The sequence below is a fragment of the Xenopus tropicalis genome, chromosome 5, assembly GCF_000004195.4.
Source record: "Xenopus tropicalis strain Nigerian chromosome 5, UCB_Xtro_10.0, whole genome shotgun sequence".
NCBI classification, from domain to species: domain Eukaryota; kingdom Metazoa; phylum Chordata; class Amphibia; order Anura; family Pipidae; genus Xenopus; species Xenopus tropicalis.
Window position 1 is genome coordinate 35,232,892 of NC_030681.2, and position 72,089 is coordinate 35,304,980.

A 72,089-nucleotide genomic window follows, 5' to 3' on the forward strand; every position below is an offset into this window, starting at 1 on the left:
AATTTGTATCAGGAAAAAAAGTTGCTCATTGCTAATGTCCATATCTATATGGTTTACAAGACCTTTCTACAACATAAATTTGCAACTCAAGTCCTCCTTCAGGGTGAAATAAAATTGTTTTTCTAAAAACAAAAATAACTATTAGAATTGAGCAATACGAATATTTTTTATAATTTATCAGTGACAGTTTAGCACCAGATGTATCAGACTACTTTAGCATGAATATCACTCGGAAGCTTCCATGACAGGGAGCAGAATCCACTGAGTTTAGAAGCAGCAGTTCATATAATAATACGTATTTTTTTGTTTAAATACCTGTAGGGGCACATTTACTAATCCACGAATCCGAATCAGGAATGGGAAAAAATCGTATTGGAAACGAAAATTTAGTAAGATCGCAAATATCACGAAAATGCTTACGAAAAAATCGTATTAGTCACGATAATATCGTATTGGCGATCCGAAAGTCACGAAATTTTCGTACCGAATAATTGTAAACAGCGGTAAAACCTTTCCGATTTTTTCGTGCAAACGTCCGAAAAAGTCGTGCGCCGTACGAAAAAGTCGTGCGGACGCCCGAAAAAATCGCCGAAAATACGCTTGGAGCGTTCGTGCTTTTGTAAATGTGCCCCTTACAGTCTGCTGCTTTTAAGGTCCCGCTGACAAACACTCTCTCCATTACTTTTCTGTTCAAATATTTCATTATATAAGGATTTAGAAGCTTTAAATATAATTAATTGCTTAATTACTTGGTAGACGTTCCTGCCATCTGTTGTTCTAGAATTACAAGTCCATCCAGTACAGCAAATTGCTGAAAACATGAGACCTTCCTAGTAAAATCACCATTAAAACAATGAACCCCAATTTATTTTTAAACTTAAAAGTTTCTGATAGGCTTCTTACTGCTTACAATTTCAGTTTCTGAAACTTTTACATTTACACTTGTCTATGGATGCAGATAGGAACTGATCATGAACCACCAGAATGTTATTTTTGTAATTAAAAAAGTTCACAGATATAGGATCCATTATCTGGAAACCTCCTTATCCAGAAAGTTCTAAACTGCGGGAAGGCCATATCCCAAAGAATACATTTTAGTCAATTCAAATAACGAAATATTTCCTTTTTCTCTGTAATAATCAAATCATTAAGGTTGAGGAGACTGCCTCATACAGATAAAAGCAAACAAAGGGAATTCTGGGAATGAATTCCAAACTCCTAAAAAAAATCCCATTTACATGGGTTTATCCTATAGGCTAAAGCTCACCCACTGACTTCTGATTCAAACCCAGTGGGTGAGCTTTAGCCTATAGACTATGGGGCTGATTTACTAAGACACGAATTCGAATCCGAATTGGAAAAATTCCGATTGGAAAACGAACATTTTGCGTCGTTTTAGTATTTTTGCGATTTTTTTCGGCGCCTTTACGACTTTTCGGAAATTGTCGTGAGTTTTTCGTAGCCATTACGATTCGCTCGTATCTTGTTGCGACTTTTTCGTATTGAGCGCTCGTAAGCGGCGGGCGAAACTTTCAGACTTAGCATGATTTTGGAAGCCTCCCATAGGACTCAATGGCACCCTGCAGCTCCAACCTGGCCCAAGAAAAGTCTTCCATAGGGCTCAATGGCACTCTGCAGCTCCAACCCGGCCCAAGGAAAGTCTCCCATAGGGCTCAATGGCACTCTGCAGCTCCAACCCGGCCCAAGGAAAGTCTCCCATAGGGCTCAATGGCACTCTGCAGCTCCAACCCGGCCCAAGGAAAGTCTCCCATAGGGCTCAATGGCACTCTGCAGCTCCAACCCGGCCCAAGGAAAGTCTCCCATAGGGCTCAATGGCACTCTGCAGCTCCAACCTGGCCCAAGGAAAGTCTCCCATAGGGCTCAGTGGCACTCTGCAGCTCCAACCCGGCCCAAGGAAAGTCTCCCATAGGGCTCAATGGCACTCTGCAGCTCCAACCTGGCCCAAGGAAAGTCTCCCATAGGGCTCAATGGCACTCTGCAGCTCCAACCTGGCCCAAGGAAAGTCTCCCATAGGGCTCAATGGCACTCTGCAGCTCCAACCCGGCCCAAGGAAAGTCTCCCATAGGGCTCAATGGCACTCTGCAGCTCCAACCTGGCCCAAGGAAAGTCTCCCATAGGGCTCAATGGCACTCTGCAGCTCCAACCCGGCCCAAGGAAAGTCTCCCATAGGGCTCAATGGCACTCTGCAGCTCCAACCTGGCCCAAGGAAAGTCTCCCATAGGGCTCAATGGCACTTTGCAGCTCCAACCTGGCCCAAGGAAAGTCTCCCATAGGGCTCAATGGCATTCTGCAGCTCCAACCCGGCCCAAGGAAAGTCTCACCTAGGGCTCAATGGCACTCTGCAGCTCCAACCCGGCCCAAGGAAAGTCTCCCATAGGGCTCAATGGCACTCTGCAGCTCCAACCTGGCCCAAGGAAAGTCTCCCATAGGGCTCAATGGCACTTTGCAGCTCCAACCTGGCCCAAGGAAAGTCTCCCATAGGGCTCAATGGCATTCTGCAGCTCCAACCCGGCCCAAGGAAAGTCTCCCATAGGGCTCAATGGCACTCTGCAGCGCCAACCTGGCCCAAGGAAAGCCTCCCATAGGGCTCAATGGCACTCTGCAGCTCCAACCTGGCCCAAGAAAAGTCACCATACTGAAGCTTGAATGAATCCGAACGCTATGAAAAAATCGCAACATTTTGCGCAACTTTCGGAATGGCTACGAAAAAGGCGCGACTTTTCGCGCAAGTTTTAACGCTACGAAAAAATCGCCAGTTTTTACGCAACATTCGGATGGCAACGAAAAAGTCGCGATAATTTTCCGAAAAAATCACCAAATACCGATCATTACGAAAAAAACGCAAACGGACGCATTCGGCCAGTTCGTGAGTAAGTAAATGGGCCCCTAAGAATTCCTTTTGTTTGCTTTTATCTGTATGAGCCTCAAAAAAGGTGAAACTGGTCTGTAGTTGGGAATCTAATCAACTATTATCCTGGCTTCAGCTTTTTTTTAGAAGTTTGGAATTCATTCGCAGAATTCCTTTTGTTCTCTGTAATAATAAAACAGTAGCTTCTACTTGATCCCAATTAAGATGTAATTAAACCTATTTGCAGGAAAAACCATCCCAATGGGATGTTTTTTTTACCGGATTTTAGCAGACTGACACCCCCCAGTGATTGTAACTTTCCAATATGGAGATTCAAAGTCTTTAAAAAATCCCTTATCCAGAAAATGCCATGTCCCAAGCATTCTGGATAAAAGGTCCCATACCTCTACCCCTTTCAAATAAATATATCTACTCAAAGGTATACTTTAAGGGGTTGTTTACCTTTAAATTAACTTTTACTTATGATAAGTTTGCCATTGTTGCAATCTGGTTGCTAGGGTCCAAGATACCATAGCAACCATGCATTGATTTGAATAAGATACTGGAATATGAATAGGAGATTGCCTTAATAGAAAGATGAGTAATAAAAACTCGCAATAACAATATATTTGTAGCCTCACAGAGCATTTGACTTTTTAATGGGGTCAGTGACCCCCATTTGAAACCTGGAAAGAATCAGAAAAGTAAAGCAAATAGCTCAAAAACAATAAAAAAAAGAAAAAATGAAGACCAATTAAAAAGATGAATTAGAATTGGCCATTCTATAACATACTTAACTGAAAGGTGAACCTTCCCTTTAATAACTATCTCCCTTCAAACTGTACTTTCTGAGTACAGAGACTGCAGGTGGCAGGAATATAGGCTAAGGTGGTAGATATAATTAATCTTTATTGACATCAAAACATTCCTGTTGGGTTAATTAATGTTTAAATGATTTTTTTGGACACAATTACAGTCATTTTTTTCAAAAATAAATATTTTTTGCTCGTGTTACAGGATTTCTATGGAAAACGTCTCTATTTCCTTCTTTCCACTTTCTCTGCCATTGTATCTAGGAATACAAACCAAACTCATTGGCTGTAAGCTCTTAGTGACAGAAACTGTATTCTTTATTGTCTATTGAAACCCCTAGCATTTATGTATTTATTCTTACTGTTCAATTTATAATAACTGTAACCTTGCTTGTGTTCACACTTTGTAAATGACTGCATACATCTGTAGTGCTTTATAAATAAAATAGTCAAAAACACATCATTTTTTCCAAAGCTATTCTTTGTCTATTATAAACGCTTGTTAGAAAAATACACACAAGTTGGAACAGGTGAGTGTAGAAAAGGATTTGTGTTTGGTATCAGAGTGGTTTCATAGTAGAGCCCTACGGAGAAAGAGAAAACATTGCTATTACTTATAGGGCAACAAAATGTTTCACTGGCACTTCTTTCAGTATTAGGACATAATGTATGTGATAAGGTTTTTTGAATTACAATCCCTGTGGTGCCATTTCAGTTTAAAAAGCTAACAAACAAATGTTCTGAATCCCCATTTTCCAAAACATAGAGGAGAAATCTTTTTTGTGACCTAGGGAAGATTTGATTTTTAGCACAATATAATTTTTCAATATTGCCGACAATAATGTAATCCACTAACCATGGTACCAACTTTCAAAAGAACAATCTAGAAACGTCCTTTCTGCTAGCTTCTAGCAGCACAGCCAACTGTTAAACCACAAAACTGATTTTGAAAAATAAATAATGCGATATCTGTTTAATTAATCTTTCTGGCATCTTAGAGAATCATAAATCTGCTTTCATGAAATGACTTAAACAATAAGCCATGAGAGATTGCTTATATCATAGGCTTATCTTTATTAGTTATTTCCAGGCTATAAAAATCATCTAGCTAGTATTTATTTGCATCTTACCTATCCCTAAAGCCTTTCAATAAAATAATCAAATTGTATAATATATGTGCATGTATGCTATTTTAAAACAATTTTTTTTATTAATTTTTCTTTATTATTTAGGTTTTTAGTCTGCAGCTTTCCAATTTGAAATTTTAGCAGCTATATGGTTGCTAGGGTCCAAATTACCCTTATAGCCAAGCAGAGGTTTGAGTAAGAAACTGGAATATAAACAGTAAAGGGCCTGAAAAGTAGGTAAGTAATATAAAGTAATCATAACAATTAAATTGTAGCCTCAAACCCCCTTTGAATAAGAGGAACGCAAATAATTCAAAAACAACAAAAAATAAGAACAGTCCTAATCAAGAATGATAATGGTGCTAATGAGGCCCCCGAGCTGCCTGTAGGGTTGGTAATTTACTTTTTCCTAAAATGTTGTAGGGACCCTAGGGTTAACATCCCCTACAGCTTAAATCTTTGCGCTTCCTAGTTTTTTTCTGTTTACATATTTTCCCATTTACATATCTATGATTACTGGCCTTTAGTTCTGAAGACCACTTCCTGCATACTGTAATATATTTATTAGAAGGGGGTATAGCTTCCTCTCCTTATTTCAGTGGTTGTGTTCAAGGGAGCCTGACACCAACACAACCCAATAGTAGCCAACCCTAGAGAAAGCCAACATCACTAGAGAAGTCGGGGAGCAGGGACCCTGTGAGTAAGGATAAGTCAGTGTGCAGGATATATACTGTATGTAAAAGCAAGTTCTAGGAACGTGAGACAGTTCAGCTTTATTTAGAAAGAGCAGCTTGTGCTCCAATCAGGAGAAATAGCAGGAGTCCTTCTTTCAGTGTCTCAGTCTCAGTCTCAGTCTCTCTCTCTCAGTTTCTCTCTCTCAGTCTCTCTCTCTCAGTCTCTCTCTCTCAGTCTCTCTCTCTCTCTCTCTCTCTCTCTCTATATATATATATATATATATATATATAACTCAACAGTAGAAAGCACTCACAGCTACAGCATCAATCAGGTCAGTGATTTATTTCAGCATACCATCTATATATATATATATATATATATATATATATATATATACATATATCAAATGGTTGTAACAGATACATCCAAGAGAAATGAATATCCACATGAAAAAATGGAGGGGAGTTATGAATGAGTGAAAACGTTTTTATCAGTTTGTCAATGTTTCGGTCCTGCTAAGAGGACTTTTTCAAGACATCCCAAACACACCAGGATCCCACAACCTAAAGTAGTCACTTGATTATGTAAAGTGGGGTCCAACCAACTCCCTGTGATGTCATCAGTGTGCAGTATAGAAAATGTCACAAACTTAAACATTATTGCAAATATCACATAAAGTATTGCAATACAGTTTCAGCTAATAGTCATGTGTACAGTGTGCAGGTACCCCTAAAAATATGAAATTAAGAACAAATGGCCAAAAAGCAGAAAAAAGAGAGAAGACAGTGCAGAATCAGTAAACAAAGACAATAGAGGACCACCATGTTTAGTCATAAATTAATCAACTATAAAAAGGGGGGGGAAGAAGGGTCGAGTCACTCATGCAAAGTGTCAAGTGAATAGGTTTCATATAGAACTATCGCTGTTTCACAGGTACCAAAAAATAAATAAAACCCTGCACCACACCCGAAATAATCTTGGTTCCCAGCATAAGTAAGTTACAATAATATAGTACTTTCCAAGGGTTTAAAATTTATTTGGATAAATATTATTATGGTGTGCTTTCTAATTGTAACTAGCTCTCTTTCACTCTCCAGCTTAAAGGTGGTATTTATTTTTGAAAAAAAAATTTTAAGTACAAAGTACAAAACTTGTATATTCTCAAGCTCCAGCACCAGAATTACAAGAAACAATTGTCTATTCAATCAGTCTTTCTGTTGGTCTAGCGTTCACTAATACCATGGCAATAAAGGACATCTACAGACTTGTCATAAAGATACTCATTGTACATAATAAGTGTAATGAAGTAGCATCCAGATTAATCATGGTCTCTTTACAAAAAATCTCCCTTCTTTTTATAGATTGCTGCAATAACCCTCCATGTTAATTTCTAATCCGAAGAAGATAAAATCTGACAGTGCCGCAACTATTTCTCCATTAATTAGCATTGGATTATCATAGCAGGCTGACCTAATCACACTTTATATTAGAATAGAATACCAATACTGCTTTTACTGTCACCTTCTATAAAAGTTTCCTTAAATATGCTTTATCTCAGCCATAAGAGTGATATAATCAGCACATCAAAGGCATTTGACCTCAAGGAATTTAAAGTCAAACTTCTGTTTCTTCTTGCCCGACATTTTGCACGGTGAGTTTTTTATATGGGTTTTAATAAAAATTAAGGCAATATGCAAACTGTGTGCACTGCTTTCCCTATGACATTAATTTCCCAAATTTAGCCATTGCTGTTTCTTTTTGCTTCTCATACAGTGTTGATCTGACAAGTAATACAAATTTCTTTGAAACTGTTGTATATATCATTGTGGTCTTTAACGTTTGAGGGGAATTAGTGCTGCAATAGGTTTCTTGTAGACTTGTTGTTTTTTTTCCAATTATAAAGCAATTGCTAGTGATTTAATATGTAGTCCATTACCTCTTCTAAGATCAGTTGCTGGATTTAGGAGAGCAGAGTAGCACAAATTAGATGGGATACAATTGAGTGGATAATGAAATAGAGCTACAAACACACACATTTCTTCCCTGTCTAATAAAATGCAGCCATGCACTGCAATAAATGAGCAGAGGTGCTGGCGTGACTTTTTAATGTTACACAGAAAATCATTATTTTATTAAATGAAAAGGGCAATATATAACCTGTTAATTTCTAGTGTATTCATTTTGTACAGATATGGTTTTAGTCTTTGAACTTAAGTAAATGTTAAGCTTTATTTAGAAAATGTAGATCAAGGCATAAGACTGCCATAAATTAATCTTCTCTGTGCAATGTGAAACAAGTGTCGAGTCTTTTTCTTTTTAAAAAGAACATTTTTATAGCCTGACTACACAACTGCATTGTTTTCAGAGAAATTATGGGACAGATTTCTCAAAGATCACATGAAATTCTGCAGGTTTCTGTAAGATTCCCAGCCTTTCCCCCAGTCATTTTTTATTGTAATTGACCCCAATAAGAACTATGGCTAATGTTTACATTAATTTTTAATGCTTTTTTTTCCATTTAATTTTGTAAATATCTATATTGATCCAATTAAATAATAGACACATGTTACTGGCTCTGAATCAGTCTAATTGTATATATATTATTTAGATCATTATTTCTGCTTTGGACACTTATAAGCCCAGTTTAAAGTTCCCGAGTTGACCTTACATCCTGCACATTTTTACAGCTTTACATGCTTAAAAACATTATAAAAAAAACAAAATTCAAAAAGCAATAAACATTTAGGGGGTATTTGAGGGGGCATTTACTTTTGTATTTTATTTTTTTTCATGGTTTGGTTTTATTTTTTGGGATAAAAAATTTTTTGGTATAAAAAAAACATGCAATTATACCCCATCTAAAAGCTGTTGAGGGCATGCAGAAGTCATGAGAGTTGCTATAGGCAAATTGTAACAATCTTTATTTAATTTTTGGTTTTAGAGGTTTTCAAGGTCTTTTTTTCATTTGTAAAGACTAGAACAGTGATCCCCAACCAGTGGCAACTTCCCAACCCCTTGGATGTTGCTCTCAGTCCCCCCCAAACCAGGTGGTAGTTTTTGAATTCCTGACTTGGGGGCAAGTTTTGGTTGAATACAAACAAGATTTACTACCAAATAAAGCCCCTGTAAGCTGATAGTGTGCATAGAGGCTGCCTAATAGCCAGTCTCAGCCCTTATTTGGCACCTCCATGAACTTTTATAGTGCTTGTGTTGCTCCCCAAGTCTTTTTTACATTTGACTGTGGCTCACGAGTAAGAAAGGTTGGGGACCCCTGTCCTAGAAGATTCCTAGGAAAACATGTTCTTTTTGTTATCGTTGACCATTTTAATTTGCTCCTTCTTTTTTAACTCTGATCTTTTAATAAAAGACTAGATGTGGTTTTGGTGAAAATGAGTTTATTTGTAGTTTCCAAAAACTCTACTACTAAAATCAGAACATTAGTTTTAAAATTAATAATCAGATATTTTTTTCTCTTATTTAAGAAAAGTTTAGACACAAGGGTTGATCCATTTGCCTTCTCTCATTTAGATGTAAAGTGTGGACACTAGTTTGTATGTAGGAAGGTCATCTCCAGAAAGTGCACAAGTGTTTAAACCTCTATATTAATACGATTTTGTTTACTAGGTGCTGTCCTGGAAGACCCAAATATGCTACAACAGTCATAAATAGTGACGAGTGAATCTGTCCCGTTTACTTCCCCGAAAAATGTGCAAATCTTTGAAAAGTTACACAAGACACCTAAATATTGTCGAAATGCCAAAAATGACGCTCGTCAAATAAAATCTTTGTGAGCGTAATTTTTTGACATGCATGACAATTTTCTGATGCAAGCTGCAATTTTTTTTACGCGTCAAAAAAAATTCTGCCCATCACTAGTGATGAGCGAATTTTTTTACCAGGCATGGATTCGCAGCGAATTTCCGCATTTTGTCATTGGCGAATTGTTTCGTGAAACTTCCGTGAAAATTCCCCATGGAAAAATTAGTCGCGCGTCAAAATAGCCGCGGGCGACAAAAAATAGATGTGGATGACAAAAAAGACGCGGGCGACAAAAAAAATGCGCAAGAAATGCGTTTTTTCCGCCGTTTCGTGAATTTTCTTGCTGTTTCGCGAATTTTATGCAGAAGCGAAACAGGACAGATTCACTCATCACTACCCATCACTAGTCATATGGACATACAGTACATAAAGAAAGTACAGGTGTAGGACCTGTTATCCAGAATGCTCGGGACCAAGGGTATTCCGGAGAAGGGGTCTTTCCGTAATTTGGGTCTCCATACCTTACGTCTACTAAAATCGATAAAACTTTAATGAAACACAACAGGCTTGTTTTGCATCCAATAAGGATTATTTATATATTAGTTGGGATCAATTACAAGGTACTGTTTTATTATTACAGAGAAAAAGGAAATCAGTTTTAAAATTCTGAATTATTTGATTAAAATGGAGTCTGTAATTCGGAGCTTTCTGGATAACAGGTTTCCGGATAAGGGGTCCGATACCAACTAAAAAGGGCAATTTTTCTATGTTTTGGGGTTAAATAAATTCTTGCATCACTTAAATTTTTCAGTGTGCTGCTGGTATTTTTTTAATCTTCAGAAAGTGTAGCATCTTGGAATAAGAGATAATAGGATATCAAGCTGTGTCTGAACGGCTTGTCTAAGCATATTCTACTACATGGACGAGAAAGTTCATCTTAAAATTGGTCAAATGTTTTAAAGTTTAATTCAGAGAGAAGCTGTTGTAAGCACATTATTGCCTTCCAAGTCTAATATAAAATATAGCTCCAGTGCGAATTCCTTTAGACAAATGTATTTTAAAGAGTACTCTCGTATCTGCCTGATATGATAAATATCAATTTTCAGATGTGCACCAGTATAATGCCAACACTGTTAATCAACTCTCAGATAGGGAGATAATTGACTGCTGAAGACAGAAGAAGTATCTACAATATTTCATAGTTGCTCACTTATTAAGGAAGTTTCCAGATACCACCTTCTTGCTAGCATCACAACACTGAATAATGAAATTGCCCCTCTAGCTCAAATAAATAAGTATCTATAAACCCACTGAAAAAAGTAATGAGTTAATTTTTTCACCAGGCATTGATTCATGGCAAATTCCGCATTTTGCCATTAGCAAATTTTTTTTGCTATACTGCAGCGAAAATTTGTTGCATCAAAAGATTCACCAAGAAATCTTGCCCATTGATCTAGAGCAGTGCTGTCCAACTGGCAGCCCGCGACCCCCCTCTGTGTGGCCCCCCACCTGTCTGGCTGCTTTCATGGCTTACTCTTGTATAAGCTTTAAATGGTATCAGTACTGAGATTAACTGGCCCCCTGCATGGTTCTCACCTCAGATTCAGGCTGTAAACCCTCTGTATTGTTTAAAAATGTAATCCTCTTTGTTGTTCACACCTTTTAATCATTGCATTGTTCACCCCCTGCACTGTTCACACCTCAGGCTCAGGCTGTAATCAACCCCATTGTTCCCCTGTTCACACCTCAGACTGTAGGAGCAGTAGAAACCCTAAAATAATCCCTGCACACTACAAAAAGAACATATACTGAGGTGGTACTGCAATTAAAAAGTTTTTTAATATATAGTTATTGTGCAGACTGTAGGAGCAGTGCCAGCATTGTGTCACTGTATGCTGCCTGTGTGTGCCATACACACAGGCAGCATAGGGCAAGCAGAGTATGGCACACACAGGCCAAGTATGGCACACGCAGGCAGGGTAGGAAAGGCAGAGTATGGCAAACCCAGGCAGGGTAGGGAAGGCAGAGTATGGCACACACAGGCAGGGTAGGAAAGCCAGAGTATGGCACACGCAGGCAGGGTAGGGAAGGCAGAGTATGGCACACACAGGCAGGGTAGGGAAGGCAGAGTATGGCACACACAGGCAGGGTAGGGAAGGCAGAGTATGGCAGGTTTTTGCTGTACTACAACCATTAATATGGGTATGGTCATGTGATAACACGGGTGTGGTTTCAAGTGGGTTCGGTTTCAAAAAGGGGAGTGGCTTCCATTATTGGCCCTCCCCCACATTGGTCGGAAAAATTCCGGCTCTCGGTACCACAGAAGTTGGACAGCACTGATCTAGAGAAAAAAGTTGCGCATGGTGATTAGATTCCCTCATAACTGCTGAAAAACTAATAAAAATAAATTATTTCATGTATAAAAGTAAGATAGATTAACATGTGTATTCACTTACCACAAGTGGAAGCAAACAAATCTCAACATGCAATATTATAGATAGATAAGATGTAAATTATACATTAAAGCATACATGCACATCCTAAATCAAATAACCAGAAGGTCAAATTATACAATTCTCATAATGTCAGGTATAGTAACAGTAGTACCACTGCAAAAGCATTGTGCGCGTTTTTTTTTGTCGCCGTCACAACTTTATCGTAGTTTGCACGATTTTTTCGTATTGAGCAATTGTAAACAGCGGAAAAAACAAGCCGAATTTTTCGCAACGGAGGCGAAAAAGTCTCGGAAAATATACGATAAAGTCGTAACGGCGACTAAAAAGTCGTGCAAAATACGAAAAAAAATCGCAAAAATACTGATCATTACGAAAAAAACGCATTCGGAAGCTTTCGGACGTTCGTGGATTAGTAAATGTGCCCCTAGAACTGCCCTATTTTGCTTTTCTGAAAAATTTGCAATATGATTTTCCAAATGCACTAGTCAATGGACGTTTTCTCTAGCTTTTATTCTCATGTAAAATGCATTGGAGTCTACGGGGGTGTTTTTTTTATAAAAAAAATGTATTTGAGTCAATGGACATTTTTTTCAAGTTTTTTTTTTTCAATCAGGAGAAATATTTTGCTCATCCCTAGATCTATGAGATACCTAACAGACAAAATGTCTACATTTCAGCCAAAGGAGGAACGCCAAACTCACCCCAGTTACCTTCCAATCACACGAATGATAAACACGCAACAGAGCTAATTGGTGGTCCGAACAAGAATTCCGCATTCAAGTAAATAGGAGCTAGCAAGGGTGTTTCTTTGCTGGCTGAAATATGCTGGTTAATAAAATGTCCTTGTACCATCAGCCTTAAGCCCATAGTGGCTTAAATGAGAACTAAAGCTTAACTAAAGAAATAGACTAGAAATGCTGTACATGATATTTTGGGCTTCTATACCAGCCCTAGGCAACCCCAGCCCTTTAGCAGGGAAGATCTGTGCCTCTGAAGATGCCCCCAGTAGCACCCCATCTTCTTTTCTGCTGATTCACTGCACATGCTCTGTGCTGCTGTCACTTACTGAACTTAGGGATCGACGTACAATATTTTGCCTATATAGAATATACAGTATATAATATATAAGGCTGATTAGCAATTCATTCAGATTCACATGTCAGTTCTGAAACCAGTGCAATTAACATCAGAATGTAATAATAAGACCTGTAGCTTCAGTTTATATGACAGGCCAGCCTCATTTTCTGCTTGATAATGTGCAACAACCCCTAATGTAATTTGGTAGAAATAACATGTATGTGAGTAATATATTAAATGGTAGTGTGTTGAGGGTTTTCTTAATTCAGAAGAATCTGGGGATTCTTTTTTTTTTTTAGGCTCTACCTAAGCTGATCAGAAAACCCTGCACTACACTGATGAGCCCCAAGAAGGGTGAAACCGGTCTGTAGTTGGGAATCTGATCAGCTATTATCCTGGCTTTTGCATTGAAAACCCAGTGGGTAAGCATAAGTCTATAGGATAAACCCATGTAAATGGGACTTTTCTAAGAGCCTAAAGGAATTTGTTCCCAGAATCCCTTTTTGACTTACTGTCAAGGTTGGGGTTGATTTCTCTGGAGCAAAGGCAGTTGTGAGGGGACATCACTACTCTTTAGACGTGTATTAGAAGATATTGTAGACAGATAATGGAGATCTTTTTGCTCATAGAAAAGATCTATGCACCAGTGGCCACCTCTTTAGACTATAGGAACTTGAAGCAGTGTAGGTGGTTCTTCTTGGTGAGGGCAGTGAGTTTGGGGAATGCCCTTCCTAGTGATGTTGCAATGGCAGATTCTAGTAATGCCTTTAGGAGTGATTTGGATGATTTCTTTACCAAGCATAATTTCAACTTAAGTATTTAATAGCAGTTCAGATATAGGATCACTTATCCAGAAACTAATTTTCCAAAAAGCTCTGAATTATAGAAAGGCCATCTCCCTTAGAGTCCATATAAAGTAAATAATTCTAATGTTTAAAAATGATTTGCTTTTTCTGTTATAACAAAACAGTACCTTGTACTTGATCTTAACTAAGCTGCATGAATTTATATTGGCGGTAAACCAATGGGTGTATTTCATGTTTACATTTTTTTAACAGACTTAAGGTTTGGTGATTCAAATTACAGAAAGATCCCTTATCCAGAAACAACCAGGCCTGAGCATTCTGAAACATACATCCAATAACTGCTTGTTAAAGCATTACAGATGGTTTCAGACTGAAGAATTTATTTTCTGTGCTGGAACATTTTGCTCCAGCGTGAAAAATAATGGCCTGAATCCTTTCCGCCCCCGACATGCAGTATGCATTGGTAAGTTAGGACACTTATTAAGTATGTGTTGTCAAATGATTCAAAACTTTCCAGCCAGTCAGTTTTGATAAATGGAGACATTGTGAATGACAAGTCGACAAAGATTATAAAGACTTTCAAAATAACTTTAGGGCTCATTTAATACTCAAGTGTGTAAGTGTTTAAAACTGAAATATGCAATTTGCCATTGTTTTACCCACAATATACATTGTTTCTCAGAATTCCAGGGCACTGTTTCTTTATTAAACTGGACCAAATTTTGTTCCAAAAGAAGGTGCAAAGGTTTGCAACAGTTAGTTAATTGCATGCAGCAGATAAACCAGAGGGTCAAGGCAGGTGCAGTTATTCTGTATAGTGTTTAATTAATCCCAATTCCAGGCCAATTTTTGCCCCATAGCAGTAACCCAAAGCAATCAATGCAAAAGCAAAGATGTTTGCTTTTAAACAGGTGACCAGTAAATTCTACCTGCTTGTTGATTGCTATGGGTTACTGCTCTTGGGAAAACTTTGTGCCTTTTATGATATACTATTTAGATGTGCTGCCGTTCATTTTATTTTGTACCTGCTAATACACAACTTTTGGCACAGTGCAATTAAAAGCTTGCAGCCCATCTCATCAAGCTTCTATAGGGTTACACTTCTTGAAAGAAAAATACTTATATATTCAGAGTAGACACCTTGCAAACATAAATAGATAATTTAGTAGCAGTAGTTTTATTGCAAATCCAGTAATGTTAGCCCTGGAGTAGCAGGGTCAGAGGAGGGGCTGCATGACCCAGCCCAGCATCACAGCGGGGGATAGGGCAGATTTGATTGAAGGGGGGAGAGAAAATAGGCGGGGCAGAGAAGGGCATATAGGAGTGGCAGAGAGGGCTGGCTATCCACCATTTTGTGGAGGAAGCAGCAGAGGAAAGGTCCCCACCCACCCTCCCTTAGTTGGGGGGTTGGTTCCCTGGTTGATTTATTGTTTTCTAGTCAGCACATATGTGGCCCTGGAGTGTTGAGGGGTACACGGGTTAGTTAGCTAGCGGACAAAAAATGGGGGGAAGTTACAGGCAAAGTGGTGCAGATGATCGGCGTCATGGTAGTTGTCACAGCTTTGGCAGGTCCTTGCCAGTCTGCCGGGGGGGGGGGGTAAGCTTATTCTGGTATGGCAGATCAGGTATAGTGGATGGTTTAACCCCTAAGGTGGGTGACCATTGGTTGATGGAATACAAAAGGTGTGCTATAAAGTGCTGGGTGGGTACTGATATGGCTAATTAGAAAAGGGGACTGGATAGGTCCCGGATTGGCGGCGGGTATCCTCCGAGCTAGGGATTGGGCGACTGGAGGATAACACGGCTCAGGCTGGTTATGGAAGGGCAGGCTGGCAAGGGGCTCAGGGTCAGTGTTTTAGTTATGGTAATGTTGTTGCACTTATGATTATAATTTGCACTGTTGTAATTTTCAATAAAGCTGTGGCCATTATCATTCCAACAATTATATCGTCACGCAGTTTTTATTGGTAAGTCTATCATCGACCATTCACTACTACCAAGACCTGACATATTTACACTGTAAGACTGAGGTGTATTAATTTTTTGTGAAGAAATTATGATTGATATTCCCTCTTTCAACAATAGTTTGCCCAAGGCACAGATTAAAATGGGTTGATCATTCCAAGAAAGTTTGATCTTCAAGTTAAGTTTTATGAATATTTCAAGTTGTCTTATTTTAAATCCTTCTCAAAAACCTGTACTGAGATGAAACGAAATAGCGGTAAGTGGACATTGAGTTCCAAAAAAGGTAGAGCGTATAAGGCCAGAAAAATGATATAGTATTAGTAATATTAATACTACAGTATAAATAGGATGTTATTATTCTGCTGTCATAACTTAATGCTAATAAGCAAGATATACCCTGTAACAAAGAAGTAAGCTACAAATGCTACACATTATGTTTTGGGGTTCTGTATGAGCCCAAGGCAATCAGGGAAGATCTGTGCCTCCAAAGATGCTTTTAGTAGCTGTTCATATTCTTTTCTGCTGACCCTATGGCCTGCTGTCAGCTATCTGAGCATATATAGAATATAAAAGTCACAATACAACATTACTGATTAGTAATTAATTCAGAATTTTTTTACAAGGCAGCTCAGAAATAAGTGCAATTAGCGTCAGAATATATTATCCTTGTAGCATAAGCTTCTATCAGAGGTTAATCTAATTTTCTGCTTGATGATTTGTGATGACCCCTAAGCTTAGCTTCTTAACAACTGCCCAGAGCACACTGAGCATGTTCAGTGTCACTGACACTCCTACAAAATTCCAACATGGTGAGCTCCTGTGACAACTTTGAAGGCCTGGATTATTACTGTTACAGAGATTCTGAACCTTTAGGCTTGTGTATTAAGTTAAATTAGTATATAAAAGGGCTATTTGCAGAGTATGAAGTGCATTTTCTTATCCCTCCTAACACACAAACTTTAAAAAGAAATTTTTTTTTTTTTGTTTTTTTTTTTTTAAATGCAATTACAGCAAAATGCAGATGTGAAAATTAATGTTGGCAAAACTTCAAGTAACAATTACTTACAAAAGCAGCCCTATCCATGAAAATGATCAACATGACCTATAGGGAACTTTTCGTGTACATTAATACTTTGAAAAGTGTTTTTTTTCGTGTCAATATCACTTTAACTGAGAAAGATCTGGGGATTTTTATGAATAACAAGCTACAGTATGTAACTCTAGGCAGTGTCATTCTGTGGCTACTAAAGCAAATAAAGGGCTCTCTTGCATAAAAAAAGGTCATTTTGCCCCTTTATAGGTCCCTAGTAAAGCCTCACCTTGAGTATGCAGTGCAGTTTTGGGCTCCAGTCCTTGGAAGATTTATACTGTCACAGTTATTTTTTTTTTTTAATGCAATTACAGCAAAATGCAGATGTAAAAATCAATGTGAAGGCAAGAAATTCCCATGATTACCAGGATCACCCAGGGTAATGTGTTTTAATTGTGGCAATCAGAAGCTTAAACAAGGGGAAGGCATTTTTAGGCAATTTGTTGCTTGTAGTAGTACCAGTGCCCTTAAATTATCAAGCAGACCCCAGCTTATACAGAACAAGAACTGCCAGAAACCTTGCCTGGGGTAGTTCATCAGGAAGAACTGGAGGGCCATCTTCTAATATGTGCTATTGGATACTAACAGAAAAAGCATGTTACTCCAGGTGCCCCCCATAGAAGTAACAGAGCAAAAACTGCCTGCATCATTGGCTGGCGGTAGTTAAATGGGGACAGCTGGGGGGGGGGACAGTACTTTGGGATAATGACAAAAAAAACACATTTCTCCATGTGAGTGGTGGCCCTATAGTAGCAGGGCCATATCAAACTATATATACAGGTTATGCTAATAAAAAAAGCTTCTGCAAGACATTCAGAGGAAGTGAGGAAAAGGGGAGGTGCTACAGATATATATATAGTTTTTTAAGAAAATGGATTGAAAATAATAATTTTCAAATAATATGCAATTAACTGTACTAAATTCAGGTATTTTTTAACATGCATAACTATATAGGTGAACAGGTATATGTCACCTTTAAGCAAATAATTGTATTTCTTTTTTAATTCATTCATTTTTCTCTGTGATAATAAAACAGTATTATTGGGAAAACACTTGGGGGCCAATTTACTAAAACTCCATTATTTCTAATTTTTTTCTACTTTCAAATTCGACTAAAAAAAAAAGAAAAATCGCTGTGATAAAAGTCGTAAGAAACTCTTTTTTGAATTGTCACCTCGAAAATCCCAACAATTCTAAAAAGTTGGGATTTTCAGACAGGACCCAGCTTTTGAGAGATAAAAGACTTCAAAGAAGGGAAGGGACCTTTGCCATTGTCTTCTACATGAACTCGGCAAGTTTAATCTGTTGAATTGTCAAATTTGGATTTTTAGTAGCAAAAAAAAAGTTCGAAAACCCATTCGCGAACTTACCCCAAAAAGTGCAAATATTCGCGAACTTCATAGACTTCAATGGGAAGGCGAACGTTAAAACCTAGAAAAGCCATTTCTGGCCAGAAAACTGATTTTAAAGTTGTTTAAAGGGTGCCACGACCTGGACAGTGGCATGCAGGAGGGGGATCAAGGGCAAAAATTTCTCTGAAAAATACTTTGTTGACACAGCATTGCGTAAAACCGCAAAGGCAGCTGGCAGACCTAGCGGAAATACGCAGCGTTTTTAGCATCATGGAAACGGGATTTGTTGAAAAACGCCATGTGTGGCTTGTGCGGCGTTTTTAGGCCGAGAAAAAACGCAGTGGAAAAACTCCACGCAAACCCAAATTGCGAACATACGCGAAAAGTTCGCGAACTTGCGAACAATCGATGTTCGCGCGAATTAGTTCGCTACATCTCTAATTTTTAGCCATTTAGACAGTTAGGGGCACATTCACTTATCCACAAATGCTCCGAGCGTTCGTTCGTTCGTTCATTCGATCGGTCCAATCGTATTTCCCGCTACTTTATCGTACCTTCCGCGACTTTTTCGTATTTTTGCCACTGTTTACAATCGTTCAGTACGAACATTTTGTGACTTTCGGATCGCCAATACGATATTATCGTGACTAATACGATTTTTTCCTAAGCATATTCGTGATATTTGCGATCTTCAGAAATTATTGTTTCCAATCCGAATTTTTCCCATTCGGGATTCGAACTCGTGTTTTGATAAATCTGCCCCTTAGTAAATCTTGGAAAAGTTGCAGCGTTTTTTCTTCGAATCAACTTTAAGAAATCAATAGTTAGAAAATGAGCCACTAAGAGAATTCAGATGTCAAATTCTTGGATGATGTAAAGCATAAAATAAAAATACTTCAGTAGCAAACCATATAAATAATTTCCATAAGTTTCTACACAATAGAGCAAGTAAAACAGTACCAGGGTAGGTGATGGGAAGATCTAAGCACAAAAACAGGGAGCACTCACCGGATAGGTTCCGCGTTCATAGTGTCCCGTGCTAACACATCCAATAACGCCCCCGATCCAGGCGTGGCAAAAGGCAAAACAATAGGTATAGTAGGATGGAGCACGCCAAGACAACTATGTTAATAAAAATAAAATGAACTTTTATTTCTAGCTTCCATTAAAAACATGTTGCAAAAATAGAAGAACTAAAACCCCCCAGCTTGACGCGTTTCATGGCTCAAGGCCACTTCATCAGAAGCTAGGTGATGGGAAGAAAAGCACAGTGGATTTACTTACTGAATAGTAAAAAAAAAAAAGTAAAAACCTTCAGTCCTTTTTTTTTAAAGAATATAAAGCTTATACAATGCCCATAACGTGATTACTATATCTAAATGAGTTAAACATTGCTAGGGGGTATATTTATCATGTTGTGTAAAAAGTGGAGTAAAACATTACCAGTGATGTTGCTCATAGCCAATCAGATGCTTTGCTTTGGTTTTCTCACTGTTTAAATATAATTGCTCATTGGTTGCCCTGGGCAACATCACCGGTAATGCTTCACTTCACTTTTTACACAGCATGATAAAAATGCCCCTAGGTGTAATTACTGTAGTTGAATGGTTTAAATATTATTGGATGTGCAGACAGTCAGTTCACTGGTATGAAGTTTAAATATTTACATTTATTCTCATTATCTGTTTTCTGATTTTGACTCCTACATGGCACCCTGATCTGAGAAAAAATGGGAATAAAGACTGTGAAGGTTGTAGGAGAGTCTAGCAATTGTTAGAGATCAGAGAATCATCCACTTTGTATGTTTTTAACTTGGCCCACTCCAAACTATCTTTAAAGTGATGGTGTGTATGTACAGGTAAGTGTTGTTTGCTTGTAAGATAAAATTAAAAGATTAGTTTGAATTGCTAGAAGGATACTTTCCAGTTATTTATGCATGGCCACCTAACCTGATCCACTTGGGGAGATGGGTGTAATCACAATATCCCTGATCTATGTATTCTTTGATTCTTTTGCTAATAGGTTGTTTGGACTTGCAGGTAGCACAGTGGCCAATACATAAATGTTACTCCAAAGTTATTGGACCCTGTGCTTGATGGTAACTAAGCTGGCATATTGGTGGCCATGCATAAACCAACCCTGTTGGGTTTATTTAATGTTTAAATGTTGTATGGTAACAAAATTACAGAAAGATTCCTAATATTGAGAAATCCAGGCCCAAACATTGCCAATAATAGATGACTTTTTACTGCCCCCTGAAAACAGTGACACTGGTCATTGCTAATTCTCTAAAAATATGTTTTTGGAAACTGTTACTCCTTGTCAAAAATAAATTGTATTGCAGATTTTATGTACTCAACAGACAAATGGCAAACAAAATGTGGGCGATGACAGTATTTGTAAGACCAAAGAAACCAAGGCTTATCAGTATCATTCTGGGTTTTTTTTTCTTAAAAATGTCATTTTTTCCCACTCCCTATTATTCACACAAGCCCTCATTATTCCAATGCAGTTGACATCTTACTCAAAATACTTTCACTTTCTGACAGCTCAATACTAGTTACATGTTTCTCCCAGTAATTCTTTCATGTATTACTCAATCTTTCCCCCAGCCATACATACAAGTTAATATTACTCAGCACTTTCGCTGTTTCCTTACTAATAACACCAACTGGGAATCACAACCAGACCTAAAACCCTTTGATATTATCTCTGACATAAAAATCAAAGCTCACAGTATAATGCAGGAAATATGAAAATCGATGATGTATTATAAACCACTTGGAAAAAGCTCAAGTCTTTAAATATCCAACACAGCAGGTAACAAAGAGTCAATAATTTCTGTTTAGGCAGTTGCAAACATTTAAATGCCTACATTGGTATACAGTATTCAGTATTCTTCTGTCTTAGGTATGACTTTCTCTTCCACAAAATAAATATATGTGTCATTTGTATTTTGTTCATAGTCGCTAACATTATACATTTTGTAATCAAGGAGACCTGAAATATATTACAATGTAAATCTCAATATCAATTTGAGCAATAATAATACAATATGTAAGTTTGTCTTATATAAAGAAGCATGTTACAATAATGATACAACTAAAAGAGGCCATAGATTTATATTATCATATGCCATATAAGTGTATGTATAGTATATTTTTTCAAATTATCACAATCTGATCTGAACTTTAGCCTCCGATGCTCCTTATACTTGCTAACATGGTGAATCAGCATATGAGATTTTCAAATATGTCCAACCATCTGTGTTCCAACTGGACTGTGAGAGCATATGTAACACCCCCCTCCGCACAATATCTAATACATGTCCAGATGGTCAGGCAGTATGGTCAGAATCATCCAAAGTGCCCAACCAAATCTGGGACAGAAGGTTATTCTATTAGTATATTATAGAATGTCCTATTCCTAGCAACTTTGCCTCTGGTCTTCAATATTTATTATTCATAGTTTTCAAATTTTTGGCCTTCTAATTCTCTCCAGCTCTCAAATGACCCTACCAGCCAAAAATGATTGCTCTGTGATCTTACAGTTTCATTATTATCGTATTTTTTCATTTCTTAAATTTTTATTCAGTCCCTTCTGATTCACATAACAGTCTCTGATTTATACCACTGCCTGGTTGTTAGTTTAATAGGGACCCTAGCAACCAGATAGCTGCGGAAAGTCCAAACTGGAGAGCTGCTGAACAAAAAGTTATTTGAAAAACCACAAAAAGCAAAAATGAACACTGATTGCAAATTGTCTCAGAATAACAGTGCCTGCATCATACTAAAAGTTAATTTAAATGCGAACAACCCCTTTCATTAGTTATTTGGACAGTGAGAGGGTACAGTATCATTGATTATCCATGCAGAAGGCACCAATGATCATAATTGACAAACTAACCATGATCTGATAGGGTTACAGGATTGTCCGTCCAATCTGATCCTGCATCCCATCATCCACAAGGTGCCACAATGCAATAGTACACTTTTTTTGTGATTAAAGGAACAGTAACATCAAAAAATTAAAGTGTTTTAAAGTAATTAAAATATAATGTGCTGTTGCTCTGCAAAAAACTGGTGTTTTTGCTACAGAAAAGCTACAGTATAAATACCCTGCTGTGTAGCCATGGGGGCAGCCATTCAAGCTGGAAAAAAGGAGAAAAGGCACAGGTTACATTGCAGATAACTAGTAGATAAACCCCATATAATGGGGGTTTATCTGTAATCTGCTAAGTAACCTGTGCCTTTTCTCCTTTGAATGGCTGCCCCCATGCCTACACAGCAGCTTACTTATATAAACTATAGTAGTGTTTCTGAGGCAAACACACCAGTTGTAGCAATGCAGGGCAACAGTACATTATATTGTAATTACTTTTATACACTTTCATTTTTTGATGTTACTGTTCCTTTAAGCTTCATTACATCACTACTGGGCATGGTGATATCTTGTAGGGAATTAACATGTTGTAAATATAGTAATCTGCCCCCTAAGGACCTTGGCACAATGAATAAATTCTTAGCTTGAATTTTTCAGATGGCAGACAAGAACCAGAATGTGACCAAGGAGCACAACATTAGTTTTTTAAATCCTAAAGCTGGATTTATACTAGCTGCCATAGGCATGGCCCTCCACAGGACCCTGCCCTGCATGGCTCCACCCACTCTCTGCCCCGCCCAGTTCCACTCCTGCCCCTCCCTGCCCCACCCCCTTCCAACTCCACCCGCCCCCTGCCCTGCCCAGCTCCACCACTGGCTTTAGCTACAAGTATCCTGGGGAGGGCTGGATGGATTTTTTTTAAACTTTCTTTCTTCTAAAATTGGCAACAAGGACCAGTCCTGTGAAACTGGCATCTTGGCATGTGCCTGGAAACCACTGACGTCACATGAATTTTGGCGAAAAGACACACATTTTAATTTAAACTAATGATAGGTTCCTCAGTAGGGTTCTGGATTGTCTCCAATTGCTGAAAAACGCCAGAAGGAAATGTGCCCCATATGCTAGGAACCTAATACCAGCTTTGACTCTTTATGCATCAACTCATATGGCACGTACTGCACTCATTTATCTAATATAAAACCATTAAATTGCTCAGAAAAAATTCCCCTAGCCTATGGGCAAAGAACACAAACATATTTATACACGCGGAGCAGTATCATTAACATAAGTATTTCTTTTCGCTTGAAAGCAATGTGAATGGTTTAGGGAGCGAGAGCAGCACTGAATTTACTATATAAAATATCTACAGCAATTTTTCCGCTCGCATTTTTCCTTGTACAAGTTGATTTGTCTGTTTTTTCCAGTCTTGTAATTCTAGGTCAGTCTCACCAGAAACAGTGAGTAATTATTCTTACATCACAACTGCTCGAGAACAAAAGCATGTGTTTGTATTATCCCTTTACCTCTTCTTTTTTAGCTTCAAAGCAATAATTAGCGAGTTAAGTAAGAAACCTAGATCATGCCTAGTTGTGTGTTATGCAGACAGCTAGATTCATCTCAATACTTTGAAGCAGAATTAAATATATTTCCTTATGTATATAGATATAGTGGCTATGAAGCTCGTTTAAAAATGCAATTTAACACTATGCCATCGCCAATAGAGTCCATTTTAAGCACAACATTTTACAATTGTATTTATTTAATTTCAAAAACAATTTCCTTTGTGTTTGTAATAATTTGTGCTTTATGCAACTAAAATATCATTTATCCTTATTGGCGACAAAACAATCCTATTGGGTTTATTTAATGTTTCAATAATTTTTTTAGTAGGCGTAAAGTATGGAGATGCATTTATATTTATAAAAAATATATATTTATGGATACTATTAAGCACTATGAAGTCCTAATATAATTTTGCTTTCATTTTTTGTCAGTTTGAGAAGAATTACAAAAAGTTTATTTTTTCAGTCTCTTTAAAATGTTTTATATTGATTTATTAATGTTTGTAAATGTTTGCAAATGTATGCAGAAATAGTAACATCTCAGCTGTACTTGGGCATCACATACTGAATGTGTGCTCACCTGTAATGCTGAATGCAACAATGCGTTCTTATGGTACTTACTGTATATAAATATATATATACATTAGGGGTGCACCAAATCCACTGTTTTTGGGATTCAGTTGAACCCCAAATCCTTTGTGAAAGATTCAGCCAAATACCGAACTGAATCCTAATTTATATACGTAGATCAGGCTATGGAAAGGTTAAAGAGAACCATGCACACAGCACACAGCAAAACATTTTCAACTCACATGATTTTAAGAATTTGGTTTGGGCAGGCACGTGGATTTGACTTTGACAAATTCTGCTGAAAAAGGTAGAATCTGGATTTGGTGCATACCTTATACCATATACAGTATATATATAGTTTTCATTCCCCAGCAGTCTAGAGGTCCATACTATTAGACAAATGAACCTGACATTTTAAAAGAGGACCTTAAGAAAATGGAGAGTATGGGGTTATTATGTTTAAGTTCTTGAGGATAACATGCAAAAGGCTGAAGAGAAAAAAAGTTACTATTAAACATATAAATTATAAGGGAAATGGACAATAGGTTATTTTGCAATTCCCTACTCGCAGTATCCAACTTCAGGCAACTCTCAATAAACATTGGCATTTATTAAGGGAGGCTTATCCATGTATATCAGTCTTTCAGCAAACTCCTATGATACATTTCCATAGAGGAGGCACCATAGGTAGCAAATTGGTATATGCCAAAGTACCCCCTATACAGAGTAAGTTATCCTTCCTGGAACCACCAAAGGAAGGAATGTTCCGGTGTAGGGGTTGTGAGCAATGCCACTATGTGATGGTTGGTTCTGACTTCGGGAAGGTCTTTTAAAATTTGTGGGCATAACACATGTGGCACAGATTTTGTGGTTTATATGCTGGTTTGTCCTTCCAATTTAATCAATGTGAGCAAAAAACACCCAAAAAGTGAGGGATAGGATCCCAACATAGATTGATTATTAACACTGGAAATAGAAAACTTCTGGTGTCAAGACATTGCCTAGAGATGGGACACACGTCAGATGAGTTAAAATTTCAGATAATACAATATATTCCACCTATGAAAAGGAGTGGGGATTGTATTCAGTCCCTTAAAAGAACTGAAGTACAGTGTATATACAGATTATACAGATTAGATGCGTTGGCCCCTGTTAAAGAGACGTGCTTGAGAAAGGGAGCAAAACGTTTTTACTGGCTTATATCTCCTTATTACACTGAATTTCTAGTGTGAACGTGGAGTTTTATTCAATGTCTTAATAAAGGCTAAGTTTTACAGTACATATACGGACTCAGTTGGAAGCTATTTTGATTAACAGATGGACTCTCCATAATTTGAGTACAATGTACCAATTGTTAGGTTTCATATGATTTGTGTGTGCGCTATACATTGGACTTTGTATATATATATATGGAACTTGACATTTATATTCGATTTCATTCAATTCCACAGTCTGGAAGTTAAACCTTTTAGAAAGCCAGCTGGATGTAAGCGCTGAGACCACTCTACAATATTTTAGCTGTTAAGGCTTACTGAAACGCTACCATTTACTTTGTACCCAATAAAAATAAGCAATATCAGTCACACAAAAGATAGGTGCCATAAAACATCAACCTAATAAAATGAATCTCTGTTTCTCTCATGTTCATATTGCATTTTCTTTATTTCAGCTGCTCATTTTTGCTAAACTGGTAAAAAATGGAAATGTCAGTAATGTGCGCTCTGAGAATATATTTGCTCAAATGGAATAAAACTCAGATATATGTAAGTAATAAAATGATGAAAAGCATCAGGCTAGATTTGCCAACAGTTACAAAAAAATCATCCTGCACTTGTATGTATACAAAAAGGCTCATTTTATGCTGTGCAACAGAATAGACAAAAGGAAAACAAGCTCTTCTCCCAGCACAGCAATATTAACTGTGTGTATAACATTTAAAGGAAGTTGCTATATAATCCCATTGTATGCATGCTTTTATTTTAGAATGCATGAGCAGGTTTGCTCTATTTTCTTTGCCCAAAAGAGAAAGGGAGATGTATCCATTCGTTCCCAGGCTACAGTATATACATGGTTGGCTGCCTTGCCATGCTGACATTTTTTTTGTTCTCACACCTTTTAACAATATTTTGAATGTAGAAGAAAAATATACTGTAAAAAAAGTTGTTACTTGCATGTCTACATACAGTAGGCATAGCCCAATTATGAAGGGCTTAGAAGAGGGAAATAGCATGGCAGTTCCAACGCCAATGTATATAAAATCTATATAAAAAGTAATATACAATATACTATTTATATTCTCATATTTTACTGGTAACTTAAAAAAAAAAATAACGGGTGATAAACACTATTTATAAACAGGGTAGATATGCTTTCTATCTAAATGGTGAAATCTGGTATTGTAAATAAAATTGCCTTATGTAATTACCGACTGTAACAATTTCAAAAACAACCCAAAACTATTTATGTGCATACCTCGTGCATGATCCTTAAATATGTAGCATATCTATCCTGACTTTTTTTTTTAAGACATGCAGAAAACTCAGCTTAAGAAAATGGTCATTCCAGTAGGCGTTTCACCCACCATTCATTCCATTGTACACACTCCTGTGATGAGCTGACATTTCATCTGCTACTTGTCTCCTTAAGGTGCCTTCCCTGCTGCTCCCACTCAAAAGTTTGAGGTGCTCTGGACTACCTCCAAAATGGGGTCTGAGATGCTCAGGGCTACTGCCCCGTGCTTTTTGAAGATGTTCTGAGTTTCCACTTAATGTATGTTTTTGAAGATGCTCTGGGCTGGCACTGCTGAGCTTTTGGTATTCTGGACTACCACCAGACCTATGCTTTTTAAAAAGTTCAGGGCTACTACTTAACATCTGTTTCTGTAGATTCTCTGGGCTACTACAAGTATGCTTTTGCTGCTCAGGACTACTTTTACCCACGCTTTTATGATGTTCTGGGCTTGAACTTTTCACATGTTTCTGATGGTCGGGGCTTGCAGAACTCCTGTTCTTTTGGAGATGATCCGGACTGCCATTCCCATGTTTCTGATGCTCTGGGCTTCCTTCACCCCTATTTTTTTGGAGGTGTTCAGGACTATTAGTTGAGTTGGGTTTGTGATGGTCTGGGCTATCTGTGCTTCCAGCACTAGAAGTGCTGCTCCCATCCCCAACATCTCGTAAAAACGTACTTGCAGTTGTATTTAAATGACAGAGGCTTGTTTGACTGTCAATAGAACTTCGGCTTCCAGCTCCACCAGTTTTCTCCTCATCTAATAAAAAACAAATTTCTTTCAATTCCACATTCTCTTTGACCATTTCTTCTTGTCTTACTTCAAGGTCCTTCAGTTTCTGTAGGTATAAAGTAACCTCTTTTTGCATGATTCCTGATGTATATCTTCCCAGCCTTTGCCATTCTCTGGAAATTTTTTTCCCTTTCTGCCTGTCATCATCCAAGAAACAACATAGGTCTCGGAGTTCTTGATTATCTTCTTGCAGCTTCTGATTTACATCCTTAAAAAGACAAATAGACTGTGTAAATAGACCGGTAATGAGACATGAACTTTTTTCCCTTAATATAAAAATAGATCATTGTTTTTGAACTGCTGGAAACAAGATCATAATTTACATGAATAATTAAGGATTAAGTAATGCATTCCTATAGCAACATTAGATTATACCTTTTCTTACTGGAATAATGATTAGACTAGGTTTTTATTTGTACACTCTTTCATAAGGACAGGAAGGAGAAATGGAAAAATAAAGAGAGGAGGAAGGTAATATTACCAGATGGGGAAATAGCAGCAAGCATGAAAGGATAAATTCTTATCATCATGAATACTAATACTAAATACCACTTATACTTTTTTAAACAGTTTGATCTGAATTATTCGATAAGACAAAGTAAGCAGACTATATCCTGAATATAAGAATATAAGAATAAGTCACAGAGGAACACAAGGCCAAAGGCCAAGTGTTTTTATACAGGTCATGGAACTCCAAGGTGACTTATAACAGGATCATATTTTACAGTAGGGGGTACCTAATATATTATAATACACAAGACTCAGTGAGTCATGTGACCAGATTACATTCCTATGCTCTGATTATAACTGATAACATCACTCAGCACTGTTTATAAGGATATAGTATGGCTATATATAATAGCCATTTACCACCAGCCACTTACCAATAGCCACACTTTTCAGGAGAAATAAAACAGGTCCTAGGCAGCCTTTAAAATCACTGTGTCTAAGTCCCTCCTTAAGAAATCTATTTAAATTTGATAAAAAAAATGCAATACCTTATTAACTGTGAATTAATGGAAGGACTCAAAATTACTTCTACAATAATTTTCTGTGCACAACTCTAATAAGTAAAATTATATCTGCAGGAAAGCATAGCCTTAATTTTGTTAACATTTTGTGTTCTTGGATGCAAAGATTAGCTTGATTTACCATGTATTATATTATATATTAGAAAAGAAATGTTACACCTTACTGTATTAAATGCCATCTGGGACTTTTGTGACCTTTATCACAAGTATTGTCTTGTGACATACTGAAAGGGATTCTGTCATGATTTTTATGGGGTACTTTTTATTTCTAAATGACACTTTTTACATAGCAAATATTTCACTTTAGCATTAAGAATTTCTGAACTTTCTTGAACTAACAAATGTATTTGTTTTAGCTGTAATATTGGTGTGTATTGTGCCTGAGTCTGAGCTTTCAGAAGGAGCCAACTCTACACATTAGTACTGATTTCAGGTAACCTATTGTTTCTCCTCCTCCCATGTACTGTAACTGGAGGAGTCCCAAGCCAGAATTGGACTTTTTACTATTAGGGCCATGGCAGACGGAGAGATTAGTCGCCCTCCCACCAGTAGGTATCAGAATAGCACGGCCATGGCAGACGGGGAGATTAGTCGCCCGCGACAAATCTCCCTTGTCGCGGGTGACTAATCTCCCCGAAATGCCATCCCAGCGGCGAGAATGTCAATCAGTGGTGGGATCGCATACGCGGCACTGAAATAGCCGAAGTTGCCTTGAGAGGAAACTTCGGCACCGCATATGCGATCCCACCGGCAATATACATTAATAATAAAGTGTGACTGAAGTTTATCAGAGCACAGGTCACATGGCTGTGGCACTCTGGGAAATGAAGAATATGGCTAGCCCCATGTGAAAATTCAAAATTAAATATAAAAAATTCTGTTTCTGTGTTGAAAAATGAATTTCAATGCAGAATTCTGCTGGAGAAGCTCTATTAACAGATGCGTTTTGAAAAAAACATGTTTTGCCATGACAATATTCCTTTAAGCCTATGGCCTTGTGCTGATCTGTGATGTCTTATAACTGTACATATCTGTAACTGGATGTGGCTTTTGTAAACAACCTTAAAGACACTTTAATATAGACCCTTGTGGTGCTATTTATAACTTCAGAGACACAATGCTACTGCATTCCCCAAAACACTCTGCATCCTCAGCCATTCCTATGGGATTGTATGCCATAAAACAGTTAATTAATGTATATTGATTAGACACCATTAAGTGAACCAAGGAGTGAATATTTTGACCTCTGTTCTCCTACTATGTGTTTAGAGAGGGAGGGAAACAAAATAATCAAATGAAAGTCCCCAGATGACCTTTGGAAGGTTCATACCTTTTAGCACATCATTCATCTACCACATATATCAAGGGTAGCAATGGGCCTCATTCTAATCAGGGCTGTTTAGTCTTACTCTTGTGATTGTGATGAACTGGGGTCTCTGTACTCTATAGGGGTTATTAACCCCCATGAAGAGCAGTGAGCTTCCTTGAATGAATCTTCTTGTGCAATACACCCTTCTAATTGCATACCACATTGGTGGCCTCCCATGCTAAAAGCTTCCATTTGCACAGAACTGAATAGGGTCATATGTGAAAAGGTGACTTTTCCTACAAATATACATTGCTCCTAGTCGAATTGGCCCCAGAGTATAAATGCTGACCTGATGTATGTAACAACTATAGTCAATAGAACAAGAAGGGTGCATTGCGTAACCTCTATGAAATGGATTCTTTGCACATCCTAATTTAGCTGTTAGTCATTCAATATTGCTAAGCCATTTGTCGAAACCAGTTATGTTTAAGTTTTCAACAACACCAGGGTTAGAGGTTCTGCATAAGATACAGGAGATATTGCCTTCATTTAAAGATAATAGAAGGATTAATAGGTTGAATCTTACATAGTGCTTTCTGGCTGACCTATATGAGATCCCCCGCCCTACAGACAGAGTGAGGAAGGTGAAGAGCTACTTGTTCAAAATACACTGAAAATGTTCCAGTCAGATAGGTGTCAGAGCTGATGACATCTTATGAATCCATTTATTTGACTGCTGTTACATAGTGCTCAGTTAATCAATCTCTGTCTTGTTTCTTCTGTTTATGAGTGCAAACTGTCACCAAGCTTTAAAAATTATTTCTACTGAATTAAGAGATATTGCAGTGGTGTAAAATGGAAGGCATTTTATGACATAGCTCAAGTTTAAAACCCCAAAGGCACATAATTCTCCATTTTAAAAATTGTAGAATATTTAGTTTGTGGCAGTTTGAATCCTGAGCTCAATTGCTAGCAGGGCTCCATCTGCATGTACAGATATGGGATCTGTAATCCGGAAACCTGTTATCCAGAAAGTTCCAAATTACGGAAAGCCTGTCTCCATTTTGATCAAATAATTCAGATTTCCTTTTTCTCTGTAATAACAAAACAGAACCTTGTACTTGATCCCAACTAAGATATAATGAATGCTTATCGGTGGCAAAACAACAATACTATTGGGTTTATTTCATATTTTACTGTTTTTTTAGTAGACTTAAGGTATGGAGATCCAAATTGTGGAAAGACCCCTTATCCAGAATACCTTTAGTCCCAAGCATTCTGGATAACAGGCCCCATACCTGTACTACGTGATTTTACTGGGTTTCCTTTCCTCCACTTAAAAAGCAATGGAAGATAATGATGAGTGAAACTGGCCTGTTTCGCTGAAAAATTCACAAAACTATGGAAAATTTCATGAAATTTTAATTTTGCCAAATGAAATTGAGTCAAAGGGAAATGACAGCCTTTTTTTCTCCAGTGCAAAAAAAGTCCACATTTTTTTCCAGTGCAAAAAAATATTTTATTTTGTTCAAAACAAAATGCATAGAGAAATTAAATTAAAATTTTTTCTACATTTTCCCCTGAATTTTTTTTCGGGTACAAAAAAACATTTTTTTTCCTGAAACAAAAAGCATGGATAACAATATTAATTTCATCTGCGTATTTCTCAGTGCATAAAACACATTTTTTTCCGGTTGAAAAAAAAAGCATTGGCAAAATTATACTGCAGGTTCCATCAGTTTTTCATTGCTGCCAAAAATGTTAGCTTTGCTGCAGAACTGTACCAGCCAAAAAAGTCTGCTCACCCCTTCTGGTAGGTCCTGATTAAAACTAAGCCTTTTTTGTGTGTGTTTGGCTGTGAGAAATATTAGATTCTGAGCTTCACTGGAGGAGGGAATAGTGTAAGTGATTGAATATAATCTATTTATTGCAGCACTGATGCAATATACAGAATCTACATATAGATTTAATCATTTATATCCTTCCCTCCTCCGGCCAAGCTGAGATTGTAATCTTTATTTATACTGTATACTGTAGTACTGACGTAATATACATATAAATGAATAATAACAATCTCATCTATTCTGACTGTGGATAATTTGGCAATAAATCACTGGAATAAAATGTTCAGTGGAGAAAGTAAATTGTTAAATATGAAATGTCCATTATAATTTTTTTTTTTACAAAGTGATAACCTATCACTTAAATCACAGTAAATAAACACACTGAGTTTTCATTTGTATGTGTCATACAGTAATACATATTCTGGAAAGGCAATAAAAACCAAGAAATGCTCTTATCTGTGAAACTGATGAAAAGATATATTGTGGCCTACTCTAGTTAAGGGTGATGGCACACAGGGAGATTTGTTGCTCGCAACTCTGCCACAGGGGACAAACCTCTTAAAGAAGACTTGACAGGAGCATCGTTGGAGCTTGCCTGCCTCTTGCCAACCAAACCCCCACCCCTCCTATACTTCCAATTCCCAAAAACACGCAGACACCAGTTTTGGAATGAAAAGGCCGCAGAACATATTATCAACTGAAGTTTTAATTTAAAAGGTACCCTAAAGAACAAATGGCACATCATAAACATATCATAAACATAGCCTAACATAACATGAATGATTGTTTAACAAACAATTAACTGTTAAACAACAATCAACCATAACAACCCAATAATTGCACAACGCAACTAGTGCCGCCAGCTGCCATTCTAGCCCAGAACCACCTACTCTCCAACAAAATTCACTTACTACTACGTTAATTACCCCCAAGGTGCCAGGCGTCCCAGCCATCAATTAACCGTGCAACTCCCTTCCTAACCTAACCATTGCTTCCGGGCCTCAACCACCCCTCCACCAACATTTCAGTACCAACACACCTGTGTAAGGAGGGAGGGTGAGCGTTTTTCTGTTCTGCCTAATATAGAATAGGAAGCAGGAAAATCCTAGCTCAATTTTTATACCCCTAATGATGCTTTGTTTCTGCGATTTCCAAAACCACCAATCCCTACCAACTGGGAGTGGCTTCACAACCCATACGGCTCTGTCATGCACCTGCTTCCCTACACTTTTTCTATGGGTCATCGGTTACTTTCCATGGTATAACATTAATATTCCAATCCACACTCACCAGCACACCCTGGCCTTTCCACTCTGTTCCACCTGGTGCCCAGTATTTAGAGAGACATCGGCACTCTCCACCAGGATCCAAATAGCACAAGATACCGGCACAACAGGATTTGTTTAAGCGGGATAAACCCTGCTAATTTTAATAGTAGCAAACTATGTAACGTTTCGGGGGCACGCCCCTTCGTCAGATGTCATTAATATTGCCACAAGTGAAACATATTACTTATGACAATAAGGAGCCAATTTCATGTGTTAAGCTGGATTGATGCAAGTAATGTGTTTTAGTAAAAGTGATCTTAATGTTATATGTTACTGTTCGCTGGCGAACTAATTCGCGCGAACATCGGGTGTTCGCGAGTTCGGAAGTTCGTGATCTTTTCGCGTATGTTTGCAATTTGGGTTCGCGTGGCGTTTTTCTGCTGCGTTTTTTCTCGGCCTAAAAACGCTGCACAAGTCACACATGGCGTTTTTTAGCAAATCCCGTTTCCATGGTGCTAATAGTGCGAAATAGCAAAAAACACCGCGTATTTCCGCTAGGTCTGCCAGCTGCCATTGCGGTTTTACGTAACGCTGCGTCAGCAAAGTATTTTTCAGAGAAATTTTTGCCCTTGATCCCCCTCCTGCATGCCACTGTCCAGGTCGTGGCACCCTTTAAACAACTTTGAAATCAGTTTTCTGGCCAGAAATGGCTTTTCTAGGTTTTAAAGTTCGCCTTCCCATTGAAGTCTATGGGGTTCGCAAAGTTCGCGAATATTCGCGCTTTTTGGCGTAAGTTCGCGAACTTTTTTTTGAGGTTCGCTACATCCCTAATGTTATACCATAGAAAGTCCTTTTCAAGAGATTTGTCACTTGCAGCAGTGCAGATTTAACCACAGGTGACAAATTCCCGCGTTCCATGACCATTACTCTGTATAATGCTTTAGTGCGCTTGGCACTAGTGATGGGCGAAATTTTTTGCCAAGCATGGATTCACAGCGAATCTCCATGTTTTGCCATTATCTGATTTTTTCACGAAATGGGCGTCAAAATTAGCCGCATGACCAAAACTTGTTGCCCACGTAAAAAAATGACGCACGTCAAAAAAATTACGTGCACAACAAATTTTTTTTCACGTGTTTCACAAATCTTTTGAAAGATTTGCACATTTTTCAACGAAGCGAAATGGGACAGATTCATCACTACTTGGCACCACTCAGTCTTTTCTGCCTTTCGTTCTGAATCAAATGCTGTTGTGCATATTGCCAGAGCGCAACCCTGGACCTACCGCCACCTCCTGATCAGGTGGTATCTCCATGGTTCCTTTTGCGCCCATCCTAGCACCTGAGGAATCAAGCCCAGACATCACCTGATCAACAATGGAAATGATGCCAGGCCGACTTCCATGCAATTGAGTCCTGTTCACAATGAAAAGCATGCACAGTTGTGGTAATTTTGTTGAATAGGGTGCAATTTCATTGGATGAAGTACATCACCCCCTTGCAGCTTGATGCCGGGAAAAAATTCTGGAAAAAAAAAACCGCTGAATTATGCTAAAAACGAACTAGGCAATTGCGCTCTACATTACACTGAACTATCCCGTAGAAGTCTCTATGCTTTTATTGTATTGCTTTACAAAGAACCTTTCACACACCAGACGGGATTTTAAACAAGCCAATAAAAACTAAAATAGCAAACTGCTCTAATGTGTTCCTTTAATTTGCAAATGTGTATTTCCAAAACATAAGCTATGATGTGATGTGAAAAGACACAGAAACGACTAGAGGTATGTGCTCTGTAAAGGAAATGTAATCTGGTGAAATTACAATGTTTAATTCTTTATTGTTTTGTCACTATCAAAATTTCAGCATGCCATGGCACTACACCAAATGTGTATTTTTCACTTGCATTGCACATTCTACTTAAAAGCAGCTCGATAATGCACCGTGATTACATGTACTATTCCACCTGACTTCATAATGTCGAGCTATTTAGAGAATATGACAATTTGCTCACTTTGAACAGCAGGCACTATTTAAAATTTGCTACTGTTAAATGAACATTTCCATACACAAAACTGAAAGAGAATGAGACATTATGTTATTCAAACCTTCCCTATGAATAATTTAAATACATAATGTTGTCTGACCTTCTAAATTGTTAAATGCATTTCTTTGCATAGGAACGTACAAAACAGTAAGAGCCTGGGGGCAAAATTCCAATATAATTATTGCTGAAAAAGAATCTAGAATAAAAATAAATGTTATTTAGATTTGATTGAACAGGCTTTGCCTTAAAGGAACAGTAACACCAAAAAAGTGTAAAAAAGTAATTGCAATATAATGTACTGTTGCCCTGCACTTGTACAACTGGTGTGTTTGCCTCAGAAAGACTAATATAGTTTATATAAACAAAGCTGCTGTATAGCCGTGGAAGCAGCCATTCTAAGGAGAAAAGGCACAGGTTACTTAGCAGATAACAGATAAAGCCCCATTATATTCTACAGAGCTTATCTGTAATCTGCTATGTAACCATTTCTCCTTTTTTCCAGCTTGAATGGCTGCCCCCATAGCTGCACAGGGTATTAATACCAAGGGTATTAATATGAAGTTGGTCCTTTCTTCTGCTAAAACTACTGTAACAGGCCTTCATGACCCATAAACTATATTACATGTTTATCAGGCAATAGAACTTAGAGGTAAGTGATATGCTTTTCTAGTAATTGTAATCATCATTAATTAGGACAAGATGTTGGTGCCATTTTGAGACATAAGTTCACCGTGCCACCAACTGGTAGGATTTATCCAGAGTGTTCTACAGATACTCTATGGGGCACATTTACTAACCCACGAATGGGTCGAAATGAGTCCGATTGCGTTTTTTTCGTAATGATCGGTATTTTGCGATTTTTTCGTATTTTTTGCGATTTTTTCGGCGTCTTTACGAATTTTTCGTTACCAATACGATTTTTGCGTAAAAACGCGAGTTTTTCATAGCCATTACGAAAGTTGCGTAAAATCGCCCGATTTTTCCGTAGCGTTAAAACTTACGCGAAAAGTTGCGCCTTTTTCGTAGCGTTAAAACTTAAAAGGTGCGAAGTTTCGCGTAAGTTTTAACGCTACGAAAAAAGCGCAACTTTTTGCGCAAGTTTTAACGCTACGGAAAAATCGCCAGATTTTACGCAACTTTCGTAATGGCTATGAAAAACTCGCGTTTTTACGCAAAAATCGTATTGGTAACGAAAAATTCGTAAAGACGCCGAAAAAATCGCTAAAAATACGAAAAAGTCGCAAAATGTTCGTTTTCAAGTCGGAACTTTTCCAATTCGGGTCAGATTCGTGGGTTAGTAAATCAGCCCCTATGTGTAGCAGGGGCTGGTATTGTGCAGTCCTTGATGGTATTGTTCTGCCAGATTGCACAGATTCAGTGGGGCTCATGGTTCCGTAAGAGTCCAAAGGGCCTTAGTGGAAGCCTTGTTGGTCTCTAGGCCTCTCTGCATTTAGGAAAGATAGTTCATCTCCTTAAAGGGGTTTGAAATCGCCATGGACTTCACAACTCAAACTACTCAGAGTCACTCAAAACCCCCTTGGAACATACTTCCTAACTTATCTTTTGACTTCCCTCACTCCTCCCCTCAGAAAGAGGATACTATTTCATTTCTTTGTCTGATTTCTGGACTGTAGATGTGAAGACGCAGACAAAGTATGGACAGGAAACACATTAGGGGGCGAAGCTCCCATACTGAAAGGCGTTAGATTCAGCAGACAGAATGACACCAGTGCATCTAATTGTTGTAGCAAGAATACTATCCAAATCACAGAACTATTTAACCCTTTATATCCTGTAACACATTGTTCAAAATAATCCACATGAAATAGTTTTACTATGATAACTAGGAATAGCAAACAAGCCAATGACAACAACCTTTAGCCAGCTTTCTTCTAGGAAGGCTTTTCATTGGATGTTTGAACACTCATCATAGAATTTGCTTGTAAGAGATTGGGCACTGATGTTGGGCAATTATGCCTAGTTCCCTTTGGTGTTCCTATTCATCTCACAGGTGTTCAGTTGGGTTGAAGAAATGGCTCTGTGCAGCCAGGTCAAGTTCTTTTACTCACATCTCAGCAAATTCTGCATGGACCTTAATTAGAAATAAAGAGTCTTCCCCAAACTGATGGCACAAAGTAGGAAATACAGTATTGTCACTATTGTTATTGTATGATATACATAACATATTGGTACCAGTATCGGCAATGATGAGTTTGCATTAAATAGCCAATTCCAGTAATTTGAAGGGCTGTCGTGCCCATACAGTGGATACAAGAATAGTCCAATGGAACTGCATCTTTTTGTACAAGCTATTAGATAATTCAGGGATATTTTTGTACTATAAAGTATCCCAGACATGCTCCAGTTTACTAAACATGCCCTTGGTCAACTAGGCCATACACATTGTTAGATTCATTAAGCAATAATAAGTAACTTTTTGGTCAATAAACCTGGCAACACATGCAAAACAAACTGTTAGTTTAGCCAGTTTATAAAGTCCAGTGAAGCCAAACAAGAAAAAAGTATTTCATTTATATCCAAATATTTCAACAAATACAAATGGAGAATTAAAGAATGAGCATATTGTACAGTGCCCTCTAAATTAAAAGTACTAGTATGACATGTAACATGTAACATTAAACCTTAAAATGGCATTCAGTGACACACAGCAATGCAAGCATCACGGATTGGAATAAGTATTGCAATTGTATAAGGATTAGGAGGGAGCATTTAGGTATTTTAACAGGAAAAATGAAAACAAGTCACATTTTTTATTGAGATATCAAATTAGTTTTTGGGAAGGTAAGAAGAAAATCAACAATTTAGGGTTTGTATAGATGGTTGGTCTGAGAAGGCTTAAGACTGAAAGACTAAGGGGCAGATTTACCAAATCACGAGTTTGAATCCCGAATGGGGAAAATTCAGATTGGATACAATAATTTCTGAATATCACAAATATCACGAAAATGCTTACGAAAAAATTGAATTAGTCACGATAATATCGTATTGGCGATCCGAAAGTCACAAATTTTCATACCAAACAATTGTAAACAGAGGGAAAACCTTTCTGACTTTGATCCTTCAGTGAATGATCTTGGAAGCCTCCCATAGGAATCAATGGCACTCTGCAGCTCCAACCCGGCCCAAGGAAAGTCTCCCATAGGGCTCAATGGCACTCTGCAGCTCCGACCTGGCCCAAGGAAAGTCTCCCATAGGGCTCAATGGCACTCTGCAGCTCCAACCTGGCCCAAGGAAAGTCTCCCATAGGACTCAATGGCACTCTGCAGCTCTTTCTTGGCCCAAGGAAAGTCTCCCATAGGGCTCAATGGCACTCTGCAGCTCCAACCTGGCCCAAGGAAAGTCTCCCATAGGGCTCAATGGCACTCTGCAGCTCCAACCTGGCCCAAGGAAAGTCTCCCATAGGGCTCAATGGCACTCTGCAGCTCCGACCTGGCCCAAGGAAAGTCTCCCATAGGGCTCAATGGCACTCTGCAGCTCCGACTTGGCCCAAGGAAAGTCTCCCATAGGGCTCAATGGCACTCTGCAGCTCCAACCTGGCCCAAGGAAAGTCTCCCATAGGGCTCAATGGCACTCTGCAGCTCCAGCCTGGCCCAAGGAAAGTCTCCCATAGGGCTCAATGGCACTCTGCAGCTCCAACCTGGCCCAAGGAAAGTCTCCTATAGGGCTCAATGGCACTCTGCAGCTCCGACCTGGCCCAAGGAAAGCCTCCCATAGGGCTCAATGGCACTCTGCAGCTCCAACCTGGCCCAAGGAAAGTCTCCCATAGGGCTCAATGGCACTCTGCAGCTCCAACCTGGCCCAAGGAAAGTCTCCCATAGGGCTCAATGGCACTCTGCAGCTCCGACTTGGCCCAAGGAAAGTCTCCCATAGGGCTCAATGGCACTCTGCAGCTCCAACCTGGCCCAAGGAGAGTCTCCCATAGGGCTCAATGGCACTCTGCAGCTCCAACCTGGCCCAAGGAAAGTCTCCCATAGGGCTCAATGGCACTCTGCAGCTCCAACCCGGCCCAAGGAAAGTCTCCCATAGGGCTCAATGGCACTCTGCAGCTCCGATCTGCAGCTCCAACCTGGCCCAAGGAAAGTCTCCCATAGGGCTCAATGGCACTCTGCAGCTCCGACCTGGCCCAAGGAAAGTCTCCCATAGGGCTCAATGGCACTCTGCAGCTCCGACCTGGCCCAAGGAAAGTCTCCCATAGGGCTCAATGGCACTCTGCAGCTCCAACCTGGCCCAAGGAAAGTCTCCCATAGGGCTCAATGGCACTCTGCAGCTCCAACCCGGCCCAAGGAAAGTCTCCCATAGGGCTCAATGGCACTCTGCAGCTCCAACCCGGCCCAAGGAAAGTCTCCCATAGGACTCAATGGCACTCTGCAGCTCCAACCCGGCCCAAGGAAAGTCTCCCATAGGACTCAATGTCACTCTGCAGCTCCAACCTGGCCCAAGGAAAGTCTCCCATGGGACTCAATGGCACTCTGCAGCTCCAACCTGGCCCAAGGAAAGTCTCCCATAGGGCTCAATGGCACTCTGCAGCTCCAACCTGGCCCAAGGAAAGTCTCCCATAGGACTCAATGGCACTCTGCAGCTCCAACCCGGCCCAAGGAAAGTCTCCCATAGCACTCAATGTCACTCTGCAGCTCCAACCCGGCCCAAGGAAAGTCTCCCATAGGACTCAATGTCACTCTGCAGCTCCAACCTGGCCCAAGGAAAGTCTCCCATGGGACTCAATGGCACTCTGCAGCTCCAACCTGGCCCAAGGAAAGTCTCCCATAGGGCTCAATGGCACTCTGCAGCTCCAACCTGGCCCAAGGAAAGTCTCCCATAGGGCTCAATGGCACTCTGCAGCTCCAACCTGGCCCAAGGAAAGTCTCCCATAGGGCTCAATGGCACTCTGCAGCTCCGACCTGGCCCAAGGAAAGTCTCCCATAGGGCTCAATGGCACTCTGCAGCTCCAACCTGGCCCAAGGAAAGTCTCCCATAGGACTCAATGGTACTCTGCAGCTCCAACCCGGCCCAAGGAAAGTCTCCCATAGGGCTCAATGGCACTCTGCAGCTCCAACCCGGCCCAAGGAAAGTCTCCCATAGGGCTCAATGGCACTCTGCAGCTCCAACCCGGCCCAAGGAAAGTCTCCCATAGGGCTCAATGGCACTCTGCAGCTCCAACCTGGCCCAAGGAAAGTCACAATACCGAAGCTTGAATGAATCCGAAACTTTCATACTTGGCGCGACAATTTAGTAGCAAAGTACGAAAAAGGCGCGCAAGCGGTGAAATTGACGCGCAATCGTGGATTAGTAAATCTGCCCCTAAGTATTAGTATGAGTGAGGAAGTCATTGAACCTTATTATATTCCTACTATGAATTATAAAATTGCCCAAATATTTGACTCCAAACAAAGTTATATACAAATTAGGGATGCGCTGAATCCAGGATTCGGTGCAGGATTCAGCCAAATCCATGCCTCTGGCCAAACCGAATCCTAAAAATCATGTGACGTTTTGTCACGTAAACACAGAAGTTGAAATTTTTTCCTATTTCTCCCAGATTTAACCCTTCCAAAACCCTTCCAGATTTTGTTTGGTATTTGGCCAAATCCTTTACGAAGGGTTTGGGGGTTCAGCCGAATCAAAAAAAGTGGATTTTGTGCATCCCTGGTGCAAATAATTTTAATCAATTTAAAATATGTAATACATTTATGTTAAATTACTCTAAAAACAAACAGAGCACATTTCTGTTATTATTATCCTTAGATAATCCTAAAATCTAGCTGAGCAGAATATGTGTTCTTAACCAGTTTTATGAGTTGTGAAGAAGTAGGCCATAGGCAGGGCTACTTCCTGCATTACCCTTTATGTAGAAGGGACAGGGGAAGGAAACATGGCAGGCAAGAGGAGCAGTAGCCCCAAATTGCAGAGAGGAATATAAATTTAGGTAATCTGATGGGAATTGAACAGATTCTTGGCAAAGCAGATAGTCTACAAGTCCCAAAATCTAGCATGTCTAGTGATGAGCGATTTTTTTTGGCAGGTATGGATAAGCAGCGAATTTCCACATTTCACTGTTGGTGAATAGTTTCGCAAAATGTCAGAAAAAATTTGCTGCTGAAAAATTTGGCATGCGTAAAAAAAAGTTGGGGTTGCATCAAAAAAAGATGCAGGCGACAAAAAAGTCACGTGATAAACGTTTCGCGTATTTTCCTGTTGTTTCGCAAATTTTTCAGCAAAGCGAAATGGGATAGGTTCGCTCATCACTAATCATATCAACAAAGTGAGGTTGAATGACCTTGCCAGTCCAAGGGTGGTGGGAAAATGGTCTATGAAAAACAGTTTCCTCTCAAGTATTTATGTCACTTTTATACACACAGTACATATGCCTTTTAGTCAGGGTCGGACTGGGGGGTGCAGGGCCCACCGGGGCTCCCGCCCCAGGGGCCCTGCAGGTGCCCCAGACAGCCGTGTCCCCTACTTCCCCCAGGGGCCCCCCTAATCTCCCCGCAGGGCCCCCACCTGACGTCCTCCCCGAGCGCGTATAAATTGAACGCGTCAGGGGAGGAACACTCAGAAGGGGGAGCGCAGGCAAAGGTTTTTTCCCGGTGTCCCGGCGTCCCAGTCCGACCCTGCTTTTAGTAATTGAACTTGTTTAATTTAGCATGAAATGTCACACTCTTGGGTGGCACACACAAGAGTTTTCTCTGCTGTTGTAGATACTCGAGAAGTGAAAAGGCAAATTTGTTCTCCTTGTCCTGTCTTGTGTGCTCACTGCATTGGCAAAGAAAAGCTAAACTGTTCATTTTCATTTCAAAAGCTGCCCTGTGTGTGCACTGATGGCCTGATGCTGTGCTTGATGCAGAAGACAGGGCAGACAGGAGAAAATCAGCCAAACACTATGTCTCATTGGCTTTAGGACATCAGCTTTCCATTTTTTTTTATTGTGACCTGCACAGTTGGTTCTGATACACATAATCATCATTTTGCAAATAATGTGGTTAACATATTACAAATAAATTGTGTCACATTCCTTACAGAGTCCACAAATACATGTAAAATGTATAAAAAGGATCCCTTCAGCTTGTGTTTGCCTCCAGCCACCAGGGGGCTACTGTTCTAGTTACATACATCCTTGGCTGCAGAGGACAAAATCTGCCCAGAATAAAACCTAAATTTCTCATCAGTGTGAGTTTAAGAAACAACACTGTGATTGATTTATTAAATAGCATGAACTATTTCTGTTGGTATTTAAGTCATAAAAGAAGAATAAAGTATCCTATTGGGGAGCCCTCCTTCTTCCAAGGGACCTATTTGTAAAGGTCAAATCAAGAATTAACTATGAAATACAAGGGAAATATTTCTGAAACTAGATTACCTATTTTTAGAGCAATATAACAGAAATTCCCCTTTGTGGAATTCCATATGTAACAGCACCAATTCCCTTATTTATAAAATTGGGTAAAATGCAATTTCCTGGATTATTTACACTACTTTCCAAAGCCAGTTTGCCAACAATTCACTCATTTTACATGCAGTTTCCCTGCAGCTTTTTACACAATGTTAGACATGCTGTACTTACAGGTGATGATTCAAACTGTATTTATTCATCTCCTTTTCTCACACTTTTATAATTAGCCCCTTAAGTGTAAGTGGGAAGGAGCAGGATCTTATTACTTAAGATATGCCCCAATCTAATAGGTTCCCCTCTCATTGAAAGCAACAACAAAAACTTGCAGTCTCCTGTTTGTTGCTTTGTTTATATACATGTTCTGGCTAACAGTGCTATAAACCAGTGGCGTATCATATCATTCATTTACTGGAACAGTAAACTGCATGCAGAATTCTTATAATTGAGCAAATGATGTTCTCCAAAGAAGTCATCTGATGCTTACAGATGCAAGAAAGTTTTCCAGTAATAATAATAATAATAATCCTTGATAGCTGTGCAGTCATTTCAATAGTATTTAACATACTGGAATTATTGTACAATTTTTGCTTATTTATATTGTGCTGTAATCAAACTAAAAATGACAGATATAGATTTAGATTTCTGAACAAGACAAAATGTATTTCATACCTTTGGCAATCATCGCATTTAACAGGTAGTAGTGGGAAGGTTAATTGAAATTCCATTTTTACTTTTACGTGGCTATCCAGTAAAGCAATGAGAATACACCAACAAGAACAATACTAATAGTACAATACTAAGGACAATGATAACTAGTATCTGCCCCAGCATACCAGATATCCAGTTGTTTCTCCTCAAGAATACACAATACCCTGAGCCCTACCACACTGGATTACCTACTCTGTTGGGTATTGTATGGGTATATGTTGGTATATATAGCATATGTATGTGAGCGTATAGATAGGTTGGTTGAAAGGGTTGAACTTTATAGACTCAACTATGTAACCACACTACTTGGTGGAGCTTAGAACTGCTCTTACGTCCCTAGTATGTACTATGACAGGAGCTAGGCTGCCATGAGCAATGTCTAAAAATTAATTTCTGGACTACAGTTCCCATCACGCATTTACCCTCCATAATATGCTAGAGAATACTTGAAATGTTAGCCCAACAACCTTCTGCTTGATGTTGAAGGGGATCGCCGGCAATAACTTAATTTTCCATAATGAAATACAAGTAAACTTTTCAAGTCTTTTGGGGAAGGGTCATTGAGACCACCATTAGAAATGTTCCTAACCCCACTGATACTGCATTCCTAAGCAAAATAACATCATTAAGGAGGTTATACTATATAAGAGCCCTTACACAATGTATGCTTCAAGCAGCAAGAACATTGACAACTATTCTGCTGATATAGGAGATTAGAAATCGATTTAATTTAATGTCTGAAATGCTAACTAATATAATGTGGAACTAATATAGCAAAAAGTCTTCAGTCTTCTATTGAAAGGTACCAGGGCTTCAAGGGTTCCCTTTGCACAAAATTGCTAGTGACCAGCAACAGGAGCAAAATAGTGTGATGCATGTGACTTGTCCCCCGCAAACACAAAATTGCTGGTGACTACTGAGGAAGTAGATCCCCACCAGGCCCCATGCACCATTTTATTATATTCTGTATATAATTCTACAACTTCCAGACAGGCTGTATTTTGGTCTGAGTTGCATGTGTATTACATCACTTCCTTCTGCCATGGGTCAACCAGGTGCCCTTTACCCCTCACCCCCTCCTCCTCCACTGCAGGATACTTTTTGTTTTAATTTACCATATAGGCACCCAAGGGCCGCCCCCCTAAAGCTGCCACCCTAGGTATAGGCTCTCTGGTGCCTATAAGGTAAATACAGCCCTGCTTCCAGAAATGTATTTATTTTTACTATAAAATACTTACTTAAATAACTATACCCCTGTGTAAAGCACTTTGTACAATTGTGGAGCTACAGTATATAAAGTACATACATACATACATTCTGAAAGCACTTGCACTTCAAAATGATAGTCTGGCATGAGACTCAGAGCGCACCACTCAGGACCAGAACTAGGGGTAGGCAGAAGAGGCATCTGAAAAGGGTGCAACAGTGAGGGGGCGCTAGGCAGGTACCTCTGTTGCCAACCTCTAGTCCGGGATCTCTTACGCCACATTTGATTTCCTGCTATTCCCCATCTGCATGCCGCTTCACTCCCCTCCCGACACGTGTGCATTGGTGCGCAAGTTCGTGCACGTGCGTGGGGGGGGGGAGAAGCAAGTAGCAGTAGGGGCAAAGTGTCGGCCGGGTTGCCTAGGGTCCCTGGCCAGTGTGGCCTGCCTCTGGAACCATTAGCTGGTGCAAAGGTGCAAACAAGCTTTTTCCCTGTTGCTTGACTGGACTAAATGATGAGCAAGTTAGGGGGAAGGTAGGGGTGGGAGAGGGGATGACTATGTGCCAAGTGCAAAAGTGCAAAACCTATAGTAGTTTGCACCTGTTTCTTGCACTTTGCCTCCTATCCTGCACTTCTTAATTACTCTCCATTTCTGCCACATCTAGAATAAAGTAGGTAAGGTGATCACATATTTATTACCTGCAATGTAACATTACATGTTCTTCCCAACTATAGCCACCAGTATTTTATCATTACTTACCCATTATTTATTCTGCTTATTCCAGAATTGTGTTGTGATAGAACCATTTATTATAAGATGCCGGTAACACAAAAATTTTACCAATGACTACAGGACATCTGGCTTTCTGTGCAGTATTCGTAACACAAATATTATCTCCCCCCATCTTGCTAATATTTTGCTGTTTCAGGAGATTGAAAAAATCCCATACCAGCAGTACTGTGTGGGAGGCACCTGACTCACAGGCACTTCGAGGCTGCCCAGGTCACATGGGTGACCTATAAAGATATAATCTGCTCTTGCACATTTCAAAAAAATGTTTGAGGTCATGTTGAATTTGCGTATTACAGGAATTACTAGCGCTGAGGTATACTAATAAACTCTCTTAAAAAGGATCTTCAACAAAAATGTCTTATTCCTTACATTACGAAGAGACCTGTCTTAGAGCTAATCATGATTTATAAACCAACCTGCAACCTCCAGCTGTTATAGAACTACAACTATCATCATCTTTCACAGCCTAGGAGGATCAGAGGATGCTGGTAGTTGTAGTTCACCAACACCTAGAAGCTGCATGTTAAACAGCACAGATAGAAAGCATTGGCTAAGAATATCTGGCAGCTACAGATCTGTCCTAGAAAAAAGATTAAACTGTTCAGAACACATTTTTTTAACTTTCCCTAATCATATAATCACTGATGTGTAGGGACCATAAATTATTTAGCTTAGGGGTAATCCCCTAAACACAGCTTTGTCTTGAAAATTAGGAAGCAGGCAGAGGACCCCTATCTGCGCTCATTTTATTGGGCTGTTATCACTGTTTACAACCTGTAGACCACCAGCTGTTGCTGTATTATAACTCCAATCATCCCATACAGTCTAGGCTGTGGGAGGGATGCTAAGAATTGCCCACATCAGGACCAGTGGTTAGTTATCCTTATCAGATCATTTGCTAATGGAAAGACACCTAGCTGGGCTGTTCTGAATACCAGCATACTCCATCTAAAAGGAGCTGATTTTTACAGTTATCAAGTGTGTTTTTTTCCTCTGAATTTCCAGGGCTCTGGTAGCCGTCCCCGCTGCAATTCATCCCAGCCTTCAAGAGACAGCAGCAATGGAAAGGTTAAACATCTTGAAACCACCAGAGGCATTACATCACTGCAATCACAGCAAAGGAAGCTTCCACTCTCAGACCCAGCTAATGTTACCGTTATGGAACTAATCTGATTAAAATGAAATTTGCGTGAAATCCACATCTTCAGGGGTTTCTTAGAAACACCTGAGGGGACCTGTGCTTCCACGCTGCATAACAGGTTTGAAGAGATATTACATGTGCTTCCAATCTCTCTCTTTCTATCTCTCGCTCTCTTTCTCTCACTGCACATTACGTAATTGCTAGCATTGTGGAGAGGTGCCAATGAGATTCAGTGTGTCCCCAAATCTGATGCATGCGAGTAACTCCTGAAAGTCTCACCTGGGATTGCAAAGCCCAAATTTCAGGTGTGATGTGTGCCACTGAGCCAGGTAATTAAAAAAACTCAGTGCTAATGTTCTTATCTTGTTGCTCGCTAAGCTGTAAGCGAAAGCTTCTTACCTTGAGCCCTCTGATCTCCCCCAGATGCAGCTGCAGTCTCCTGTTCACCTCCCGGATCAGGTTACTGTGATCCAGCATGGCACTCATCTTATCCGCCTCTGCCCTGCGGAGCCGGACAATCAGCTCCTCTTTACTCCACTTCATCAGCTCCTCGTCAGAAACCTTCGCCAGGTCTTCGGCACAACTTTCTCCAACAACCTTCGACATTTTTCCTCCCCGGAATAACTATTAGCAATATAATCCTTTGGTAGCCTCACCCTATATATTCTCAACAGTGACTTCTAAAGCTCCTTGCAGACAAACTATACAAAAAGATCAGCCACTCCAGGGAGTAAGTCTTTTTTAAAGCCATTCTATTCAGTGAGAATTCTTTTTTGGCATCAATTCTGCTAATTTTGGAGGGGGGAAAGATAAATCCATCAAAAAGCAAGACTATAATTCCTTAATGGTAATGCCATAGAGTTCAGAAAAGCAGCTTAAAGGAATCAATGACTACTTCTAAGCAACTGCGGGTTCTTTTCATATCTCCGGGTTGTAGCTTTACTGCAGTGGATGAAATTAGAGCATGCAGATGCTCCTCTCGGCATGGCACTGTGGCTCCTGAATGCTGAGCTGCAGTGAGGATGCTTTTGACTTAGAAGAGAGTTCCATTGCCTGCAGCAGACACTAGACACTCTGGCTGCTGCTACTGCTGCTGCTGCTGCTAATACAGCACAAGTGAAATGACCCTCTCCTCTGCTTCTTTATTGCAAATTGGCAGCCTAAGCCCGGATGTAAGTTTGCTTGTGCCATCTGCTGGCTACCTGTAAGTTCTTTTGTGCAGACATTTCTCCATGCTGCTAGGTTAAATATCTGTTTAAATTGTAAGCAACACTGTGGGTGGCGTGAACAAAAACAGGATATTTTAACCAAAATCATGCAAAGACTAGCTGTCACTCTCTGCAATTACATAACTGAATAGCTTCATGCCGTTCTTGAAATGAGCCGCACATAAAGGATGCCAATAATATCTTTTAATACAAATAATCACTTTTTGCAATCTCCAATAAACCTGCATTTGACAATTTATTTTGCTTTTTATTTAGGAAAGGAAGATTTTTCTTTTTTTTTTGTAACATTAATTCAAATAGGGATTATGATATTTTTATATAGATATATTAATATTCTTTTTTTTTTATAGCTATGGGCATACTAGTGGGTTATATTATGGCTCAGAACTAACAGCTGCTTTGGCCAGTGTCTAAAGAGCAAAAAAAAAAAAGCAGCTGATTTGTCAGGTTCTCTGTATGACATGATAGCTCAATATCTGAGGAATTTTGCTGACGGGCAGGCATTGTGACCGGAGTGGTGATTCACACTGTTGCAGTTTTTGTCACCTTGAGAAATGCGCTCAGTAGGATGCAGTGCTGTAGCAATGCCAGCTAGCCTTACAGTAAACACAATATACATTATTATCCGGCTCTGTGTAGGAGAGAGCATAATGAACACTGTGACTGACTAGTTGGAAAAATGACATTGAATTCAACTATGAATTATGTCTTTTTCCAAAGTTATCTCCACATCCACTTAAGTGTGCTGTAAAGCCATTAGCCTGGCATACAGTATTTTTGGGGTGAATTAGTATATTTAGAATCTATGAATAAATGCTACATTATTGCAATTTTTCAGAGAAAAATATGTAACCAAGGACTAGCAATTAAAACAGAGGTGGATTATAAACCTCAGTAGAAGGGTTAAGGTTTAATCCACCTTTACTTTAAGCAGTCCCCATAAAGTTAATCTTGTTTCAGAGTTGGGAGGGGGAGATGTGTCCCTTTCAGGGTTAGTGTTCCCTGGCAGTTCTGCAATTGGCCAGGGGTGTCAGGTGTCCTTTGCAAGGAGATTCACCATGTGGTTCTGTCTCTTTGGACCCCACTTGCTGAAGGGAGAGGATGGTGTTCACCTGTGAAAGCACTTGAATGAATGCACACACCACCCACATGTGCATTCCAGGAAGGACTGTGCCTGCCCTTTGCTGCCTGTGTGTGCCATACTTTGCCTGCCCTTTGCTGCCTGTGTGTGCCATACTCTGCCTGCCCTATGCTGCCTGTGTGTGCCATACCCTACCTGCCCTATGCTGCCTGTGTGCCATACTCTGCTTGCCCTATGCTGCTTGTGTGTGCCATACTCTGCCTGCCCTGTGCTGCCTGTGTGTGCCATACTCTGCTTGCCCTATGCTGCCTGTGTGTGCCATACTCTGCTTGCCCTATGCTGCCTGTGTGTGACATACTCTGCTTGCCCTATGCTGCCTGTGTGTGCCATACTCTGCCTGCTCTGTGCTGCCTGTGGGAAGTTTGTTCTGGAAATTTGTAAACATCTTGAAATAACCATTATATGGTCCCTAATGTGTGTAATTATATTCTGGGGGTTGCTGTGCTATCCACAGGGGAGTAGGAGGCATATGGATGTAATGGTATGTCTTAATATGAAATAATTTAATTCTTTCACATATGAATGAAGGATGATATCCCTACAGTGAGCACCAACCATTTGGGTTTTTGCTGCACTACCACTATTAATGTGGGTACGGTCTTTAACGCTCTTGTAATAACATGGGTGTGGTTTGAAGTGGGTGCGGTTTAAAAGCGGTTGGTCAAAACTGTCTTCCATTATCACCCTCCTCCATGTAGGCCAGAAAAACTCTGGCCCTTAGTACCACAGAAGTTCGACAACACTGATCTACACTATTCAGAGTAAAGGTGCCCATACACTATAAGATCCGCTCGCTTGGCGATGTCGCCAAGCGAGCGGATCTTCACCCGATATCCCCACCTACGGGTGGGAGATATCGGGTAGCAAGAAACTTAAAAAAAAAATAATCCGATCGTTTGGCCCCGATTACATTTGTGGTTATGGGGCAGTCGGTTCAGAGACCGCATCAACGAGCCGGTGCGTGCCCAATCCGACTGGATTTTCTAACCTGCCCGATCGAGATCTGTTCTGCCCATACACGGGCCGATTAGCTGCCGAATCGGTCCAAGGGACCGATATCGGCAGCTATAGTCGGCCCGTGTATGAGGACCTTAAGAGATGTATGCGGCCAATTTGTTTGGTGCATCTGCACTGCAGTGATTGACACAGGCCACTGTGGGAACTCTGGAGCTACCACCTTTGTCAGCTGTTCTGGAGGCAGTGGTGCTGATAGGGTTGCCACCTGGCCAGTATTTCATCCACCTAGTTGGTAAATCGCCAGCTAAGGCCGGCACCAGCATTACCAATTTATTGGCAATGTACTTGCTGGTAAATTTTTAATGCCCTATAAATCTCTTCCTTCCCTGACCCTCTCCCTGCCAATCACCCTTTAGAACCAAAGGCCACCCTCTGCTCCTCCTATAAACCTGACCATTTCCTGCCCATCCACTTTTCCCCACCCACCCATTTCCCCAATCCTTAACTCATAGTCCCTCCTCCAAAATGCCATCACAGCCTGTAGACCAGTATTATTGACAGAAAAAGAAAGCAACCCTAGGGGGCTGATTTACTAATCCACGAATCCGAATCCGAATGGGAAAAATTCGGATTGTAAAACGAACATTTTGCGACTTTTTCGTATTTTTGCGATTTTTTCGTAACCATTACGACTTGCGCGAATTGTCGCGACTTTTTCGTAGCCGTTACGATTTGCTTGTATATTGTCACGACTTTTTCGTATTGAGCGCTCGTAAACGGCGGGCAAAACTTTCAGACTTTGCATGATTTTGGAAGCCTCCCATAGGACTCAATGGCACTCTGCAGCTCCAACCCGGCCCAAGGAAAGTCTCCCATAGGGCTCAATGGCACTCTGCAGCTCCAACCTGGCCCAAGGAAAGCCTCCCATAGGACTCGATGGCACTCTGCAGCTCCAACCCGGCCCAAGGAAAGTCTCCCATAGGGCTCAATGGCACTCTGCAGCTCCAACCCGGCCCAAGGAAAGTCTCCCATAGGGCTCAATGGCACTCTGCAGCTCCAACCCGGCCCAAGGAAAGTCTCCCATAGGACTCAATGGCACTCTGCAGCTCCAACCCGGCCCAAGGAAAGTCTCCCATAGGACTCAATGGCACTCTGCAGCTCCAACCTGGCCCAAGGAAAGTCTCCCATAGGGCTCAATGGCACTCTGCAGCTCCAACCCGGCCCAAGGAAAGTCTCCCATAGGGCTCAATGGCACTCTGCAGCTCCAACCCGGCCCAAGGAAAGTCTCCCATAGGGCTCAATGGCACTCTGCAGCTCCAACCCGGCCCAAGGAAAGCCTCCCATAGGGCTCAATGGCACTCTGCAGCTCCAACCTGGCCCAAGGAAAGTCACGATACTGAAGCTTGAATGAATCCGAAACTTTCATACTCGGCGCGGCGGCTACGAAAAAGTCGCGACAATTCGCGCAAATCGTAATTGCTATGAAAAAGTTGCGACAATTTACGAAAAAGTCGTAACGGCTACAAAAAAGTTGCGACAATTTACGATAAAATCGCAAAATACCGATCATTACGAAAAAAACGCATTCGGACGCCTTCGGAGCGTTTGTGGATTAGTAAATGTGCTCCTAGGAGTTGAGCACAACTATGCAGAAGTGCAAGGAGCATATTGACACAAGTACCTTTAATAAACAGAATTTTTAGTGCAAGCGACCAGGAAAATTTGCAGGTGCTCCTGCCATGAGCCAAGTTAGGAAAGTCGCCACAGGCAGCAGTGCTCCAGGTAACTTCAAAATGCAAAATTATGAATTTTAAATGAAAATGTAGGCTTCCCTAGTGCAGAGAACACTATTTGGTCTCTTCATTAGTGATGTGTCCCCCCTCAACCTGCTTTGATGCAAAAAACTGGGCAAGGGGGGTGACATTGGCTAGGCCACCTTGGGATGGCACTCAGAGAGAATCAGTGTGCAGTATAAACAGTTGATGTTACTCTATAACAAGCAGTTCATATAAAGAGTTCCTTTAATTAATTAATGGACTAATTAATGGTCAGTTCATTGGGGCTCAGTGGAGTTTGCTGTATCTTTAATCCCTACACTCCTTTCTGCCTCTGCTCTGCACTGTTATTACTTGATATGGAAGTTACATGAGTTATTCCGCATCATATAGGAATTACTGGGCATTATTTGCTTGCCAATATTTAATTGTAATCAAACTGTGCCTAGTAGTGATGGGCGAAATGTTTCGCCAGGCATGGATTTGCGGCGAATTTCCGCGTTTCGCCATTGGCGGATTATTTCGCGAAACGGATGAAAAAATTCGCCGCGGAAAAATTCGTCGCACGTCCAAAAATTGTCGCTGGCGTCAAAAAAGAATTGTCGCGGGCGTCAAAAGAATAGGCGCGCGTCAAATGAATAGCCGCGCGACGAAATAATAGCCGCGGGCGACGAAATAATAGCTGTGTGCGACGAAACAATAGCCGCGCGACGAAATAATAGCCACGGGCGACAAAACAATAGCCGCGCGACAAAGTAATAGCCGTGGGCGACGAAACAATAGCCGCGCGATGAAATAATAGCCGCGTGCGACGAAACAATAGCCGCGTGCGACGAAACAATAGCCGCGTGCGACGAAACAATAGCCGCGCGACAAAATAATAGCCGCGGGCGACGAAACAATAGCCGCGCGACAAAATAATAGCCGCGGGCGACGAAACAATAGCCGCGCGACGAAATAATAGCCGCGGGCGACAAATTTTTTTTGTCGCACGACATTTTTGCCGTTTCGCGAATTTTTCGCCATTTCGCGGATCTTTTTAAAGATTCGCGAATTTTTCGGCGAAGCGAAACGGAACAGATTCGCTCATCACTAGTGCCTAGTTCTATTGGCACAAGTATGCTGCCCTTATAGATGGAGGGCGCTGTGGGAATCCTGTAGCTATCATCTGGTCTGGAGGTGGTGGTAGCTCCAGGGTTACTCTGTGTCAACAGAAACAGATGTGAATGATTTGGAACAGTAGGTAAGAGAAAGGCAGCAGCAAACACAACCATACAGAAGTGCAAGGAGTTGATTTTGACACAAGCAGATATAACAAATGGAGCTTTACACGTAACTGAATTTGCACAAATGCAACTGAACTTGTGGTCCTAAATGACTCCTATAATTTGTTTTATTCTTAAAATTAAATTTATATTTTCTATCTGAAATCTGACTTATTTATTAACTAATGTTTATTGCCAGCTGTTATAAAAAATCTTCTTACTCCAACTGCCAACTGTATATGTTGGCACTTGTATCTCTATCTGCAATAAAGTTAACCAAGTGTTAGGGCTCTGGCACACGAGGGAGATTAGTCGCCCGCGATAAAACTCCCTGTTCGCGGGCGACTAATCTCCCCGAGTTGCCTACCCCTGCCATCCCACCGGCGAACATGTAAGTCGCCGGCGGGATGGCATACGCGGCGGCGCGATTTCGCGCAAATCGCGAGTCTTTTTCGGCGATTCCCTGAAATTGCCCCGCCGCGTCTGCCATCCCGCCGGCGACTTACATGTTCGCCGGTGGGATGGCAGGGGTAGGCAACTCGGGGAGATTAGTCGCCCGCGAACAGGGAGTTTTATCGCGGGCGACTAATCTCCCCCGTGTGCCAGAGCCCTTATGTGATATAAATCATGATTTCATATTGTGTTGGAAACTAAATAAATTAGATTAAACGACAACTAAACTGTATGAAGCTTTCTGTTCCTTGACATATTTCACGTTTTATCTTCAAAGCAATAGTTACCAGGATGTATCTCTGCCCTTTATTACTAGAGGTTTGGAACACAACACATTCAGCCTTCTGTAGCCTAATGTATCACTAGTAGTTCTGCCTGGGTGATTGAGTTAAACAGTGCCACATAAAAGCATTGTAGGTCATCAGGTGACTCAAACAGTTTTCTTACTCTGTATCCAGAAAGCCCTGAAATACTGTCCTTGGCTGTGTATTGTAATAACAGATAGTTCACTTCCCGTTCATGTTAGAGGGAAACCGCAGGAGGTGATAATAGAGCAATGTGTGTAGGTATTTGTCACTGTCTTTAATGTAACTATTGAACATAGAAACTCAGCCAACACATCATACTGCATGGGAAATTTATTGTAAAGTATTGTACAATGTTGAAGTATAGAAACAAAATAGTGAATTAAGCACACTTCAGCAGATAAGAACCGGATAACAATGTTGCTCTGACAAACCCTCCCAGGGAATATGGTAATAGTCCCTTCCATCACTGTCTTTTTTTTTTCTTATTATAAATAGGAAGCCACAAGAACAGGAAACTGAGACTGCCCAGAGTAGGAATCAGGAGAATAGAATCCCCATCTTTGTGTGTGCATAATTTCCCTCTTACTCTCAAAACAAAATTATAAAAAATATTTGCCTACTACTTCATTGTTTAGCTTAATTGTTGCATTATAGTTTACTGCTCTGAATAAATCATGGAAAGGCAGGCCCGGATTTGCGGCGAGGCCACAAAGGCCGGGCCTAGGGCGGCACAAATTCAGGGGCGGCATGCCGCCCAGCCGTAACATAATTTTTACATTTTGCGCCCATACGGAGCAATGGGGACTTCTCCCCACTGCTCCATATGGGGGTTTAAATGTTGCGCACGTGCGTTTGCATCAGAGCGGCAAACAGGGGGGAAATTTGTTCGCGCATGCGCTCGGGGGAGGGGGGGGGGCGAGAGGGGGGCGGCCTCAGGGTGCCTGCATTTGAAATCCGGCACTGTTGAAAGGGGTATTAAAATCTTTTGCAATGCACTGCTCAACTCCGGATTATGAATCCCAGCATACTTTAACATATTATCAAGGATAATGCATGCTGGGAGCTACAGTCCAGCAATATCAGGGTTGTATTCTTAAAGCAATATTGCTCAATTAAACTAGTTCAGCTCTCCAGGGCCCATGGCTGCATTAAAATGCAAAATGATCCTCCAATGACAATCCCACCTGGTCTGTGTAAATCTGGCTCCATGTTCTTTGTTCCTGCAACTGGAGTTGTAAGTGTTAAGCTTCCATTTTTTCCTAGAACTGGACACGTCTGTCCTTTATTCCCATGTCTGATTACAGTGTAATATAATGAAGCCCAAATTGCATAATAATCTCTATATGTAAGATATCAAGATGCCTTAAATAGTTCTGGAAATCAGCATTCTCATTGGTAAATTATTTTGAATCTATAATAAAAGTTTTTGGTTGATAGAATAGTTTTGGGGCAGCTTCATGGTTGGATTCAGTGTCCCTTTGAGTTTCTAACCAACTCACCAGTGGTATATTGTGCGATTTGGCCTCTTACAGACCCTGCCACAACTGCCCATGCAGAAGATTTCCCACAAGGGGCAGCCCTGACTGGCAAAGTGGTGCTGGAGTAGTGACCCCTTTTTACTCCTTAGTGAAACCTACATCACTTAGCTAACAAGCCTTCTCCTTTTTTTTCCCCTTAACTACCCTAAAACTAGATAATCTAATTATACAGGTGATATTGGAACTAACTAGGATTCTGAGGTTGGTATCCAAGGGCCCTCAGATGCATACTGTATATACTCGAGTATAAGCCTAGTTTTTCAGCATCCAAAATGTGCTGAAAAAGTCACACTCGGCTTATACTCGAGCCGGGTGCCATGGGTCCCTCTAGACTAGCACCCTCTCTCCTTTGTGTGCAAATTAGGCCACCTGCAACCAGACCCTCCAGTGCCCTGACTTAGGCTCCCACTAGCAATACTTATTTCCCTTTACATCCCTCCGGGACTGGGTCTGCTGCCAGTTTGCCAATGTGCAATGAGCGTGGGGTAGTACTCATGTTGCTTTTGTTGACCCTCTTCTCCACTTCTTCTCCACTTACAGAGCTAGTTTACTGTTTTTCTTTGAAATAAATATTGAAACACATATACCCCACTGATGCCTCAATTAATGTAATTTTATTGGTATTTATTTTGATTGTTAAAACTTAGCAGTAGCTGCTGCATTTCCCACCCTAGGCTTATATTCGAGTCAATACATTTTCCAGTTCTCTTAGGTAAAATTAGGTACCTCGGCTTATATTCGGATCGGCTTATACTCAAGTATATACGGTACATTTTCCTATAAGCCAAAGCCCTGGATCAATGCTTTACTTCATTATATAATCCCCCCATGGTAATCCCCTCCTCCTGTTGACACTGAGGGATCATCTCCTACTAGAATCTATGAGAATTTTTACTTTCACTCTTTTTCCACAACTTAATACCCTGTCTCTACTGTAATGATGCTGAAAAATGTCATTCAACCGTATTAGTATAAATTATATTAGTATATATATTATTAGTATTTACACTTCCAGGAGTATTGAATATATCTCTCATACAGGTGAAAACTGGAGTTATGAGTATGGGGTGTTAAACTAGAACATTCTGTAAATCAGTACCAAGTATTCTCCCTTCTTTCCTTTCCCCAATGCCGTCTTTTTCTAGCAAATACAAACACACAGAAGACATCATTATTCCTTGTGTTCTTTTCATAATAGATTTTACAGCATGCTGCCCTGAACTCTCAGTACATAGCTAGTTATAACTATATATTTTCCTTTAATATGCGGTCACAGACAGTAGGGTACAGAGGAGAAACACAGCGATAAAAATAAGCAGCAAGAAATTTTTATTTGTATTTTTTGCTCATTAAAAATGTTTTACTTGAGTTCCAGAAGGTTATTTAATAAGATGCTTTCTTTAGAGCCTAATTTAAAAACATCGAGAAGTGCATGAAAAGCCATTAACAGTGAAATACTGAACTATATGAAAGAGATTAGAAACATAATGAAATAACATCATTAAATAACCATATAAATAAATACAAATCCCTGTCTAACATCGATAAAGCCTCTAAAAATAATCATCAGTTCTGCATAATGAAAAAATATAAGTTTTGAAGGCTTACACATCTACATATCATTTTCATTAAAATAACTATGTTTATCCCCCTAGCTCCTCAAAATAGGCATCCAAGTGGTATTACAGATGCAAGGTAATTCTCCAGTGAGAATCATCCATGGCTCCACATCATTTATTTCACTACTTGTCAACTTATTGGATAGGATAACAGCAATTTCCAGTATACTGTATTTGTAGGATCAATGGGGGTGTGACACTGCCTTAAAGGGACAGCGTCCTTACCTGTACTCAATGGGTCAACTCGGGTTACGAAGTAAACAGCCAAACTTGTCCTCAGGCAAATAACTTTATTACAGCCGATGGTCACCTTCACACAGGCAGGCAGTGGAGCATTTCAAATGATACATACAATTCTTCTCTTTTCCACAACTTCCAGTCCAGTTACACAGTTTCAGTACATTCACTTTTCCCATTCCAGTATCATGGACCTAGTCCCACCTATCCGCCTAGTGGTCCGGTATCCCCTATTGTACCCCTCCACTCTCCTTAGTGGTCTGGTACTCTGCAGTGATACCCCTCCACTCTTCAAGGATAGGCCTTTTCCCTACGGATTCTGGCCAGAAGCCTTCTGCACTGTTTCTATCTGTTCCTATACTGGCACTGGATTCCCTGACTAACGGGGGACTCGTTGAAACCCCTCTTTTTCCTGGTTGGGGCGGAGGCTGCCTGTTCTATCTACCCTGACTGCCTTGTGCATATAATGCTCGCTATTACACCACTCTAACCTATGCTAGCTATTCCTCTTTACTGCCCAGGTCCTGACTCACCTCCTATCGATAAGTGTTGATTAGACCCCGCCCTCCTGTCAAAGACTGTGAACCTGGTTGTGGCTGCTCCTTTTATATCCTTCTGCCTGCACTGCCCTCTGGTGGCCGGGGGTCTAAATTACACTTAACTTTTCTAAGTAACTAAACTGCCACCTAGTGGTCAAACAAAGTAACAACCCTTTACCTCATTCCCCAACATACATATTAACACACATTTTTTACCTTCTTACATATTATCTAGGGTAAAAGCATGATGTGAGCTGTAGGACAGCAAATAGATGAAATACTATTAACAAGCACAAGCAGTGGAAAAAAAACCCATAAAAAATGGTCGTTTGGTGAAATTACGCCATTTCACCAATTGTTCCATATTTTCACAAATTTTTTGGTGAAGAACGGGGTTTATATACAGTGGCTTGCAAAAGTATTCGGCCCCCTTGAACTTTTCCACATTTTGTCACATTACAGCCACAAACATGAATTAATTTTATTGGAATTCCACGTGAAAGACCAATACAAAGTGCTGTACATGCGAGAATGTCAGGTGCAGCCACAGGTGGGTGGCTGGCAGGTAGGAGCTTATATGCCGTGTAATATGGGTACAGGGGGTACTTCACTTGTGGATAGCCAGGAAACAATTTATGTTGCTGAAACATGATTTATTAATGAAAATAGAGTAATAACAATATGGAAGTCCTTACAACAGGCCAGTGGTCAGAGGCAGGCAGAAGACGAAACAATCCGTAAAACAGGCAGAGGGTCAGGACTGGCAGCAAACAAGGAGGGTTCGGAATAACGGGCAGTGGTCAAAGGCAGGCTGAAGGCAGGGAGAGTCCAATAATCAGGCTGAGGTCAAAACCGGGAGATCAAACAGAGGTAAGGAACAGAAGTCGTAGAACAGGGTAAGGTAACGGAATCAGGCAGGTATGCGGGCAGGAGTCAGGCAGGAACAGGGACTGGAACAAGCAGGTAAGGTCACAGGAACGTAAAGGGCTTAATGATCAAGCAACCAGGGGCTGCTTGTGACAAGCTTATAAGGTCCGTTAATTGACCGATTGGAACCACCTGGGCTAATTAAGGGAGGAGAAGGAGAACATAAACACAGAAGCAAAGAAGAGGGGTTAACAGAATGTTCAGGCTGGATGCCCAAAGTCTCCAGTGGCTCAGTGAGGTAATGCAGAACCTGCCTAAAATAGAGTCCAGAGTTCTGGTACAGGCAGGTCCTGACAGAGAAGTGGAACAAAAATCATACATGATTCCAAACATTTTTTACAAATAAATAACTGCAAAGTGGGGTGTGCGTAATTATTCAGCCCCCTTTGGTCTGAGTGCAGTCAGTTGCCCATAGACATTGCCTGATGAGTGCTAATGACTAAATAGAGTGCACCTGTGTGTAATCTAATGTCAGTGCAAATACAGCTGCTCTGTGACAGCCTCAGAGGCAACAACACCATGAAGTCCAAAGAACACACCAGACAGGTCAGGGATAAAGTTATTGAGAAATTTAAAGCAGGCTTAGGCTACAAAAAGATTTCCAAAGCCTTGAACATCCCACGGAGCACTGTTCAAGCGATCATTCAGAAATGGAAGGAGTATGGCACAACTGTAACCCTACCAAGGCACGGCCTTCCACCTAAACTCACAGGCCGAACAAGAAGAGCGCTGATCAGAAATGCAGCCAAGAGGCCCATGGTGACTCTGGACAAGCTGCAGAGATCTACAGCTCAGGTGGGGGAATCTGTCCATAGGGGAACTATTAGTCGTGCACTGCACAAAGTTGGCCTTTATGGAAGAGTGGCAAGAAGAAAGCCATTGTTAACAGAAAACCATAAGAAGTCCCGTTTGCAGTTTGCCACAAGCCATGTGGGGGACACAGCAAACATGTGGAAGAAGGTGCTCTGGTCAGATGAGACCAAAATAGAACTTTTTCAAGTTTCAAGTTTATTGTCATATACAAATAACAATGAAGCATCATTACTGTAATGAAATTTTTTGACCAGTGTTCCTCCCAACTTTACATAGACAAACAAAACAAAAAAAAATACAAATATTAAATATAATAAAAGTGTGCAATAAAGGTACAAGTGTTTACAATAATAAAATGCAATGCAATACTTGAAATTGTGCAGTGAGGATTTAAAGTGGCTTTGCTTAAAGTGACACTGGGAAGAGTCCAGTAGTTATGGGGAGTGTGTGTTGGTTTGGGTAGAATGTCAGCAGTTCAGAAGCCTGATGGCTTGTGGCATTTTTTGGCCAAAATGCGGAAAACTAACACTGCACATCACTCTGAACACACCATCCCCACTGTCACATATGGTGGTGGCAGCATCATGCTCTGGGGGTGCTTCTCTTCAGCAGGGACAGGGAAGCTGGTCAGAGTTGATGGGAAGATGGATGGAGCCAAATACAGGGCAATCTTGGAAGAAAACCTCTTGGAGTCTGCAAAAGACTTGAGACTGGGGCGGAGGTTCATCTTCCAGCAGGACAACGACCCTAAACATAAAGCCAGGGCAACAATGGAATGGTTTAAACCAAAACATATCCATGTGTTAGAATGGCCCAGTCACAGTCCAGATCTAAATCCAATGGAGAATCTGTGGCAAGATCTGAAAACTGCTGTTCCCAAACGCTGTCCAACTAATCTGACTGAGCTGGAGCTGTTTTGCAAAGAAGAATGGGCAAGGATTTCAGTCTGTAGATGTGCAAAGCTGGTAGAGACATACCCTAAAAGACTGGCAGCTGTAATTGCAGCAAAAGGTGGTTCTACAAAGTATTGACTCAGGGGGCTGAATAATTACACACACCCCACTTTGCAGTTATTTATTTGTAAAAAATGTTTGGAATCATGTATGATTTTCGTTCCACTTCTCACGTGTACACCACTTTGTATTGGTCTTCCAATAAAATTGATTCATGTTTGTGGCTGTAATGTGACAAAATGTGGAAAAGTTCAAGGGGGCCGAATACTTTTGCAAGCCACTGTATACATTTTAACTCACTTGCTCATGGAAGGCAATTACATCCGTGTGGCAAGATGTATTGCACCTAAAATCATGCTGGCACATAATCACAATATCATTTGAAATGTGTTTCAAGAACTTATATCCCCTCCAAAATCTTTCCTACAATAGATCTTAAACTAACAAGTCTATTGTTATGAGTTTAAGATTGGTATACATTTTTAATAATGGCACCATATTAGCAATTCCCTATTCTCCTGGTACCCATCCAGACATCAAAGAATCGTGGAAGATTAACTAGGATTAACTAAGGTTACTTGTGGCAAATATCTTTATTGTTTTCTATGGTCCTAATGGACTGGGAAACCAAATCAAAACATATTTAACATATTTCTTTATGTATTATTTATGATAATAATCACTAAAATGTTGAGCTGTGATTGATTTTACAGTTCAGACCAGGCCATGAGACAACTGCATCATGTAAGAATCGTCGAAAGGTTTTTGAAGGCTTTGTGATGTTTTAACAAACTTCTTTTTTACATAAAAAACCTTATATTTTTCTGAAAATTGTCTTTTAAAATGTGTTTGATTATAAGAATTGTTACCACTGATGTATGTTTGGTGTTGATATACAATGTAAACTGACATAAACTGATTGCATTGAAGAACAAAGTTATATCTCCCTCCTGGGAGACAAGGAGCTGGCATCTGAAAAATGCATTCAATTTGTGCTCTTCACAACGAGGAATGCCAAATTCCTAACGACAATCCAACAAGGAATAATGATTGTACATATGTGGCCATCCATCTGTTTTTATTTAAAAGATGTGGCACTGAAGACAAGCTCGTCATTTGGAGAAAAACATATTTATAATTTGGATCTAATGTTTTTTTTCCTGTATCCTTTTTATATATCAAATCATCCCAGTAGTCTTAAAAAATAAAGTAGAGTCCTTCCATAACTATATTCCCACCTCTGCTAACACTATCTTCTCCTTCCCAAGCCCCAATGCTTTTGATCCTATAACCTGTCTCCAAAGTCTCCTGCATTCTCGCTCTCATTTTACCTTTCTAACAGATGCTTCGCTAACAGAACCTCATCTCCAGTCCCATGTAGGGGTGCTGCAAGGTCCTTGTTATCTTCCCTTTATACTCTGTCTTTGGAAAATCTCATTCAATCTTTTGGCTTTAAATATTATCTGTATGGTGATAATAACCAACATATACATACTGTATCAACCCCTTCATTAACAGCTGGCTTTGAGACTCAAATCTCTAATTGCCTCCTACAAACCTCCAACCAAGGCAACGGGAAACTGAACCTAACAAAAACTGAACTAATCATCTTTCCACCTAAACCTGGTCCTGTCTATACTGATGGCATGTTCATTAACCCTGCCAAATTGGTATGTTGCCTGGGGGTTATCTTTGTTGAACTTTCTCTCTCTCCATCTCTGAACATATTAACACCACTTTCTGTGAACCTGTCACTTTGTCTTATGCAATATTACCAAAATCTGTCCCTTTCTTTCACCTGCAACAGCTAAGATCCTATCCCTACTAGACTACTGTAACCTGATACTAACTGGTCTCCCTAACTACTATCTTTTCCCACTGCTGCTGAAACCCTTATCATGGCTTCCCATAAAACAAACTTCTTCTCATAAACTTCAGTTCCCTTAATTTCTCTGCACCGCGCTATGCCTCTCCTTCTGTGTCTCCATCCTGGCCAACTCCTCTGCTTTTCTCAGAGCAACCACTTAGTCACACCCCACTACTACTGCTGTTTCCCCCCTTAAGCCTTTCTGCCTTACTGTTCTTTACATATTTAATGTCATCCTTGAATTCTTACGAAAAAAATCTTTCCTCAGACCTAAACTCAAAGACTTGGACTTGGAGCACTCACATAACACATGACGAGTTGTGGTACTGCAGTGTCAACCATTGTAACCTGCAGTACTCAATATCCTTCTATGTGTTTGTAAGTTACACACCCCACCAGAAGCTGGAAGCTCCGAGAGTATACTTACAGATGTAATATGTCAGTATACCTTTAGATATAATAGTTTGGTATAGTTTCCCATTTGAGGGCTCATTTATGAAAGAATGAATATGTAGTTGTCAGCACTCAAACTTTGCTTTCCAGTTAAAAAAAAAATGGTGCATGGTGATAGAGAGATCAGTACTCTCTCTAGTAAAAATAAGAAGATACACTGGCGCTCCAGGCAGAAACAAGCAGGGCAAACCCTCACAAAAATGCTGCACTGACTTCTCTGTCAAAAGATTTCTTGTGTCTGTTTTCCTCTTCCAGAGACACGCAGCTCTCTCCCCTCTCCTGCTCCCCTCTCCCTCAAGTATGCTAAGAACTTACTCCCCCCACCTAGGAATGTGGATCTGAGCCAATCAGCAGGAAGCTTCCTCATAGTCTTACTAACTGAGCATGTTCACTTGGTCTGGGTCTTGGTGCAGGAGTGAGGCATTATGGGAACTTTCTTTACACAGTTCAGTGTTTTTTCTTCCTGTTTGGCTTCTGATCATCTGAACAGGTGAAATATGGGGAAACCTAAGGGCACTATTGAGACAACTGAAGGTATGCCTGCAGCTTGAGATTAACTCTTTATTAGCCTTTCCTTCTCCTTTAACAAGTTATTGGTTGTTGTTATATGTAATCTTGTATGTTCAGCGTATTCACCCATTTATTGCACCCGGCTGTGGACTTTGCTGGCACTTTATAAAAATGCGTGAATAATAATAATCTTGCAGGATGCAGATGTTAGCTTCAACTTAAATCTGGTTTGCTACTACATACTACATTACAGTTGCATTCAATTTAATGCATCAGCCATAGTTGCAGCAGACTCAGCTCCTTGCATGGCTGCAAATACACTGAAATTATGGAGAAAGAGTTGCATTATAAGTAAAAACCTGGTCAATTGCATCCAAAATTGCCCTGCGCACACTGCACTTGTGGTTGTAAATGACCCTTACAGTACTGTAAGCAGGAACCTCTAATTTTAGAATTTTAATTCTGTCATTTCTTTGTATTTTAAGTGCCTCTTGTGTGGTGTTATAATATTGCTGGCACCACTCAAATAAATGCTGATGATAGTGATGATGAGCCTTTTATAATCCTAGGCTCTAAATAATTAGTTTAAAAAAAAAATGACCATTTTTCAGACGTTTCCTTTATTTTATAAAAATGAAAATGCTTTAATAAGTTCTAGCAAGCCTTTGTAGCTATACTGAGTTCTAACTAGCAATTACATAAAGTTAAATTAAACAATTAAATGTGAAGCCTTGCTTTTTGTTTAAAGACCATGTTATATTTTGCAGCGTTGGCACTGCGTACAAGCCGGTTACTATACTTGCCAAATAAAAGTCAGCAATGCCAGCTGGAGGTTGGAGAGGAAAACACACAAAGCACAATTACATTTTTTCAACAGATCAATTTCATTACATATTGAGGTGTAAATCATAGTTTAATTTTTTTGTGGTAAATTATCCATATTGTTCCATATGTAAAAATGAATAATATTAAATTACAGAATTTCACAGTTCCTTTGGGTTGAAAAAGGATAAAAGTCTATCAAGTTCAACCCTTCCAAATGAAGCTAAGGGCACTTATATACAGACCAATCCATGCACTCACATATATAAACTACATATATACTGTACATACCAATAACTGTAGATCTTAATAGAATCTGCCATCACAGCATCACCTGGCAGGGCATTCCCCAACCTCACTGCCCTCATGTTGAAGAACCCCCTCCCTGTTTTAAAGGAAAGTTCAGTTTATCAAGTCTAAAGGGATGGCCTCTTGTTTATTAATCTTTCCTATGGGAGAAAAGATCCCTTGCTATCTATAAAGTCCTCTAATTCACTTTCCTACAGAGAAAACAACCCAACCTTACCTCATATTTTAATTCTTCCATTCTCTTTAACTTTTCAGTTGTGCATCTTTGAACTCTCTTTAGTTTATTAATATCCATCTTAAAGACTAAAGCCCAAAACTCTACAACATACTCAAGTTAATGCCTTTGCATTAATGCCCTCTAGTTTAATGCCCTCTACTTTATTTGCTTCAGTAGCCACTGAATGACACTGCCTAAAGTTACACACTTTGTTATCCACAAAATCCCCAAATCCTTCTCAATTAAAGATGATCCAACACTGTACCATTTTACCATTTCTACCAAAGTGCAGAACTTTTCACTTATAATCTCATTTGCCAGTTTGCTGCCCAGTTTTCTAATTTAATCAAATTACCCTGCAAAGTGGAATCATCTTGCATGGAACTTATTTTTAGCACCAACAGGAAAAATAGACACAGTACTTACAAATTAATATAAGTCAACAGGAAAAGAAAACTTATCAATGAGTTAAATGCATCGGTTGAGCAAGAGAAATACTGCACTAGACATTACTTATTGTTTTTAGATGCTTGAAATGCATTACTTGTGCCAGTTATTTTCATGTTCTCACATTAAGCACATTTGTCGGATAAAGGCTATTTGTAAATATTAAGGGGAACACAAAAGCTGAATGAAATAGCCAGCAAGCCATTAACATTTTCTTCTAGTAACAAGGCAATTCAAAACCAATAAAAATAACAATTCCATTGTTACGTTTCCAGGTAAATGGAAAACTGCTTTCCTGGCCTTCAAACAGCTTAAACCAAAGCTGGAAATCAATAAAACAATGAATGCTCTTTCAGCATTACATTAAAACCACATTTTTTTTTTAAAAAAGAAATGATTTGTAATCAGGGGTAGCCTAATTTGAGTTATAGTGTATTAGAACTGCTACTAGCAGGCTGTTCATTACTGTATCACAGGGCAGTAGCTGCATCTTTTTATACCTCTCATGTAAAATTAACAAAAGAGAAAGAAGGCTTTAATATTATAGAATTTCCATATTGTATAGTACAGGTATCGGACCCCTTATCCAGAAACCTGTTATCCAGAAAGCTCCGAATTACGGAAAGCCCGTCTCCCATAGACTCCATTTTAATCAAATAATTCAGAATTTTAAAACTGATTTCCTTTTTCTCTGTAATAATAAAACAGTACCTTGTAATTGATCCCAACTAAGATATAATCAATCCTTATTGGATGCAAAACAATCCTATTGGGTTTAATTAATGTTTTATTGATTTTTTAGCAGACTTAAGGTATGGAGATCCAAATTACGGAAAGACCCCTTATCCGGAATACCCTTGGTCCCAAGCATTCTGGAATATGGTAATTTTAGAAGAGGGAGAAAGGAGGTTCTGTCCTGTGACTGCACGGTGGGTTGATTGATACAGACGCTACTACTGCTTGTGCTAGGTGACAGCCTGCTTGGATTGCCTATCATCGAGACACTGCAGATCCAGGACCGGCAGCAGGGCTGCTGAACTTCTCTCATGGTTGGTAATGCAGCTCCTGCTGGTAGCAGAGTTTGGGGCCATCCTCTCTGTAGGTAGAGGCAAGCTAATACTCATTCAAGTCTTCAGCGAGGAATGGCAGAGCATATTAGCGACCTCTTATGGAATTATGGCTTTAGAATATTGCCTTGGGTTAGGCTGGCAAGGTCCTATTTATTTGAGAAAATGTGAATAAATGCTGTGGCCATTTTCTCCACCTGTCTCCTGGTGTTTCATTAAGGTATGTAACAATGGGTTTCAATGGGGTGCCTCAAGGCGAAGGGTCAATTGAGGAGTCCCCTTGTCAAGTGTATTATGCATATTGCTGAGGATCCTGCGGATACAATATGTATAATAATCTTGTGTCCATTAGCACACAGGGCTTGAACCTAACTTTGGTAAATGAGCCTTGTTATTTCTCATTTTGTTACTGAGGAGTAAAGTATAAATTTGGTCTGACAATATTGCACTGCAGAAGTTTCAAACTGAAATAAAAAGGATTTCCTGCGTTCCTAGGTGAAAGCTACTGTGCTAAACCAGTAAGAACATTAAGAAAAAGGCTATCCCTGACTGACAAACAGAGAACATGTACAAAACAAGCCCAAACACAAAGAAGGTTAAAAAAACAGCAGAACCATAAAAGGCACAATTTCACAAAAAAAGGATACTATGCCATCTTAGTAAATAAGAGCCCACAATTAAGGTATAGCAGTGCAGGGCTGGATTCATGAGGGCTGGGTATATGGGAGGCAGGGATGCAGGTAGACATGCCAGGTAGGCCAATTTCCACGGCCAGAGGCCGCCCCCATTCAAGTTGGGCCTGGTTCTATTCCATTATCAAGAAATGACATCACCAGAGGCGTAAAAAGCTGTCAACAGGCCCCCCTGTGAAGAAAATCTCTGTAGGGGCCTGGCAAGCACAGCCTCCTCCCCACCCTTTTGCGTGAGCGCCATACCCGCGGGGACTGCTTCCATATAGGTATGCCCCAGAACATCATGTACACCTGCTCAGTCATATCTGTTTCTTCACAGGATGCTGGCTTAATGAATGGCTCTATTGCACCATCTATGGGTGGAATACTAGTAATTCTTTAATTTTTATTTGTGTTTCAATCAATCCTAAAGCCCCTGTACATGGGCAGATATACAGTATGGTGATATACACTTATGAATGCAGCCAAAAGTGTGGACTTGATAAAATCAACACAAATGTTGCACTTATTAACGCAAGTGATTAAAGGTACTTTCACTTCCATATACTTGTGCTTAGCCCCATTTTGTCCTTCCTGCTTCATCTGCTGAATCATGTGCAAGTGCGCCTATTGATGCTTTACTTATTGCCTGAATTGAAAATGTTTTGATTTGCTATAACAAACACTTGCTATTATTGGGGCAGCACACCTCTCAGCACGGCTGCATTTATCCTGGAATTATGAAAAAGATTGGGTAAAAACATGGTAACTTGCAGCCGGAAATGCACTGCACTTGCACAAGTAAATGAGCCATGTAGCCTTTGTAACATTTGCAACTACCTATGGGCCTCCACAGAACAGGGTCTCTCACCCAGGGTCAGACAGGACTGCAGGGCCAGCGAAAAAACCCGGTGGGCCCCGACAACCAGACCCGATACCTGCAGAGCACTCCCCTGAGCCGCCAGTCTCTCTCCCCCGGAGCGTGGATGTTAAGATTAATTTATGCACGCTCGGATGAGGCAGTTAGGCAGGTGGTTGGCCCCTGCGGGGGGTATGAAGGGCCCATTGGGGTGTGCAGAAGCCCCTGAAGCAGTGGCGTAGCGTGGGCTTTCGTCGCCTGGGGCCGACCGGAAATTTGCCGCCCCTCTATTTAGTTATTCTTAAAAAAAATAGACAAAATAAAAAAAGCAGCATTAAATTTTTTTTTTTTTTTGATTGAATTTGAAATGCGGTGCGCATGTCATAATTGTCAAAAGTGGATTCAGCTGTGCGTCCGTGGCTGCCCATGGGGGCAGGGCCGCCATCAGAAATCACGGGGCCCCTCCCATCAGTACAGGACACACAGACATAAAAAGTATTAGGGTCACCCTACCACAGTGCCCCCTAACACTATGCTGGCCGGGCCCCCTAAAGCTATTCTGGCCACGGTCCCCCCATACAACTGCCCCATAGACAGTACCCCCATACACAGTGCCCCCAATTGCCCCATACACAGTGCCCCACACACACATTGCCTCCAATTGCCCATAGAAAGTGCCCCAATTTCCCCATAGACAGTGCCTCCAATTGCCCCATACACAGTGTCCCCATAGACAGCCCCCTCCACACAGTGCCTCCAATTGCCCATAGAAAGTGCCCCAATTTCCCCATAGACAGTGCCTCCAATTGCCCCATACACAGTGTCCCCATAGACAGCCCCCTCCACACAGTGCCCCCAATTGCCCTTAGACAGTGCCCCCAATAGGAAGTGACGCCATACACAGTGCCCCAATTTCCCCATACACAGTTCCCCCATAGACAGTACCCCCCAAAGACCTTGCCCCCCCCACAGAAAGTGCCCCCATACACAGTGCCCCAATTGCCCCATACACAGTTCCCCCAATAGAAAGTTCCCCCATACACAGTGCCCCCATAAACAGTGCCCCCAATAGGAAGTGCCCCCATACACAGTGCCCCAATTGCCCCATACACAGTGTCCCCATAGACAATACCCCCCAAAGACCTTGCCCCCCAATAGAAAGTGCCCTCATACACAGAGCCCCAATTGCCCCATGCACAGTGCCCCCAATAGGAAGTGCCCCCATACACAATACCCCACAAAGACCTGCCCCCCCCCATGGAAAGTGCCCCAATTTCCCCATAGACAGTAGCCCCCACACAGTGCCCCCAATTTCCCCCATAGTACATACCCCCAACAGACCATCGGCGGCAGCTCCTTCTCTCTTACAGGCAACAGGCGCTTCTATAAGGTTGCGCCTAGTCGCTGACGTGTGACGTCATACGCACGGGCGCAACCTTATAAAAGCGCCTGTTGCCTGTAAGAGAGAAGGAGCCGCCGCCGCCCCTTCTGATACGCCGCCCGGGGCCATGGCCCCCTCGGCACCCCCCTCGCTACGCCACTGCCCTGAAGCAGTAGCCCCAGTGGGCCCTGCACCCCCCAGTCCAACCCTACTTTTACCATTCCGCACAAAGCCAGTGCTGTATTGAAGGACCCTGAGGGCCTCTGTAAAGTACTGGGAATTTTGGCGTTTTTGCAATGGGTGGATTTTTTCATAAAATGGGCACAAAAATTTGCAACACGTCAAAAAAAGTTTAGCGCAACAATTTTTTTTGATGATTTTTCAAAAGTTTTGCAAATCTTTCACTCATCACTATTTACAGAGACTGTATATCTTGGACTGTGTGTAGTCATGCATTACTGTTAGTGAGTGAGACAGCTTGAGCTAGATAGTGAGGTTTGAGTGTTTTATGTATTAGTTCCCCCCCTTATTTGTAGATAAAGAGTTATTGAGTTCATCAAATACTGCGTGTGTTTTGTGCCACTAGGTGGCGGCACTGCACTAACAAGTACCAAGCACCCAGTCTCTCCCCAAACCACTGTTAAGTGGCTCAGGTTTGTCCCATCCCATCAGGTAAGTGCCACATGTGGAGTGTAACACTGTCAGTAGTGCCGGAAGGGGTGTTGATAGGGTTACATGAACAAGTATGGTATATATTGTATTATTATTTACCAGAAACCTATATTTCTATACATTTCACTAATAGCATGTTTATGGAGGAAACTAGCTTTGTGAGGGATAGCTAGTGTGTTACTATAATGCCCATAGGTCCATATTACACCTAAGATAAGGCAATTCGTTTATATATAGGTGCAGAATATACTTATATAAGTGATGCATTGGCCTCTTTATACAAAACACATTTCCTACAGTTTATGTGCCACAGAAAGTTGAACAATGCACCCATCTAAAATCAGTCTAAAGATCTGAGAGCACATTGGTTAAAATATCTTTTCGTTGCATTTGGCATTTTTTCATTAGCTGTAAATGTAGCCCAGGCCCAACTGTCATCTTGTTTTGAAATTTATATTTTTTAACAGAGGAATATTAATATCTGAAAGTATATTTAGCAACTTAGCTTTGTAGTCATTTTTCAAGCCATTTGAGAGCACTGAATACCTTGTTCCTAAAAATTAGACTAAAATGATTAGACTGTTATCATCAGCCGTAGTCTTGTAGTGGAGCTAAATAACCAATTTAATGATTTGTTTATAGACAAATTTTTATTTTATCCCTCAAAAAAATTAACTTGACTATAAACAACATCTCTGCTGAATTCTGCTCAATGGTTTGGCAATAATTGCTGTACCGCTCAACATACACACGAAGGTAGAAAAAAAAATGTATATGAACTGTGTTAATGGAAATCCAGACAGAAGGCTCCTGCCTTGTTAGTAATTTCTTTAATTACAGTAGCACTAATCAAACATTAAAAACCCAGTAAGCACTTGCTGGCTACAAAGGATTAGACTGCAGGGGTTCCATCTAATTTCAGGGAGTTAGCTCACAATTTTCCAGTGGTGCTTCGGAAATCAAGGCCAGGCAAATCGACATTTTACAGCAGATGGTAAGGATTTATTTTATATAGATGCTAATTTAAGATAAATGACATATTAGTGCTTCAGACATGTATTAATGTTGTTTTACTGTAATTATACACATGCCAATTTGACTTGCTTTCCCCATTCTGTTTGTTGTGCATATACAGATATAAATATTGGGCTTAGCACACAATGTGAGAAAGGATCATTTTATGAAAGTGGCAGCAATGATTTCTGTTTGGTGATGTAAATAGCAGTTTGTCACTTTGAATCAGATGCCGGAATGCATGCAAATAGGAGAGCTTAGGTTGCACTTTATTAATGAGTAATTTATGCTGTTTTTTTGCTTACTCCTGAGCCTGATTATGCATAATAACACTTATTTAGCATACCTTCAATGCTACAATTGCCTTGATAATATTTGGGTCTTTAATAATGAAAAATAAAGACCTACAAGTGCATACACACAAGTGTGCCTGTAGTAACTCAAAGAGAAATACTGAAATCTGCCTGGTCTGCTTGCTATTTAGAGTTGGGAATTGTTTTTTTCCCATTCTAAGGCAAATTCAGATTATATTTTCCTTTCTGGGAGGTTAGGCAGGATATGGGCAGCATGGTGACTCAATGAGTAGCAATTCTGCTTTGCAGTGCTGGGGTTCGAGGTTTGATATCAGTTTGGTAGTTTGTATGTTGTCTCCCTGTCTGTATGGGTTCACTACAGTTTTCTCCAAACACACAGATAATTGGTGTCCGTTAAAGCAGAACCTATTGTGTGTGTGAGCTGCTTAAGCAAAAGGTGGGACCTGATGGATTTCTGTTTTTGGGTGAAGACACACTGAGCTACTAGTAGCAGCTACTTTTTCATGGCTACTAAACTCCAGAAAATACCCTGCCATAGACAATACTGAGAATTGCCTCTACAGAAAACACACAGAGACAATTATCAGTTAATGATCAACATTGTCTATTTTAGTAGCCATGACAAGTTGCTGCTACTAGTAGCTCGGTGTGTCTTCACCCTTACACCTCTGCTACAAGAAAATACTAGATTGTGGTTTACATTTCTGTTTTAGATGCACTTTACAAACTTAGATAGCAAATAAGAAAAAAAGGACAACCCAAAGTAATAAACTAAACTATAAATTATAACTGTTAATCACTAGCGACCCAAAGCTAATACATTAACCTAGAGCAAACGTACCTAGGAATAGTTGTGACCTGGGTGTATATATAACCCCGGGTCAGTCGCAAGCTTCAAACATAGGTTAAAATAAAGTTAAAACAAAAACTTGCCAGGCAAGGAACTCGCTGTTGATGAGTGGTCCAGGTGCATAAGCCTCGAACCCATAGCTTGAAAGGGCAAGCAACCATACATGAAAAAATAGCTGTGCTCATACACCATCCACAGGAGTCAACTAAAATCCAACTGTGTTGTCAGTCTATGTACATATCAGAAAAGTCTGGTACAATAAATTCTGTTGAACAGTATTCAGTATAGTGTTTTATCCTAATATGACAGAAATGTAATAATATATGCAAGAGAATTCACCAGTGAGAATACATTTACTAGCCCTATGTTAGCCATCTTACTGTTATCTCACATACAGAGGTTATTATGTAATTTTAGCATCATTGTATTACACTGTCATCAGACATGGGGATAAAGGCTTGTTCAGTGCTAGGAAAACGGAAAGCTTAAATCTTCCAACTCCAATTGCAGGAACGAAGAGCCAGATTTACACAGATTCTCATTGGAGGATTATTTTGCATTTTAATTGTATCACTGGCTCCTGAGAGTTGGGTAAAAATGTTATCAATATTAGTTTATAAATACAACCCTGATGTTGCTTAACTTCAGCATTTAATCTTTCCCAATATTTCATGAAGGCTTGGGATGTGTAGTGTTCGACAACTGGTTAAGCATACAGGTATGTACATACATTTTACTTTTTAATGGCAAGATTTGAAAATCTAGTTCCCAAACATCTAACCGATTTCAAATGATGCCTTCCCTTTGACAATGTTCAGTGGCAT

The 72,089-nt window shown here is 40.2% G+C and overlaps 1 protein-coding gene across 1 annotated transcript; it reads right to left on the reverse strand.

The window, feature by feature from the left end:
- Window positions 1-26,317: 26,317 nt before the first annotated feature.
- Window positions 26,318-47,156, reverse strand: ccdc85a (coiled-coil domain containing 85A). Its single transcript, XM_002936828.4, has 2 exons — window positions 46,458-47,156; window positions 26,318-27,511 (listed from the first exon to the last, which is right to left on the reverse strand). The coding sequence occupies exons 1-2, from the start codon at window positions 46,662-46,664 to the stop codon at window positions 26,576-26,578; spliced, it is 1,143 nt and encodes a 380-aa protein (XP_002936874.2). The 5' UTR covers window positions 46,665-47,156; the 3' UTR covers window positions 26,318-26,575.
- Between the last annotated feature and the right edge of the window lie 24,933 nt (window positions 47,157-72,089).

Excerpts from the sequence above, each read along its gene's own strand:
- ccdc85a (XM_002936828.4), bottom strand. The coding sequence starts at position 46,664 with ATGTCGAAGGTTGTTGGAGAAAGTTGTGCCGAAGACCTGGCGAAGGTT. Across the intron at positions 27,512-46,457 it reads GGGAGATCAGAGGGCTCAAG|GATGTAAATCAGAAGCTGCA; the intron begins GTAAGAAGCTTT and ends TGTCTTTTTAAG.